General features: G+C 38.2%; 2 long non-coding RNA genes across 2 annotated transcripts; one reads left to right on the forward strand and one right to left on the reverse strand.

Moving 5' to 3' along the window:
- The first annotated feature begins 20,616 nt into the window (after window positions 1-20,616).
- LOC132141889 (uncharacterized) lies at window positions 20,617-26,348 on the forward strand. The gene is made up of 4 exons (XR_009433954.1): window positions 20,617-21,152; window positions 21,467-21,502; window positions 22,193-22,342; window positions 24,609-26,348. It is a non-coding gene; the product is annotated as an uncharacterized LOC132141889 (long non-coding RNA).
- Window positions 26,349-26,452: 104 nt separating this feature from the next.
- Window positions 26,453-27,471, reverse strand: LOC132141890 (uncharacterized). Its single transcript, XR_009433955.1, has 3 exons — window positions 27,283-27,471; window positions 27,003-27,098; window positions 26,453-26,550 (listed from the first exon to the last, which is right to left on the reverse strand). It is a non-coding gene; the product is annotated as an uncharacterized LOC132141890 (long non-coding RNA).
- Between the last annotated feature and the right edge of the window lie 44,618 nt (window positions 27,472-72,089).

Here is a 72,089-nt window from a genome sequence, read left to right on the forward strand (position 1 = left end):
ACCTCCGTTTATCTTCGGGACACAGTTTAAGATATTTTAGATTTAGTCCGAGAGCTCTCATTCCCTCTATTGAAACTGTGTGTACGGTCTACTGTCCATGTCCAGAAAGGTAAGAAAAACATCATCAAAGTAGTCCATGTGACATCAGAGGGTCCATTAGAATTTCTTGAAGCATCGAAAAAATGTTTTGGTCCAAAAATAGCAAAAACTACGACTTTATTCAGCATTGTCTTCTCTTCCGGGACTGTTGTGAGCGCGTTGTAGGTATTTTCGATGCTTCAAAAGATTTAACACACAGATCGAGATATGAACATCTGGATTATTGTACTGATAGAGACCCGATTAGAGCCGAACGCCTTTCTCTGTGCAAATGTCAGCAGATATAGAGGCTGTTCGAGTGGGTTAAATATGTTACAGAGACATAGGTGATCACTCTTGATCTCCTGATGGTAAAACATGCAGCTTTTGGGCTTCAAATCTGATCATAGCATCAGCTTCACTCATCTGAAAACATGCAAATCACTTTGACTGAAATGACTGAATGAGAGCTCAGTATAGCACATACTACTGAAAGGTCAAACTCATCACCTTACATCTCATTTGTCGAGATATTGCTTCCTTTTGCTCTTGTTGACTCATGCACATATAACAAGATTGGTTCATTAACCGGAGGGGTATTGAAATGAATGCTGCTATATTAACACAATCTACAGTCACAAATATAGTTTCTAGCCCCCAGAGTTTCTTGGAAGTAAATCAATATTAATTTCTTGTAAATATGATGGGTGTAATTCTTTAGTAGGTTGAGACTGATGTCTGCAGATTTTATTGTCAGATTGTTAAATTTTATATTAGTTTACATGAATTTACACTGATAAAAAATTTAATTATATCTCCCTCTGGAGTCTAAGGGTATTTTTGGGGCCTGGAGAAGTTTTGTCATGCCCTGACATTTGTGCTTTTTTCAGTTTCTTATAAATATCTAAATGGGTAAAGTCTAATCTCACTGTAATCAGCACAAACTGGGCTATAATAATATGTGAAATGCATGCATGTACATGATTTTATTTTTGAGAAAAACATTTTATGCGTGGTTAGTGAAAAACTAAAAATGTTAAAACACTTGAAAAAGGCAAATAAAAACACATAAAGAACAATGCTTCCCGGGACTTTTGAGAACTGGAGCTTGTAGCCTAGAATTTTTCTTTCAAAATTATGTGAAAATCATCTTGTTTACTCACTTAGGCGTCAACTATCATGAATATCATAATGAGCCTCTCAGTCAGCTGTGCCACTGAGAGGAAGTAGTTACAAGAAAGAATGTGAGAACAAAATAAATTATATAATTTAATGTTTGTAGTTTATTAAGAATATATTTAATTTAATATATTTATTATCCCACAACATAATTTTAAGGACTGTTAATTTGGCAATATGAGAACGCTTCCCACAGGGCTATTAAACAACTTGAGATGTACAAACTGTAATCTGTAAGATTAGTGTGGATTCAGATAGCTAATGGAGCCTTGGATCATCAAAACAAGGAAGACACAGTTGTAATAAGATTAATGAGATTTATTAACAATAGATAAGCAAGAGAATTTCGGTCACAAGACATCGCAACTGAAATTTCACCAAATATCAACATCTTATGACATCGTGTGCCTGCTGGGGTGAAACTTTATGATTTGTAAATTATGCTTGGTCATATTTGGCCTGACCCTGAGTATGATATATTGATGTGCAAACAAACTGTTTATGAGAGGTCTTGTTTAGTTTTTTTTTTTGGCATCCATGTGGTCCTGTTTGGTATGAATTCGTTGAATGAATTTTTTTTGGTTATGAATTCTGAAAAGTTTTTAGTTTTTTTTTTGTATTTATTTATTTTTAATGTGTACTTTAGTGTTCATAAATTTATCAATTATATGGACTCCTTATATAATTTGTTTCTTTGATATCCTTTTGGAGTATAATTTTTTTTGAAAAGACATCTAACATTATGTTGAAATAAGCTTGCAGAAAAAAATAGTGTTGTGGGAATCACTCTTCAATCTTTTGGTTTACTTTGCTGTATTTATATATAAATGAACGTGTTAAACAAGATAAATGGTGTATGCTTAATTCTGCACCGGAATCCACTCACAGGCCACTCAGGGCGGGTCTAAGGTAAAACGGTCTTGTCAATCATCTTTCATGGGAGGGGTCTGTGCAGAACTACGTAATTCTGACAGGAATCTCAGAACAGCCTGATTTGAAAAAGGGGATTTTAAAATAGGGATTAAAAATAAATAAACACTGGGTGGATTTTTATCATTATAGTGTGGATGTGTACACACACTTCCAAGACACATTTAAGTTCAAACAACAACAAAAGTAAATTTTGCATCCAATGACCCTTTTAAATCCTGTACATCTCTATACTTACACTAATTGTTAACTTGTTATTTGCACTCTTTGTTCTAATAAATCATCCTTGCACATGGATTTTAATCCAACACAGCTGGTAAACTGGCCTCATTTGACCTACTCTACAGACTTCACGTTTCACATAAAAAACTCTTTCAAGACATTAAAATGTCAATTTTAGTGAGTCGATGTGCCCTGAGTCAAACCCACTTTTCAACAATTACTTACTGTCCCTTCAACCTCAATACCACTGCCACCATAAATTAATAGCTCATTCCCTGAAAAAGAGTAAAAGCAATTATGACAATTAAGACAAAATGCTCAAAGCTCTACATGAGAATAGGCATTATTGATTGTTAGAAATACCTGATGGAAGTTTTGAGGAAAAAAAAAGGTAATAAAAGGCCCCCAAAGTGTAAGAAAAATTTCAGACGCTCTCTCTCTCTCTCTCAATTCAGCAATTTAACTCATTTTACAAAAGAACATGTAGATTACTTTAATTTCATTTATCATGCTTCTCAAAAAAGCTCTTTACTGGAAAATAATGGATATTGTTTATTTAAAAAAAAACAAAAAATGTGATTAACCAAAAAAGTGTCAAATATTAACCAAGTGATGTGTGACCACAACTTTGCCTAGCGCATGTTGCAATGATATCATCAATATTTACCGAATTATTGAAATATGTCTACTTTTACCAAATGTGAATAAGCTTGAAAATATCAGAATAGAAAAACTAAAGTTATAAATAATCAATGATGCTGAAAGAAAACATTTGACCTGTTTTCTGTAACTACAGAGTCAACTTTGACCCACATGATACTGGATCAGAGCTAGTAAAAGAAGCAGTAAAACTGTATTCAGCCTTTCCATCCTCATACTGCATTTTACATGAAAGATTTTATTAACATGGTTAAAATGTAATGTAATATAAACTTACATAAAATTATTTCTTACTATGACTGAGGTATGAAATAGTTATAGTTCGATATATCGAAAACTAAAAACATAAAAAAAATAATTGCTTGAAATAAATAAATGTTATCTGAAATAACATTATTATATTAACTTATTGAAATAACTTATTAATTGAAACCCCATGTCACTCATACACTATATTCTAAGTCTTCTGAAGTCATATGATAGATTTTTTTTTTTTTTGAGAAACATACCAAAAAAAAACAAAAACAAAACTATACTGCGGTAGTTCTTTAACTTTGACCCATATGATGCTGAATAAGACAGATTAAAAGAACAATTAAAGTTGTATTCATTCTTTGGTTTTGTTTCTCATTATACTACCAAAACAATATTTGGCCCAATGTGTATTGCAGTGGCCAAATGAAAATAAAAAATTAATAAAATTATACTTCTGCTGTTGTTTATGCATTCACAAAGCTGCCACACTTTGTTGTGTTCATTATTTTGCATTTATTTGAGTCAATACAGCTCATGTCAATATTAAGCCATTTCAACATTCTACAGAAAGGAATCTTTTTTTTTTTTTTTTTCTGATTTGTACTCAGTGAATTGTATCACCAAGCAATAAATAATCACTGATGTGCATTGAAGGCCAAACATGATTCTCCTAATTGGAAATGGTTGTCTCAATCCAAACTGAAAGTCTATTAGTTGAGACTCCATGGTAGCTTATGAGCTCCATTCAAAAAAGACCAATTAGATGCACTTTATGAGAAGCTTTTCTGTGCCACTGGAACAATTTAAGGTTGAGTGCCCTTCTCAAGAGCGCCGTACAGGCATTATGCGTTAGGAGATTGAATCCTCAACACCAGTTATGGTTTAATTTATTTTCCAGAGTCATGGAAAGACACAGCCTAACCTCGCAGTGTGAAATTATGAGGTCCGGCATCTAATGAGGTCACAAAAAATTTAAATGAAAAAATGGGTGTAACTATCAGCAGGTGTTTATATGCAAAACCTTGAAGATCTGCAATTACACACAGTTGTTTATGCATGCAAATGCACAGTGGATATTCTCAACACGGAAAGCCTTGAAGTTGCATGGCACCAGTTCTCACCAAGGCTGTGTTACATTAAATGAATGAATTAACATAACTTACCTCAACACTTTACCTTGTCAAACAACAACAGTTACTTAAAACTCCATAAGGAATGGCTGCTAATGAGCCAGAAGATTACTTGATCTTTATCACTGGTGCCGGCCAGGTTAAATTGGACCGGCTCATTACACCATTTAGAAAACAATTGGATTTTAATAACTAATTCCCCTCTGTGATTAAACTCCTCTCCTTAGATGCCCTTCATTGTAATTGTTTTAATTAAAAATGCTGTACGGGTGTGTATTACAAGGACAGATGCCACCAGATTTCCGCAAAGATAAATGCCACCTGAGAGGAAGATAATGAAGCCAATTAACCATAATACTTGTGTCATTATATTGGTCTGCATCTTAGAGTGTCTTCACCCAAATCCTGTGACATGCCGTTTATAACAGCAAAACAACTGCAATGGGACACAGTGTTGGAACTTTGTTTATGGACATGGTTTATGGTTTTGTCCAGTGGTTTGATAAATATAAAAAGTACAGATTCACCAATTCATTCAAGTCTGTGTGAAGAAATATGGAAGCCACTCTGTCTGGCTGTATTATATGTCTGATGTTTCGTGTCTTGCATTTCTACTGCTTCTGCCCTTGTCCTGGTTATCTGTTTCTGTTTTGTTTTGTTTTTTGCCTTGTTTGCTTTTTTGTTTAAGTTTTATTCTAATTAAAAGTTCTTCCCTGCATTTGGACCCAGACCCTGTTCTTTCTTTGCCGGACCGTGACAGATATGAACTCATGATTCTGAGAAAAAAAGGTCAGAATTGTGAGATATAAAGCAATCTGTCAATGTCTAGCACTATATGTTTTGCATCCTGTGTCAAACACTGAGAAGAGAAAATGAGCATGGCTATAGAACCTATGAGTTAAAATACTGTTTGTGAAATAATAAGGTAATGTGTGCTCTTATCATTTTGTGGTCTTATCCCCCAAAATTCACCCCAACTTGGATCTGCATGTAAGATATGTGCGCTCATCTGTTTTCATTGCAACAAATCTTGGGACACTTCATGTCATCTACTCATTAAATTTTGACAGAGTATACTGAAAACAGTTGTTGTGACACTGGCTACATTTACATGCAATCAAATAATCTGTAATTGGATTGATGGCTCAGTCAGACTGAAAATCCTTCATGTAAACACCTTAATCGATCCGATGTAGCTCGATCGGAATGAAATTTCGATAGAATTGAAGGGGGTGGTTTATTCCTTTCCTAATACAATTGAGAGTGCATGTAAACAGTTGGTCGGATTGAACCCCTAAACTGAAAGGACTGTGCATGTGCAATGAATGATGCAGAAATAACGTAATGATGTATGATGCACATATCTAACGCCTCTTTCTTTTGAATAAAGTATTGTATAAATGCGTGTCATATAAATATAAATCTCTCCTTTCACTCGGCAACTGCGAAGTGGAGCAGGACAACCTCCCACCAGTTCTTGTTTTAGATTCTCATCCACAGGCAACCTGTTTCTGGTGCGGGCAGGAGCATTTTAATCGTGTGATAAATATTTGCAACATGGCACAGTGGTCATAAATAAAATATTAATTCTGCTGTTAAAAACAAATTGAGAAACAGAGTGTTTATTATGTGCAAACAGTGAGAAACTGCAGTATGCGTATGTAAAAAAAAAAAAAAAAAAAAATCAGATTTGAAGCTTGTGACATATAAAATCGTACATTAACCTGATTACTTTATTTAGCGTTCATGTAAACACTACATTCAGATTCATCAACTGGGATGAATTCAGTCCAATTGAACCAAAAATTGTGCATGTAAACGTAGCCACTGTGAAGTGTTGAAACTATTGCATCGTGCTTTTAAAAACAATTTTCATAGGTTTATAGCACATAGGTTTTATGAGGAAAATACGTTAACTTAATTTGAAACACTAGAGACCGTATAAATGTAAAGCATCATTCCAGTCGGGTGAGAATTCCATATTCAGGAAATTTCACTATTTGTATCTCTCAACTTTCTCACTTTCACACACACCGTGAACACAAACCCATAGCAGTGGGCAGCCATTTATGCTGTTGCCCAGGGAGCAGTTGGGGGTTCAGTGCCTTGCTCAAGGGCACCTCAGTTGTAGTATTGAAGGTGGCAGAGAGCGCTGTACATTCACCCCCCCCCCCCCCACCTAGAGTCCATCATTTTACTGCCATTAATAACCGAGCAATCAACTGATGCTTATGTGCACGTAAATCACTTCTTCGTGAGAAAACCAAACTCAGGCTCGGGGAACGGGATCCCACAAGCTCATTTCAATTTTACAATTAGGACAGAATATCAATTCAATTTACTGCACCTTCATGTATCGAATAAGTCTGAAATATGATAGGATCATCGCTCTTACCTCAATGGCTGGGTAAGATCCCAGCCGCCTATTTGAGGTGATGGCCAACAATCGTACATTACAAGTCCAACCTACTGAGCTTTGTGGTGTGGGCCCAAGGTGCTTTCTTCGGGTCATCAGGTGGGTACCCTCCTTCAACAGTGTTTCACCAATTAACCCACAACACCTCCAGAGGGCTTGACAGCTAACCCCAGCGTGCTCTTTTATATTCCCTCACTAGCCGGTGGGCTGTTCCATGGCTCACAGTGCTTCAGCCACAGCCATCTCGATGCGGTCTCTGCTCTTTTTGTAATATTCGCCATGAGCCTTCTCCTGCTGGGACCTCTTATTCCAAGTCTGGACAAGGCACTCCAAAGTGAATAAAAACATAAATCAAAAACACAATGATACACATTCTATATTAATCATTTTGTAAAAAAGTCTAGAACGAATTGCAGAGTAAAAAAAAATTGTGTCAAAGAATTTTCATCTTGACCAAAGTGATCTGAATGCACCTGATGTCATAGTTACAACTTCCCAGCTAGAATTGTTTTTGGCGGCCTGTTTTAATTTTAGTTTTAGTCTAGTCTTTGCGTGAAGCTGTCCTTTTAGTTTTTAGTAGTTTTAGTCATGTTCACACTCTTTTTTGTCTAGTCTAGTTTTAGTAAATAAAAATTGTATTTTAGTTTCTTTTTAGTAATGCCATTCTATTTAAACCAGTCAATATAGTACAAGTACCTAGTAGAATAGACAAAAGCCAATTTTTTTTTAGCCAAAACCATTTCAAACAAGGTTATCTTATTATATTATTTTTACCTTATAGACTCAAGAATACATCCATTCCAGACATGGAAGACGCTCTAATATAAATTTACAACATTTATTTTGCCAACCAAACATGTTAGAAGTACACACACATACATTTAAATAAAAACAATAAATAAAATACATGTAAAATAAAAAAAAAATTGACGAACCCCGGCTGGCCGGCCATTGGTCCCTATCTCTGTGTCAAGGCTGATTTATAGTTTATGCAATAAATCAATTACAGAGAGCATTCACTCACTCTTCTGACTTTTTGGAAAAGGCAGCCCAGAACAATGCAGAAAAAAAACATAGTCTATATGTTTGAGTTATTTCACAATAAACCTATTGAAATTGTACCCTAGTTGGTGCAGTACATTTATTTAAATTTGAATGTTAAAAAGTTCATATTGCTCATGTTCCATTCAGGATTTTTAATATAAATCATACACTGTCTGAATGAAAAGGTTGCATTTTATGCATGCAACATCCTATTACTGGCAGTCCCTTATGACAATGAACCATGGTAAAGTGAACATAGTTTAACTATTGTACTTGATTTAGTTACAATAGTTTAACTATTGTACTAGATTTCCTTGGTTGTTGAAGTTGTTGAAATATCTTTAATGTCCCCAAGGGGCAATTTGGTTCACAACAAGTAGCCAACACGTACACATTCGCACAAAAACACATAAAACCATAAGGAATAGGTAAATAAAAACATAAATACACATGTACCTATAGTTTGTTGAGAAACCCAACAGCTAATGGTACAAATGATTTCAAATATCTGTTGGATCTGGCATGATCTGGATCTGGCACGAACAAAACACAAGCGAGCATGTGTCTTCTTGCCCTCTAAATGTCCAGTAACAAAGTCCAGCAGTGTTGCTGTGGCATCCTCAACCCCCTTACTTGGTAAATATGCAAATTGTAATGGGTCAATCATGCTCTGAGTAATGCAAAGTAAACTCCTCCTTACAATGCGCTCAAAACCCTTCATCACAAGAGATGTCAGGGCCACAGGACGATAGTCATTCAACACCTTTGGAGAGGGAACCTTTGCCAATGGAACCACTACTGACTCTTTCCATATCCCTGGGACTTTTCTTTGTGATAGTGAAAGTTGAAAAATAAAAGCAAAAATACTGTTCAGAAACAGAGCACAATTTTTAAGCAATCGGCCGCTGATGTGGTCAGGCCCCCGGCTCTTCCTTATGCTCGTCTGCTCAAGAGTCTTCCAGACATCTATCTCATCAATCAAAATCTTACTTCCCTCAGACTCAATTCTAAATTCAGCCAGATCGTCATTAAAGTAATGGGAGTCAAATCTTGAATAAAACTGATTCAGCTCCTCCACCAAATCAGAGTCAGGTTTGTCAGATGTAACTACCCCTTTTCTCTTACCACTTATTCCCACCATGGCCTTAATCCCTTTCCAAGCACAGTAAGCATTGCCATTCTTCAGTTGATCTTCCACCTTATTCTTAAACTGACTTCTGGCCAATTTTATTTCATTCTTAACCAGCCTTTGAGTCTCCTTTTTTTTATGTATATCATTCTGTTGAAAAGCTATTTTTTTCTTATTAAGAATGTGCTTAAGTGATCTGCTCACCCAGGGTTTATTATTGGGGTATAATGTAATCGTCTTTTTTGGAATAATCATTTGCTCACAAAATTTGATATAGCTTGTCACAGTGAGAGTTAATTCGTCTAGATCAGTGCATGAGTCCTTAAAAACGTCCCAATTAGTACTATAAAAACATCCATTCAATTCTTTAATTGCGTCATCTGTCCATACAGAGACCTCTTTACGCTCAACTTTGCCTCTCTTAAGGGCAGATTGATAGATCGGGGCCAGAAAGACACAGCTATGGTCAGAAGAACCCAGGGGTGACATTGCGTAAGATTTATAGGCATCTTTAACTGTACCATAGCACATATCTAAAATTTTTCAATGTCTAGTAGGACAACTTACATATTGATAAAAGTGCCCAAGATGTTTCTTAAGACTACACGTATTAAAATCACCAAGTATAAAATGCGGGGCATCGGGGGAAATATTTTGTAAACGGTGAACAAGTTTGGTAATTTCAGCTACTGCATCTGTCAAATTAGCTCTTGTGTATAAACCAGTGTAATGAAAATTTGAGGAATTTCTCGTGGCAAATAAAACGGACGCAATGAGATAGATAAAAGTTCGATATGTGGGCTACAGATAGATTCCCTTACTATGACAGTTTTGCACCAGCGAGGGTTAATGTATAGACACACGCCCCCTCCTTGGGTTTTACCAGTCAGCTGTGCGTCTCTATCCAACCGAATAGGCTGGCCAAAGCCATCAATTTCAAGATCCTGGTCCAAATCATGTTCTTTTAACCAAGTCTCAGTCAAAGCTATAACACAAGCATTCTTAAACTCCGGTCTGAATTTAACATTTGCCTGCAGTTCGTCCACTTTGTTCCTTAATGATTGCACGTTTCCAAGGACGACCGAGGGAAGTGGCAGGCGGCGCAATCCAGCTCTGCGTAACCTCCGTCGCACTCCTCCGCTCCGGCCACGCTTTCTAACCTGACCCGCGGCTGCTGTCACCCGCAATCCGGCAACAGATCCACGCTGTCTTCCGCATGCTCCACTGCCTCGTCCGCTGATCCTCACCTCCAGTTCCGTTTGTCGATCGAGGCAAGCAGATCCACATCTGCGAATCTCGGGTGGAACTTCATCGCAAATAGTCCGCAGGGCCGAACCATTGTATTGGATGAGGAAGTCCCGGTTGTACTGCAGTCTCTGAGACGAGTTGGTTTGACGATGGTTCACAACAGTCCCAAGAGTAAGCAGGCTCATAAGCAACGTGTTGAACAAATCCATGTCAATCACTGAACACTGCAACACTCCTATCCACCGCCGCCATGACAAACGAGATACAAAAAACAAACACGACAGACATGGACACACGCGGCTACTGCTGCATGTCGCCACCGCAAGGCAGCGCCAACAAAGTTTAATTTATAAGTTAAGTAGGTATTATTACCTATTGTACTCATAATAATTAAATACATTTCATAATCTAAAAGTTCAGTTTAGAAGTATCGATATCGACGATACTGGTCATGAAAAGTATCGGTATCATATCGAAAACAAAAGATGTGGTATCGCCCATCCCTAGTAGCCAGGCGAAAGTATAAATCCCGCTTAACTTTGTTGTCGTCTTGCTAAATAATGCCGCGAGTGGGGCTTGAGGAAGTGACGCTGCCTGCATATGTGCAGTGCGACTTGATGCAGCCCATGAAGTGAGACGCAGGAAACAGAAATACTACAAAATAATGATAACGCGACTAAATGAGACAAAATAATGTTAGAACATTTAGTTTTGTCTCATTTTGGTCAATGAAAATTAAGAGTCATTTTAGCATAGTTTTTATTTTGTAAACCACATTTAGACTCGTTTTTATTCGTCAACAATATTGCATTATATATTTAATTATAGTCATCGTCACATGACCAGCATTTACGTTGCGTCTCGTCTCGTTTTCATCACGTGATAATGGTTTGTTGATGATGATATTTAGTCATAATTCTCGATGAAGAAAGCAACACGATTCCCAACTCATAAATATGGGTACTTGAATGTATCATGACTATCACGATGTCACTGTCTGTAGGTGGAGCATTATATCATAGTTTTATAACAAAGGGGTTAAATATTTAAATTAAGTGGCAGAAGGGCCAGAGTAGTTGAAAGTACATGTATTTATCTCATGATAACCTTGAGGCTGAAGTCTGATCCTGTTCCTCCAACACATCTGAATACCGTCATGCAGAAATTTACGTTGGGGACCATTTCATGTTCTGAATACTTCATTTTAATTAAGTTATTATATGTGTAATACTTTAATTAAATTATTACACATTTGTTGTTTCCCAGCATGCTTAACTTTATGTAGGTTATTGATAGTTTGACCTGAACATGGTCTTCTCTATCGAATTACCACCTGTCTCTGTAATTTGATCAGAAACCCGTGAAGGACAGTCAAGGTTGTTATTTAGTTGCTCTGGCACAAAAATTAACATGCACATTTTACTATAACCTTTGAGTAAGTAAATATAAATTAAGCAATTAAGGCTTCACATGTTTAGAGAATTAATTAGCATTTACAGAAATTGAATCTTTTTTTTATTAAGCTTGGACTTCACTGCTTCATTTTTATGAGGAAACTGCTCTTTTAGAGATCAAAAAGGTTCAAAACCTTTGTTATTGTGCTTAAATTGTGTCTGTCAAAAATAAAAATAAATAAGCGTAAATACACAAACACAAAAAGTGAAACTCTCATATGTTCAAATAATTATTAAAAGCCTTTTTTTTTCTTTTAATTTCAATGATTTTTGCATACAGCTTATAAAATAATAATAATAAAAAAAATCCAGTATCAATAAATATTAGAATAGTTTAAATAAGATCAATCAATCAAACAATCAAAAAAAAAAATTAATATAAAAAAGGATTTACAATACAGTAATGTTCAAGTTCTAATAAGAATGTTCATATACACTTAATACTTGGGAATCCTTTAACACAAATTACAGCATCAATTGGTGCTTTTACACTGCATGGTACAGTTCTGTTTCAGTCGAGGTGGTACTGAAAAAAACACTAGGTACCAGGTACTGTTCACCATGGAAAACCCCCAAAAAGCAAGCCGTGCTGTGCCATGCAGTGGAAAAGTGTCAAATGTGGTGTGGCATGGAGGCAGTCAGACTGTGGCACTGCGTTATTGAAGCCCAGGTTGCTTTGATACCCCAAGGATTTTCTATGGGGTTCAGGTCAGGTGAGTTGGCTGGCCAAACAAACACTGTAATATCATAGTTAGTGAAACAGTAAGTGCTAGTTTTGGCACTGTGGGCAGCTGCTAAGTCCTGCTTGAAAAAGAAAATCTCTGCCTCTATAAAGCTTGTCAGCCAGCAATCTCCAGGTAGACGGCTGCGTTGACTTTGGACTTGATAAAACACAGTGCCAACCAATTCTTCCTCCAGACTGTAGGACCTTGATTTCCATATGAAATGACTTTGGACCACTGAGCAACAGTCCAGTTCACCCAGATAAGATGCTTCTGACACCGTCTCTGATTCAGGAGTGGCTTGGTTCTAGGAATGTGACAGTTGTAGCCCTTTTCCTGAAGTCGTCTGTGCATGGAGGATCTTGATGCACTGATTCAGCTTCAGTCCACTCCTTCAGAAGCTCTCCCAAGTTTTTGAATCAGCTTTTCTGAACAATCTTCTCAAGGCTGCGGTTGTTTCTGTTGCTTGTGCACCTTTTCCTACCACCCTTCCAGACAACTTTCCATGAACATGCTTTGATACTGCACTCTGCGAAACATTCAGCCCTTTGTGAAGGGTGCCAATGATCGTATTCTAGACAACTGTTAAGTCAGCAGTCTTTCTTTCTCTTTCTTTAGTAACTGCTGAAAAATATTGACCGTTTCCACAATATTATTTTTTTTTAGATGCGCACACACAAACAGAAACACACACACACACACACACACACAATTCTAACTGTATGCTAATGACTAAATGTCAGGAATAGTATCATTTTGGTTTTATTTCAGTTTGTTATTTCACTGACTTGATTAACTTGACCTCAGAACAGCGGTGAACTCTGGAGCAGCTTCATTACAGTCCAATCATGCACAACAAACACAGTTAATGTACCTAAAATGACAGACAGTATTGTCTAAAAGTGACTGTTCAACAGAGATAGCAACAGTAACTTATATCATGTGGAGTCGAGGATCTGCTGTGTCAGTCTCACAGAACTGCACGTGGCATGTGTTTTGCAGAAAATGTTTATTTTCATTTTTTTGTTTATTATTATTATTATTTTTTTTTTTTTGACTAAAAAAAAATACTTTATTTGTATTGTTTTAGAGGGAAACACCACTGATGCAGTGTGAAAATTTATTTATTAGTGTGAAGATTATTCATTTATTATGTGTTCAAAATAACCTTTTCCCCCTACTATAAATAACCTTTTGTACAATGGAAAGATTCCTTTGAAATAAAGAAGAATAATAAAGAATAAGAATAAATATATATATACATTTTTTTAAGTGTATATACAGTTGTTTGCTTGTTCTGTCAAAATGAATCATCTTTTTATGAACACTTAAATGGCAGTAATAAAAGGAAGCAATATTTTGAATAAAATATTGAAAAAAGAAAAAAATGTCTTGATGGACATGTTTCTTACAAACATGCAGTTTTTTGCTTCATAAGATGTTAAATGATGGAGTCATGTGTGGATTATTGTGATGTTTTTATCAGCTGTTTGGACTCTCATTCTGACGGCACCCATGCTCTGCATGGGATCAACTGGTGAGCAAGTGATGTACAGTAATTCTACATTTCTCCAAACTCATTCATCTTAGATGTCCTGAGGGTGAGTATGTTTTCAACTAATTTTCATATTTGGGTTAACTATTGCTTAAAAGAATAATAAAAAAAAGGTAAGACAGAATTGAAACTATAAAAAGTCTCTATTTTCAAAATCCCAAACATTTCGTTCAGACGTCCAAGCTTTAACAAGGAGCGCCAGACTTCTAAAATCTGAAATTCAAACCCCTTGTAGAACAGATTGCGGTGTTCAGCATCATGTCTCACTATACTGAATTTATTCAGAGCTATAAATTGGCCTAGCTAATTGCAACTTGTGACAAATGTTTTGTGCCGCACTTGCTGCACCCCCCCCCCCCACACACACAAAAACATTTCTGTCAAACCTGCTTGTGCTCACATCTAAAATCTTTGACAAACCAGCCTCCTGCAATAATCAGCTTTGCCTGCTTGGATGACGTGCCATTATATTTATATAGTACAGCTATACATCAAACTCCAAAGATGAAGAGAGTGGCTGAGGGTAAATGAAAATCTTCCATCACTGAGGGCTGCAGACTCTTTCATTGCTCAGCAGAGCAGCCCGTATAAACCAGCCTTCATCAGTCGTCCACTCCAGTTAAAAAACACATTAATTACTCATCCTCCATCATTTGTGCTGTCAGTGTCGCAGTCTAAGCCTCTGCAAATGACTTGTCTCAAACAATTAAGTCAATAAATATGATCTTAATTTAATTAAGAGAAGTGACGTCTCGTGTGTTGGCGGGTTTATCATAATTAAGGAGCTTGCTGGGTGGAGGTTACTGATGTCTGTCCTTTTGGAGCGCCTGAACCCGGAAAGCAAGCCAAAGCGGGTCAGTTGTCATTTAGGCAGTTTTGGGGAGAACGGCAGACTGTCATCGACGTGTGGCAACATTGTGGCAGTGGGGTAAGACTGGACAGCCGGTAGCAGTAATGGAACATATTACTATGCATATCGGCACCTCAGCACCATCTGTCTCGCTCCATCACATTTCGGGATTTTTGGCACCTTAAACAGACCAGACCATTGATGGGACATTAAAAGAATGTATGTATGAAACATTTTGTGAATGTGATGATATCTTAATTTGCAATATTTTCACTTGGCTTGATGAGTGGGGATGTAGATTTAGAAACAGGAAGCTTAAAGCAGGAGCTCCTATTTTTTAAATAATAATAAGTAATTTAACTTATAAAATCTAATTATAATATAAAAGAAAGAAAATAAATAAATAAGTAAAAAAAAATCTACTGTAATATGTAAAGTACCATTCAAAAGTTTGAGCTCAGTAAGATTTTTTTTTTCAAGTATATTAAAACTTTAATTCATCATAGTGACAGCAAAGACATTTGGAAAATAACGTAATTAAAATGTAAGTAACTGTAATAATATGATTTTTTTATTGTTTTATTATATTAAATACATATATAACATTGTTACACAATATACATGAGAAATGCTAACCCTCTTTTCTCCTGGCATGAGGTTATTAATATCAACATTTATTTGATCTGACCTTCTGTTTAAATGCATACCACAGCTGTCAGTGAAATAAAAGTACATGAATGGCAAAACAATATAACCATTCCTTTTTGCTCTTGAGATATGGGTTTATTTTGCCTTCTTTGGACATGTTATTGCCCAAATTCCTGTCTTGTTAAGTAGTTACTTAGCAACAGCGGAGTGATGTGGACAAGTGTAGCGGTTCCGCCACATGTGGACATTGTAAATCAGTGAGGTGACAGTAGGAGGTCTTGTACTGAAGCACAGGTGCATCTATAACCTGTTGGTCCTAGCTCATGCTCCAGTGCAGAAACATGCTGAGAGCTTTAGCAAAGCAAAAGATGCACAAAAAGACTAATGTTGGGACGTCACTTCATCATCAAACATCAAACAGTCTACTATAATCTGATGTGAAACATCTGGTCAAAGTTCATTTTAATTGTTACAGACTGTAGGGCAGGTAATTTAACGCATTAATTAGATTAATTAATTATGGTGAAAAAAATGTGCTAAAATTATTAACGCATTTAACGCACTTGCCCCCGCCCCAGACCTATCTGGATCATCTGCCATTTCATAAAGTCGATTAATGACTAATATAAGGCAGGGCAACAACTTACTGTGTGATGGAGCCTAGAAAACGTACCTAAAATTTAAGATATGGGGCAAAAAGCCCCTGTTTGAAATTTTGTCTCATATTTACATCACATAGTTAAGAAATATCACACGAGCTGTAGGCTAAGTGCAATATCACACAAGTGCAAATGCGATACCCATCTTATACAACAGTTCATTAAGAAGTTAATATTGTGTTATTTTAGACACAAATTGTCTGTTTTGCTAAATTTTGCCATCCAGAAGATAAAGACAAGTCAGAACTGTTCATCCCCAAGCAACCCACAGTTGCATTTCATTTCTTAAACCATGTTTTGAACGAATTGGGTGAACAATTTGGCACGTTGAACCATTGGCCATTTTCATGTTGGATTTAAAGTGGGGCTGCACAGACCCGGTCGGTGTATGACATCAAAGCACAGTGAGAGTTATTCAAAAGCACAAAGAGTTGTCTGCTCTTTTAGCTCTTGCGGTTCTTTGTCACGCACCGGTCGGTCTGATGAAGATGATCCGCTTCAAGTCGAACAAGCCTAATGATTCAGTAAAGCATTCAAAAGAACCATTTACTTCACTCCAGAATGAATCAGTCATTTGAACTAATCATATGAATTAATAAATTACTCTATGACTTAATCATTAAGGCATTTACCACCACCTACTGGCAGTTTTAGTTTATTATTTAGAGTATCATTTCATTAAAGAATATAATTTAATATTTTCATAGTAATAATAATACAATTAATAAAATAAATTATTAAAGTTATAGTTCACCCAAACAAAAATGAAAATTCTGTCATCATTTACTCACATGGTCCAAAAGAGTATATGTAAAAACATTTATCAAAAAATATTTCTTGCTGAACCTACTTTTTGTAATCTCTGTTTGATTCTTTGCATAACAATGACTTTAAATGATCTATTGGGAGTAATTTATCCAAATTTGATGTGCGATTAATTAGATTAATTAATCACCACATTATGTAATTAATTAGATTAAACATTTGAATCGCTTACCAGCCCTATTACAGACAGATGGTGATGATATGGGGATAGTTCTGAAAATGTCCTCAACCTAAAGGCCACCCAAGATGTAAACAAGTTTCTTTATCAGATTTGGAGAATTTTTTTGCATTACATAACTTGCTCACCAATTGATCCTCTGCACTGAATGGGTGCTGTCAGAATAAGAGTCCAAGCAGCTGATAGAAACATCACAATATCCACAAGTAACTTACTCCACACTACTCAATAATCAGTAAACCAATAAGTGCAAGTGCATCAATACATTTCTTGTGAAGTGAAAAGCTATAGGGAGAGAGAGAGAGAGAGAGAGAGAGAGAGAGAGAGAGAGAGAGAGAGAGAGAGAGAGATCAGCATTGTTTTCATTCACACTGAAATAAATCTGACTGTGATCTATAGGGTGATGTTTCCAGAAGTGCCAGTAGAGAATGGTGGGGCACCAAATTCACTTTACGCCTTGCAAGAACAGTAGAGAGAAAATAAGGAAAGGTTGAAAAGAGACATTAACTGTAAGAGTAACATTGGTCGTTTGCTCAAATGTTTTTGAAACAGCTGTAAATAGAAGGATTTGCCTTGGAGAAAAGACAAAAATTGTGTTCCATATTGAGATGTTCACTATCTACATAGGCAGCTGTCATCTTAGGCAACATCCAAACTGAAATGAAAACATAACAGTGACAGATAGGAAATGCTCCACAAGTAGAAGCAGACTCAATTCATTCCATTTCAAAAATGGTTTGATGTTAGCATGTTGGTAAGCAAACAACGCAATACTTGGTTGAGAGCATCCATCCTTGGCTGAGCTCTACGGGTCCAAGAAAGTGAAATGGACCACGAAATAGGATCCCAAACAGGACATTGCTTTTTCCAAAAGTTTCTTTCTTGAAGATGTTTCAAAACAATCCAAACTGAGACCTGCACAGCTCAACCAGATCCTCAAACATTAGTTTGTCCCTAAGCCCACGTTATGATTATTATTGTGTTAGTTTTATTATTGTTATTGTGTCTTATGCATAAATATACAATTAAACAACAATGGCCTTTTACAGTAGTCATGATTTATGAGCAGATCCCCTACACCTGTGGACCGTATGAGAGTGGCTATAAGAACTCTCGTTGTCACATCAGGACAGCAGGGTTTTTAGAGGTGGTCCATTTGGGCTTCCCTTTGTTTGCTTGGTTCTTTTCCTGACTATTTTCTCACACACATTATGTTATTTTATTGTCTTTAAATAAATGCCCCTACTGAACCGAGCCTTTTGTGTTAACCCTTTCTTATCTAAAATCGAACAATTAAGATACTTACTGTAGATATATTTATGTGTTCTTTAAATTTATATAAGTGATACTTTTGACACCTCCCTTATTTTAAAAATAGTTTAAAGGCTGAAATGTGAAGTTTATCATTTTATAAAACTTTTAGTTTTTCTTTAAACCTGTACCTGAACTGTAATCATACTTTTTACAGTCATTTTAGAGTAATTTTAATGTTCTTTAAATGGTCAGTTTATCATACTAAAGGATTAAAATGTAAGAATTCTCAAATTACTCAATCACATTCCAGATGTGCATGGCCTTTATTGCTCACATGAGTACAGTTTAAGAAAATAAAATTTTAGATATTGAGACATGGAATGGCAGCCGATGGCAACCAACATTTTCAAGACTTGCATGTCGTTTAGGCTGGCTAATGATAATTCATGTCGATACAATTGAAAGAAAACACTGTTTTATAAATTCATGTTAAAGACGTTTCTTACAGTAGTCCGTAACTGCTGGTCAAAATGAGTTGTGTATTTATTTCAGTCATGTTATGAAAGGTCACTGAACAATAGTCATGCACATCTGGGATGAAGGTGAGCAAATTTCTTTTTTTGTCGTCTTTTTCTGGGGGACTAATCCTTTTTAACTTTTCTTTTCTGAAAGATTCAGTCTTGTAGAATCTGATGACTCCTGTTGTGATAGTGAAGATGATTATATTCCAAATCCCAGGGAGGAAAGCAATGAGAGTGACTGCAGCTTGGAGTTATCCCTGGAAAATAAAAAAAAGAATGTCAAAATGTCATCCATTAGTCAGTGCAGAAACCAGTCTTCAAGTCAGAGCCGATTTAAGTCCAGTCAGAACAACAGTGAGTCTTCAAGTCAGAGTCGATTTAAGTCCAGTCAGAGCAGAAGATTTGAAACAAGTCCTGACTCGGCACAAATATTTCCTGATAGCCTAGAAGAAGGAAGACACAAGGAGACAAGTGTTTCAATGCCACCTTAAGAAGAGCCATCGGTCTTTGTTAATCCATTTTTAAAGAAGGAGGATGGTTCCAGAAGATATAATAAAAAACATCATTGCTTGTATTGTGGACAGGTAAATGTCAAGACACTTGTCGCGTAGACACAGCGATGTGGTTGAGGTCGCAAAGGCATTAAGCTTGCCAAAGAATTCAAAAGAAAGGCGACGACAGTTGGATTTTCTCAGAAACAAGGGTAACTTTGAACACAACACTCAAGTTTTGGAGAGTCGCAAAGGCAAACTTATCCCATGAAAGCAGCCAAAGAAAATGACAGATGGACAAGAATTCATGCACTGTGTTTATTGCTATGGAATGTTCCGAAAAAGTCATTTTCGTCATTTTCAGGTCTGTAATTTCAAGCCTCAGGGTAAGACATCTAAACGAGGTAAAACAAGAGTTTAAGCTTTGTGTGCATTTGCTGAACCTGCTCCAAGTGGATTTAGCGACGCGTACTGGAAGTTCTTAAGTGGTATGAATCAGGATGAGGTTGCAGTTGCTATTAAGGAAGACCGCTGCATTCTTGAGTATGGTTACAGACAGTTCAGAAAGAATGAGTATGTAATCAGCCAGTACCAATATATTCGACAAAAACTGGAAGTAAAAAAGTTGACACATGTGAAGACTATCAAAGAACTCATAAAGCCTGAAAAGTACACTCAAGTTGTCTCGGCTACAAGATGCCTTGCTGGATTCAGTGGTGAAACTGGCAAATATAAACATCCGTCTCTAGCTCATAAAGTTGGACATGGCTTGCATGCTTTAGCCATGTTTATAAAATCTGAAGGATTGAAGATGAAATATCAACAGACTGCCAAAGATGCTGAGGAATTTGCACTGCTATACCAAGAAAGTTGGAAATTTGACATTGCAAGTCAAGCGCTAACTCAGCTTAACCAGACCAAGTGGAATTCTCCTCAGATTCTACCATTCACACAGGATGTCCAAAGACTGCATTGCTATTTGTCTGAGAAACAGCAGAAGCAGCAGAAGCAATTGAATGCCCTGCAAGAAGAGCCTTCTCCCTTGAACGGGAAGGACCTTGCTAAAGTTCTAAAGTGACCCTGGCGCAAGTTATCCTCTTCAACCGACGAAGAGCAGAAGTATCCCGAATGTCCTTGTCAGCGTTCATGTCAAAGGATACATCAGAAACACACGAAGATGTTAACTTAGCCCTTACAGCACTCGAGCAGAAGCTTTGCAAACATTTTGTTCGGATTGCCATAGTAGGAAAGAGAGGGAGGAAAGTCCCTGTTCTCCTTACCCCGGTCATGAGAGAATCACTCGATACTCTGACTGAAAAGCGAGAAGAATGTGGAGTACTGAGTGAAAACGCATGCTTGTTTGCATTGCCGCTCTCTGTCCATTAGTTGAGGGGTTCCGATTGCATTAGGCAGTTTGTGAATGAATGTGATGACATCAAACATCCCAAAGCGCTAACCTCAACAAAACTTAGGAAACACATTGCTTAGGAAGCACATCGACTGTTCTGAATCTCAAGACTACAGAACTCGACCAATTGGCAGATTTCCTTGGGCATAACATTGAGGTCCACAGAAAGCACTACCGCCTTCCAGAGGGCACCCCCCAGCTAGCTAAAATAACCAAAGTTCTTCCAGCGCTGGAACAGGGACGGCTAGGAGAATACAAGGGGAAGAATCTGGATGAAATCCAGCTTGATGTGACTGGTATTGATATACAAGTATTTTTTATAATTAAGAAAAGTTAAAAAGCACAGCATTGTCCATTTATAAATCATTCTCTTTTAGAATAGTAGATAGTATTTTATAAGTAATAGAATAGAATTGAATAGAACAGAATAGAAGTATTTGACCTCAATATACAGAAGAAGAGGGCAGGTTTTATTGTTATAATGTGACTAACTAGACAATTTTGGTCTATTCAGCTATTTATGTAGTCATTTGACAGATGTATACTCTTGACAGATTGATTGCAGTTTCAGGTTTACAGCTCATTCATATTCTATTACTTGCTGTTTTAGAGACTGTTGACATGGATGGGTGTTCACAAGAGGAAGGTATGTTTGTATGATTTAAAAAAAATGGTTATGAAAGATCTCTCATTTAAATTAAACTATTAAATGTAGATGTTATTGTTATTGCATCTTTACAGAATTGCACATATTTGGATGTTGCATTAATATAACCTTTTAGTTTAAATTAATAGTTGACATGTTTTAGACATGCTGCCTGTTGCATGTGGGGAATGTTTGACTTTGTTTCCAGTTAACTGTGTGGTACAGCCGCACCGGTAAGCTACACCGCAGGTATAGTTATCCAAAGGTAGTTGATCTCCACAACCATTGTGTCCATTGTGCAAGATGCTTCATCCCATTGCTCCAGGGCTATTGCCGCTGTAATGTGTTCTGTAAGTTGCTTTGGGGAGAAAGTATCTGGGAAGGGCATACATTTAAATTGTGCTACCAGTGTGAGTGCAAGTCTAATTTAAACCGTCTCTCTCTACCACTGTATTGTAGAATTATGGAAACCATGTGTAATTTGTTCAATTCGATTTGTTTATTTGTATAGCACTTTTCACAACACATATCTGCAAGACTCGTGCCATATACTGAATATTTATAAACTTGTACTGTTGATCATTGCTTTTGGTCACCATGACACAAATGTTATGCATAATTGATCCTTAGTTTATATTTTGATTTGTCTTTTTCTTTAATAAACTTATTACTTATTTTCTTTGCACTCAGATGACTTTATTCCAGAAGTACAGGAGCCTGAAGTTGAGGACAGTGTGGCATCCACAGAGGAACCTACTTCCACACAGGAACCTACTTCCACATAGGAACCTACTTCCACGCTGCATTCCCAATACCAGAGAAAGTCGGCAAAAAAGAGAGGTGAGCTTAGAAATGTAAAGTGGATGGATTGCTTTGTCTCGAAGACACAAGCTTTATTCTGAATTATATTATTTGATCAAATCTTTACTCTTGATCACTGCACATTGATAGCTGTCACAATAGGTATGTTTACACAGTCTAATATTCTGATTATAGTTGATTTATAACCTCAAACCTGAATGAGTTTCTTTCTTCTGCTGAACACAGAAGACATTTTAAAGAATGGGGGTAACCAGACAGTTGATGTCACCACTGACTTCTATAGTATTTTTTTCCTACTATGAACGTCAATTGTGCCGTCAACTCTCTGGTTACCCACATTTTTTTAAATGTTCAGCAGAAGAAAGAAACTCATACAGGTTTGGAACACCATTATGGTGAGTAAATGATGTCAGAATTTTTGGGTTAAAGGAACACTTTTGGGACTTAAGCTTATTCACCGTATCCCCCAGAGTTGGATATCCATACCTTTTTCATCTCTGTGCGTGCTTCAAGTCTGTTTGACGCACCCACCACTTAGCACAAAGACTGGATGTAAACGGCTACAGCTAGCATACTAATGTCACGATCCACACACAAAGGAACGGGAAAAGGGAAGATCCAAATGCAGTAGATGTTTATTATGGTAATCCAAAATCGTATCTAGTCCAGGTAGGGGTCAAAATCCAAATAATCTATCCAACAACAAGAACACAAACAGGAAATACAGGGAAAGGAAGTGGCGTGATATAAGACAAGTACAAGTATATATTAGTAATATTAGTGAGCACCCTATTCATGTAATAGTGTCACTAAGGTTACATTACATCTAGCTAATGGCACTGTAAAAGTAGGCTAGTCATCTAAAAACATAACGGATCACTTACCCCAGCCGCAGGTGATCCACTTTGTCCTGCCTTTACCATCGATGGGATGGCCGTATCCTTCAGCACACGTTTCATGGTCTGTGTAGCAAATTCAATTTTTTTTCAAAATAGTCGTCCTCAGTGAAATGTTCTGAGCAACTGTGATAGTCCTTGATGATGTCTACAGTTGTGTTTGGATCTATTTCCAGAGCAAGTAGCCATTGATTCATCATGTCAGCGTTTTTGGTTGGAATTCTATGGAACATCATGGTATTACCTGGTCTCCCCTGTTTATTGTCACAGCTCTTTACAATACAGCGAACACCCATGATTGTAAACTTTGCATTACTATCTAGTAATTGCTGACTCTATTACTCCAACTATGAGCGAACTCTCTGCTCCTCACCACGGCGCGTCTCGGGTGCTGCTCTAATCACTCCGCCCAAGTAGCAGTGCTTCGCCTTCTGAGAATATAGTTCCCAGTATTTAAACGTTTAAAAAATGGCTGTGTCTCATATGACCTTGCTATTCGTACACACTGTGACTATACAAATCACAACATGTAAATAGGAAAATGTTGGTGTTATTTTGTCACTTATTGGGATTAGTATGCTAGCTGTAGCCATTTACATCCAGTCTTTGTGCTAAGCTAGGCTAGCGGTGGGTGCGTCAAACAGACTTACTGCACGCACAGAGATGAAAAAGGTATGTACGGACTTATCTAACTCTGGGGGATACGGTGAATAAGCTGAAGTCCCAAAAAGTTAAAGTGTTCCTTTAAACACTTTCATTATATGATCAAAAGAAAAACTGAACTGTATAACACTTTGCTTGGATTTCATCCTAAAAGTGTGGGATGCACAAAGGGAAGATTTTGCATTTACACAAGTTTTAATATAATTCATCTCCATTTCATTTCCGTATGCATATTCCCATCGATGTGAGACTATGTTTAGGATAATACATAAAATATGAGATACAGACTGTAAAAATCATTGCTAAAAATCGAATATCTTTGCCTTGTTTTTAAAATAAAAATGTCCGTACAACAAAGTACATTTGCCAAAATTGTATAAAATACTTTAAGTAGACGGTCTACTAATGCTGTAATGAGAGTTAGTTGACATGTAGGTGCATTGTTACTCAGTTAACAGAATGTCTAAAAGGGACCATCAAAATAAAGTGCTACCACGCCTTTTACTGGATTGCACTGCTTTATTATTATTATTATTATTATTAGTCAAAAGTTTTATTCAGAAACAAACTATAAGAGTACTTTTAGTCTCTGAACCAAGTCAATATGGCAATGAATGACCTGTGTGATCAATCTAATAGTCTTTCAGTTCAGATTAAGGTTTAAAAATCCCAAATTTAAGACATTAACCTAAACTTTATAACATTTTCTTTTTATGTATACTTAGGTAAAGAAACTGCTGCCAAAAGAAGCTGGGCAACAGATGAATGTGCGGCAGTAGAAAGGCACCTAAGGAAATTCATTGTGAGGAGCCAAGTTCAAGGGAAAAAGGACTGCGTTGATGCAGAAGCTCAAGCTTTAGGAAATCGAGACTGGAAGGCGGTCAAATACTTCATCAAAAATCGTATTTCTGCCATAAGAAGGAAAGTACAGTGAAATACAGGTAGCTCAACGTATTGGATGCCTTCCACTAGCATTCACATCGGGACATGTTCTTAGTGTTTTCAACAGTTGAAATTTAGTTGTTTTCATTGTATTATCCTCTTAAAGGGTTAGTTGTCACCATTTACTCTTTGTCATTTCAAACCCATAAGAAATTAGTTCATCTTTGGAACACAAAATATGTTTTGAATGTTTCCTCCATTGTTTGCATTGCCGCTCTGTCCATTACTTGATGGGTTCCGATTGCATTAGGCAGTTTGTGAATGAATGTGATGACATCAAACACCCCAAAGCGCTAACCTCAAAAAACTAAGGAAACGCATTGCTATCTGTTCATCCTAAACTTTCAAGCTTCAGAGCATTTATAATGTAGAAGTAATCCATGTGGTTTAATCCCAGTTTTGTGATGTGAATGCTCTCTCACTTAATCCACCCACTTAACATTATCCAACAATTGCAATAACTGTGAACTGGACTTTGCATTGATGCAGCAAACTCAATTATACACATTTTCTGGTTAAAAGGGATTCTTTGTCTCATAGGCCCTTTTCCTTCTTTGTTATATGTTGCTCTGCACTGTTTTTGTGCTAATGTTGATCTCACTTAATCCATCTATTATTCATATTATCCACCAATGCAATAACTCTGAACTGGACTTTGCATCGCTGCAGCGCACACAATTATACAAATTTTTCCTGGTTACCAATGATTCTTCACCTCGTATGTGATTTTGTGTTATTACCAAATATATGTTCATTGAGGACAAATCATGTTTTAAAGTTGTTGTTTTTTTAATCCAGTGTTTAGTGTAAAATATTACTCACGGTATTAGTGCTAGAATTCCACAGGGTCTTAAAGTCTTTATTCATTAGATGAATAGGGTGTTTTGATGTGAAGTCCTCAATTTAAAGCAGTATATTATCTTTAGGTCGCAGTCAACATGACTGGCTAGGAACATGACTTTATTAGAAATAGAAGAAAAATAACCATGGGACAAACAAGATCCCCTTCAGCAAAACTGCACCAATACAATGCAGACAAAGTACAGTTGGCGTCCTGCAGACTGAAGCAGTTCAGGCTGTGACCAATATTTGAGGGCTCATTGATTTAGAAAAGTCTCTGGAGTGGCTCTTTTATGCCATGTTAATGGCTAAACTAATATAGACATGTGCGGATTAATTTAGAGGATATACATTATAATCTAAAAAAGTTTATATGGTAATCAAGGGCAAATAATGGAAGTAGTTGATGTTTTACAGATAGTGACTTTGGTCCCTTCTAAGATATAAAGATTAGAAATGTCTGTGTATCTGTGAAAGTGGACCCCACAACTCCTAAATGTTAAATCCGGGCCCCACAAATGACTCAAAAACGCATGTGCAAACAATTTTGTTTGAATTTTGGTATATTGAAGTGATATTTATTATTAGGAATTTTTTGTTATCTTGCTTGATTTTTTACAAGTCTGTAGAACCACTGGAAGTGGTGGACCCCACAATTGGGCAAAAAACGGTGGTCCCCCTTATGGTAGAAAAACAAGTATGTGTGTGTGTGTCTGTGTGAGCGCTTGACATGCAGCATGAGGGCAAGATTAGAATAGATTGTGATGACAGTCGACATTACTCCTTTACCTGCGTGACGACAGCATCTTTGTTGGAGGCATCATGGGAAGAGTGATCTGTTAGGGATGTTTTGGTCTCTAGAACAGAAGTCTGTTGCTTTGGCCCCTGGAAATCAGACAAAAAACAACAGAAACCAAAGGTAACAAAAGTTAGCTCATGTGAAAACAGTTTCTCATCTAGCACAGCTGAAATATAAGAGCATACACTCGTCTTTTCTAGAGGTAACAGCAAGTGACACAGCAACAAAATGATGTTGCAATGCAGTACATCCAAAATACTCATTCTGAACATGAAGCAGCTTGATCAGTGTTGAATTACACCTGCAATTACACTAGTTTAAATATTGACAGGTGTTGTCCCAATGATGTAAAATCACTAAGAGTGAGATCCATACGTGAGGGCCCCATAAGGCCTAGGCTAGAAATGTGTGTGTGTGAGGGCCCCATAAGGCCTAGACTGGAAATGTGTGTGTGTGAGCGCTTGACATGCAGCATGAGGGCAGAGAATAGACTAGACTAGAATAGATTGTGATGACAGAGTCGACATTACTCCTTTACCTGCGTGACGACAGCATCTTTGTTGGAGGCATCATGGGAAGAGTGATCTGTTAGGGATGTTTTGGTCTCTAGAACAGAAGTCTGTTGATTTGGCCCCTTGAAATCAGACAAAAAGTTCTAAGAAACATATCATACATATGAGATCACATAGCTATGCATAGATAATCAGGTTAATATACGATTTATAATGAACTACAAAATGTAGAAAACAGATGTAGCTGTGCTATTCAGCACTTTAAAAAAAAAATGAAAATCAGTATAGCTAATATAACCAACTCACCTTTTTACGCCACGGCCATTGTGAATCACCATAGTTGTATTCGATTTCACTTCCTATTTCAATTTTCTTCACAGCAAATAGACACAAATGTGGCGTGTCGTTTACTATGATTTTTTTTCATGGTGCAGTTTGGAGATTTGTGGTTGTCATTAATCAATCTTCCAAGAGAACCGTCTTCTTTGGATGCATCAATACTAAAATAAATAAGAAAACCTAATTGTTAACCTTAACCCTAACCTTAATTGTTTAACTACAATACCAAATTTCACCACCCATGTTGTATGGGCCGTTTGGACGATGACACACATGTATTATATAATTGCATTGCATATAATGTGTGCTGGTCAACTAGTCTAAAATTAAGAAACCCCTAGAACACAGTAAAAAAAGAAAAACATAGGAACATTGTGTAAAATTAAGCTAACTAATTTATTTTCCAATATCCAAATATGATACTAAATACCACAGGGAAAAGGGCTTCTATTTGTGTCGTGCTGTCTTTGCATTTGAACATTGCACATTTTAAACAGGACACACATTAGCTGCATAAATGTTAGCCAATACAAGCATATTTATAGAAAACAGTTGACAATGAATAGACAGGAGTCCAATAATAGCATAACGAATCACTTATTCTAAAAATAACATGAAGTATAAGTTCCAAATCCGACATATAATGAGGGTTGTGTTAACAGTAAAACGTCCGTCATTTAACGAATTTTAAAAGCAGGGATGGATAATGATGCTTTTTGACAGGAAAAAAAAACAAGCAAGAACAAAATTTAAAATTAGCCCGTCAATTTTCATTTTACAATGATCTTCTCTCTCTGTGTGCGCGTCCGTGTTTGTGAGATATGGAATTACATTTGCTTCAATAAAAATGAACGAAACTTTATAAAACTGAACGTAACTTTTTCAGAAACTATCAAAAATATGCCATTACAAAAGAAGAAAAACACAATGAAAATGAAAAAAAATTACACAGTTGCACAAATGTAACAGGCTCTTCAAATATGCTTCATTTTTGTTAATGTTTTTCAAAGATTCGTTTTCGCTGATCATGGATTCTGAATGCATTGCCATAGATTTCGCTTATGCTTCGCAGTTTGGAGTTTGGAGTTTTGACACAAACTTCTCGTGGGGACGGGGTTAACAGTGATCTACTCTGATTGGATAGTGAGCTTTTGATGGACAGGTGCTCTCTGACCGGGAAGTACAGACATCACTCAGTGACGCCCAGAGAGTGGCGCGCATATTGTAAAGCTCTCGCGGTGATTTGTATTACTAAATATGTAAATAATATTTGACCTCCGATCGTCTCAGTCTGTAAAGATGAGCTCTTGTCTTTCAGGGCAGCTTGAAGTAAGCTTGTTTTACTGAATGACAATAATTACCCGCAACAACTGTTGCGCACTGTAACATGAAAAACTTGTATCGATGTTATTGGTCACTTCAGTAACACAAGCTTACTTCAAGCTGCCTTGAAGTACAAGAGGAGGAGGAAGATGATGCCGCTCCGTGTCTCATATTATAATATTAAGGTCAAATATTATATTATTTTTATATTATTTTACTAAATATTATTTACATATTTAGTAATACAAGGCATGACGTGTTACATACAAATCACCGCGAGAGCTTTTTTTCTTTTTTTAATGCAGAGAACAAAAACACACAAAACTATAAAAATACATCACATAATATCAACCACAAAAAAAAAAAAAAAAAAAAAAAACAATAAAGAATAAAATAGAACTAAAATAAAGAGGGCCAGAATCTAAACAAAATTACACATGATCAAAGGCGGAGCAAATTCTAACAGTCCTTATAGCTTTCTTATTAGACACTGAGATTACATTAAAATAGTTTTCCATTTCTTTTAGAAAAACAGAGAAGACAGGTTTACAGTTGGAGAATTTGCATTTGTGAATGTGAAATTTGTTTAGGAAAAAAATTTAAATTAATAAAAAAACTGATATTTTCGTTTGTGGGGTCAGAGTCATAATACCCAATATAATGTTTTTCATATGTACTGAGAAGCCTGGCAAACTCTTACACTTGACAAACACACCAATATCATCCCAAAGTTTCTGAGTGCAGTGACATGACCAAAATAAGTGTACAGCTTAAAATAAATGTCTTTCACTTTGTCTGTGAAAAATAATTTTTGGGGTAGCAGATTTAGTCACAGCGAGAACTTTCAATATGCGCGGTGCGCGCCACTGAGTGACGTCTGTACTTCCCGGTAAGAGAGCACCTGTCCATCAAAAGCTCACTATCCAATCAGAGTAGATCACTGTTAAGCCCGCCCCCACGAGAGGTTTGTGTCAAAACTCCAAACGAAAAACTGCGAAGCAAAAGCGAAATCTGTGGCAATGCATTCAGAATCCACGATCAGCGAAAACAAAACTTTGAAAAACATTAACAAAAATGAAGCATAGTATTTGAAGAGCCTGTTACATTTGTGCGACTGTGTAAATTTTTTTCATTTTCGTTGTTTTTCTTCTTTTGTAATGGCATATTTTTGATAGTTTCTGAAAAAGTTACGTTCAGTTTTATAAAGTTTCGTTCATTTTTATTGAAGCAAATGTAATTCCATATCTCACAAACACGGACGCGCGCACACAGAGAGAGAAGATCATTGTAAAATGAAAATTGACGGGCTAATTTTAAATTTGTTCTTGCTTTTTTTTTCCTGTCAAAAAGCATTATTATCCATCCCTGCTTTTAAAATTCGTTAAATGACGGACGTTTTACTGTTAACACAACCCTCATTATATGTCGGATTTGGAACTTATACTTCATATTATTTTTAGAATAAGTGATTCGTTATGCTATTATTGGACTCCTGTCTATTCATTGTCAATTCACATGTAATTCCATAGTGAGAGAGCTCACGCAGCACTGATATGGTACTTTTTAATCCATAAGTAGCTAACGCGCTAGTTTTCATACAAAATAAATAACATAGTTAGGTACTTTAGTTGTAATTAACACAACAACGTAACACATAAGTTTTTTCAAAACTGAGAATGAATGAATAAATAAATGCCTGTTTCTCCAGACTCGCGCTTATCAGTAGGCTAACGTTAATCCACAAATCACAGCACTTTCATAATCACTAAACCATAGCGATTTCATAATCACTAAGCCATAGCGATTTCATAATCACTAAGCTATAGCGATTTCAAGATGTATAGTTCAGCATTACTTGAGCATTTTATTATTTGCATGACTGAATGATGTCTTCCTCTTTTCTGAGTGACCATGAATAATTTAACAGAGTATTATAAGATAATCCATGCGATCTGTGTGATCATCGAATCCATAAGATTAAGTTAACTCAATCAGCTTTCCATATCGAGCCCAGGCCGTTTTCCTTCAGGAGTCAGAAGTACCGTGACTACTGTACTGTCCTCACTTATGACATCAGACTGCGGCCGCGGATTGGAAGGGGGAGCGAGCGGGAATCTTTATTAGTGTCGATTTTCAGTCTCTCTTTAATGATAGGCCTTACGCATCTGTCAATCATCCCAGCTTGCTATTTGGGAATGAACCCAGCGCTATGATTGGTCGAACTCTTCTTCTTTTGCATTAGCTTGATTTGAGGACAGCGCGTGCACAGAGGCGTCACCAGGTCTTTGCAATAGCAGTATTTCCCAAACATAGATTAATTCGTGGCGGTGCGCCACAGAATAAACACCGGCTGCTCACATATTGCATTTCGTTATAAAAAAAATGTTTTACGCAATTTAAAACACAGCGTATATTCATTCAGCTGCATTTCCTTTCCCTGCACTCCCTCCGTCTCTCTGTCTCTCTCACAAACAATTTTTTGTCTCGCCAAAGCCTTATTTGATCAGTGAGTGATGTACATGACTGCTGCGCTTGCGATAGGAGCATATACTGAATGAACGAGCAGAGACAGAGGCCCGGTCGCGCGCGCACCCTCACCGTCTTCAAACTGTCTTGATCTCTCTCGCTCCCACTCGCATATTAATCAAAATCAATTGAGAATTGACACGATGGTAAAAGATCAGAAGACCGAAGTTTCACGTGGAGCATTCGGGTATTTTTTTCCTGAATTACTGCTGGGTGTTGTGCTAAAAAAAAAAAAAAAAAATTACGTTGCCTCATCTTCTAAATCTTCTTATCTTCCGCACATTCAGCTGACATAAAAAACACTTTAAATAAACAAAACAAAACCTACCAAATGACGAAATGTTTTCTGTGTTGACAAATCTTGTGCGATGTCCTAACTGCCGGGATAATCACACGCGTTGTACAAGTCTGCTAATGGCAAGTCCGATTCGCGAACTAATGACTCCTTTGAACCGATTCCAGCAAAACAATTTTTTACTGTTTGCGGTAAATGCAGTTGGGTTGTTGAGGTCCAAACTCTAAATAAGATGCGAATCAAATAAACTTTAATCAAATAAACTATAAATAATCAAAATAACTATATCAAATAAACTATAAATAATGTTGTCATTTTTTTACTCTTACACGTGAAGGTGAAGGTGTGAATCATTTTTGATTAATATTTAATATAAAAGAGTTCTGTTTGACAGATTATTAACGCAGATTATTAACGCAGATTATTAACGCAGATTATTAGATTATTACTCATTCATCAGCTACTCAATAATGTGTGTTGCATATCTTCATAGAATTTCTTCTGCCACTCAAATTCGAACAGAAATGTGCTCTGTAACTCATTGTAGTCTCTCGCCCGGCATTCTTCTGCTGAAATGAGTTCACCCCTGTACTCCAAAACAAAAGCTCCGGCTTCCACAGGCTGGGTAGCAAACACTCCTCTACCTATGATGAGGACAAACCATTAAAAATACATTTAACTGGAAGAAAAATGTGTTGTCTTAACCCTTCACATACAGATGTGGTATAACCATGTCAAAATGACACTAAAGCTTACTGCCTTATAATCAGGGTATTTGCAGGTATCATCAATTCCAATGTAATACTTTTTAATACCATTTTTAAGACATTTCCAAAACATTTAAGACCTGCACATCACTTTGACTTCTATGCAACATCACCCTGCTCAGCAGAGATATATGGAGGAACAATGGACATTTTTGGCTTTAAATTAACTATAGTGGAGTAAAGGTCAATAGAAGTATATAGGAGACCAGATTATAGCATTTCAAGTAAGAAATACTACAGAAATTGAATGGACATCGAAAATAAAATTAAAAATATGCAGTTTTATTTACTGTATTAATTAAATATGCTGCAAAGGCTATTGGGTGAAGAGCAGTGAGTGATTCTCTATTTGTCTTTTGTTTGATTACAGTGACAGACAGAGCAGACCTGTGTATTAGGCTGCTTTCCCTTTAAGACTGAATGCACAGATCCAATATAATAAATGACGTGACATCCATCCGATTTTCTACCTATTGTTTACATTTACTTAAGATGAATGTGTGTATTTAATGTGTAAAGTGCAGAAGAACTGAAGCAGGTGCTTGAGCTCTGACAGAAGACTTCAGTACACATGCTTCGAGTGTGTGCACACAGAGGGCTGCCCGTCATGGTTCATTGCAATTTAGAATTTTAAATAACATAGCATTTATGAACACAAATACATATTAATAAATTACATTTTGATGTTTGAAAGCATTTTTTTACAGTCTATGTTTGAAAGTCTCTAGGTTTACACCGGCACGCGCATGCCCAGTGTTCGTGAAAGGTCACGTGATCCGCGTTTTCAGTCGTTTTAATGTGGGCGGCACTGATGTTCTTCCAGCACTGGTGTGGACGGATATCGAATTTGTTTTAATTCTCCGTTTCTAAACTAAAACGCAGTAGTGTGGATGGGGCCTATGATTCAGGTTATTAATACACAATGTGGACACTTTTACAAAACCAATGCTAATTTATCATTTTCCAACTACAAAGACATGGATTATCATGTAAGCGTATGCAAACAATCAGTACTAAGAAGTTAATGTGTAATATGCTGTCCCATACCTTTGTTATTATCGATAAATCGTTCCATAAACCCAGGCTTGTCCCTCAAAGACAGAATGTGTGTCCTGGCATCATCAACAGGCCGTATCCTTGTCTTCCTTTTCAACATTATGGTGCTGAAAAAATAGTTACACATACACAATAAAAATAAATGAAATTAGCATGGGGAAAAAACTAAATGTAGCTTGCACAGGTCAGACAACAGATATAACATAGAAATGATAGTTAAGCTAGATCTATTCAGCCATATTGTAAATAATGTAAGATAGATCAATAAACAGATAAGTTAGTCTGTCAGCTGCACGCGATCTGCCATCATGTCTTATCAATTAAAACATGAGGTAAAAAAAAGTCTGAAATCGTTGTCAAACCAATACATTAGTGGATTTTTGCAGAACTATAAAGAAAATGGAGTCAAATTATCATGTAATGCAATAAAATGCTTCTTACGCAGCCGCCATTATCACGCATCACCAGCTCATAATATTATCACCTATGATCTGAATAAAATGCTACATCATTAACTAGCATTTAGCTGCGCTACGAAATTGAGTAAGAATTGAAACGAATATCATGTACAAAGTCAAATAACTTCACCTACCTGCTTCTCACATGAAGACTGCTGTGCCCATAGACAATAAAAGAAATGGACACAGCAACCCCATTGGAACTCAATTGAGACAAGTGAAGCCCATTTTTAGCGTTTTTTAGCACTTCCGTTTCTGACGCGCAGACTCAAACTAAGCTTGATGACGTCAGCAACCTGTCTGACAGATGTAAATCTTCTAGTAGCTGTGCGTGAAAACTGCTATTGTTAATCTTGCAGAGACGGCGAGCTTGAGCGGGGAGTTCTTTGGCGTGAGTGAACAGGAGTAAGTATTCTGATTAATTATTTTGTATAGTATTTTAAAATGTAACGCCAGTACGCCATATTAAGTTAATTGCCTGCGAGCTTCTCCTCCTGTCTGTACGGTAATGCGACAGAGAGTCGAGTGGTTATGACGCAATCGTTAGCCTGTTTTTACAAAAACTGTTTCTACGGGGCCATAATGTAACATAGAAGGTAATGGAGCCCTTTATACATTGTCGTGTATCTTTAGAAATAAATAATGGACAAACGGAGTCTTTAAACGCCTCAGAGGTAAAGTTATTCGCTGTCAAAGTGACGCCAAAATGAATGGGAGTCAATGGGAATGCTAACGCAAGTGAAGTTCTGCTACAAGATGGAGGTACGCGGCCAACTTCCGGTCGACTTCCTTGCCGCCTGGCTGTTCCCTGTGATCAGAGTCGAAGCGCGTGGAACTTCCGGTTTAAAATGCCATCCGTGTCCGTGTCGGTGGGCTTTTAGCAGCTAATGTTAGCCATCTGATTAAAACCTTACTTCATTAAGAATTATTCTGTTCACACGACTAGAAATACACATGAAACTATATCAGATGTTTAGTTAAATACTATAGGATTACAGCAACCTGTTGCTTAGTCTACATGAAGTGTTTTTTTTTCCGTTGAAACAGAGTCAAAACACGAGGAATTGAAGATTAAAACCCAGAAAACAGTGTGCATGGGTGCATCCAATAAAACTACAGGGCTCCTCCCTCCCTCTCCGTGGGCCTTTCTCATTGGCTAAAGCCACACACACATCCTGCAGTGTGTATCTGCTGCAATACCACGTTCCCAGCTACAGGGGCGATAGAGAGCATACACACATACACACTCAAAACTGGTTTTTATCACTTTGTGGGGAAAGTGAGAAAAAAGCATGAGGCATATCAGCAGAGGCTACTGAGGCAGTTTACGTTAAAATCGGTGTGGTGCCCACCATTTCGGGCCCCACAACGTTGTTGGACCCCAAACTGTAGGTGTGCTCCTGGTCACTGGGACCCACAAAGTAAGAAATACAAGTACGTGTACACACACACACACGCGCGTTCGTTCGTACACACACGCGTTCGTTCGTACACACACACGCACACACACGTGTTCGTTCGTACACACACACGCGCGCACACACACACACACACGCACGTTCGTTCGTACACACACACGTTCGTTCGTACACACACACACACACGCACACGCGTTCGTTCACACACACACACACACACACACACACGCGCGCGTTCGTTCACACACACACTTTGGTCTATGTTGTCTGCCTGTTTGCCCTCTGGCTCCGGCCACCATCCCTATCAGAGGCTAGCTGCAGCCACCTGGTGATGAGGATCTCAATTTCCTTCTCTGTGGAATCCTTGGTCAGGGCATTCTGTCGGACTGCATCTGAGAAAAACACAAGATAGAAGAGGGCAGCATTAACATGTGAGATCCTAAACTTAATTTGGATCCAGGGCTCTCCTCTACACTTACATTTATTTTTAATTTAAAAAGTTTGGGAGCACCTTCTGATCAATGACAAATCCACCTTCCCTTTATAAGGGGAATTATATTTTACTATAAAATGTCAAATTGTATTTTTAACCTCATTAATTGTCATCTTTTATGACAAATTCATAAATCGAGTTTATGAATAATAAGACACAAAAGTTACCAATCAAATGAAATCAGTAGTGTTTGGAAGTTTTCCTCTCTGTCCTGCAGTTGCCACGCCCCATTTTTCTTTGCCACTTACGCCATGTCCCAAATGGCACACTCCGGACTTGTGGACTTCCTCAGAGTCCACACTTCGGTGACGTCATGTAGTGCAGACCTATAGGGCCCTTAGCGCGAGTCCGCGAGGGTGCATTGAGAGGTATTTTGGGACAGACTCGATCGTCACGCCGGAAACAGGAAGAAGGTCTGGTTGACTTATCCCTCTCCATACGGAGCTGAATAAACTTAAAGTTCATCTCATCAGTCCCTTTATTAGAAAAATATCACAAATATCATTAAACAAATTACAGTCTTTAGCATAGAGAACAGGATTAATTTTAATTTCCCAAATAATATGTCCATGTGAAATACACAGCCTGCTTTTACAGTTCTATAATTGTAAATGCCACCTGGGCATTAGAATAGATGTCATGGTTATTTAAATGATAAATACATTTGTACATAATAATACATAATGTTAAATTTTAACACAAAATTAAAATGAGTTTAAGAAAAATGTATAGGTTTCAATATTCATACTACGTTTATATGACTCATAAAGCCATGACATTCGGTTCTATTTATGTAATGAATAATAATGCGATCGTATTATTTAACGCGCTATTATTATGTTTGAGATATCAACTGGTCGATAATGTTTGTATAACTGTAAGTAACAACTGGTAAAATGTACGCCTATGTCATAAAAAACATTGATACTTTTACACTTAAATATTCTCTTCTCAGCCATGTTTACAGTCCGTGAGCGAAATATCCTCCCATCTGTTGTCTGATTGGTCTTTCGCAAGGATTCCTGGGTAGTTGAAGTGCGTGGAGCCTGCTTCTATGCGGGCTTCGCGGAAGACCGCTTCAAGGGTACAAAGGGGGCGCTGCTGAGCACACTTCGGAGCGTTTAAATGCTGAATGGGACGGCCTACGGACTCGTAGACTCGGCGAGCACGTGCATTTCAAGTCCACGAGACCGAAAGTCCACATGAAGTGCGCGATTTGGGACAGGGCCTTAGTTCCAGTTTAAACAAATCGATTGAATATTCAGTGACAAAAGCAAGCGACTGTCTTTATGAATGGGTGATTGAATCATAGACTCACTAGATTAATATGAAAACGCATTCATTCATTAACGAAACACATTTGCTCAGAGATGCCCAAACATTTAGCTGTGATTTTGTTTTGAACTATTTTTGTTGAAACAGAGCAAAAATCTGACTACTGTACCTAAAATCACTGCACAATTAATCCTTTATTTACATCATGTCTGTAATATTGTTATAAGATAATTTGCGATCTTGCATAACTAAACAAACTTGATTTTGACTGAGTTGATTTGTATGGTGACCTGGAAGGGGCATGTTCGGTTCAATTAGTTTTGTCGTGGCCACAACAACCCTTAAAAATAAAAAAGGCAAAATAATAAACAAAACAACAAATAGTGTTCCGTCGGAAGGATTGTATACACAACCCAGCTGGATACACTCTAACTAACCAGAGTTCTCATTCATAATTAATAGTTTGACAGCCCTAGAAAATTGTCATCATTTACTCACCCTCAAGTTGTTTTAAACCTGTATGAATTTCTTTCTTCTGCTGAACACAAAGAAAGATATTTTGAAGAATGTCGGTAACCAGACAATTGATGGACCCCATTGACTTCCATAGTAGTGTAGGAAAGATCTGTGTTTCTCCCAGCCTTAAGGGGAAGCTGTGCTCTATGAGTGTTTCATTCTTCTTCACATGGGTGGAGCAGTTCTGTTTTCCTTGTGAAAAGGTGAGGAGGGTTTTCACTGTTGCATCTATTACATTTCTTTAATTATATTTGCCATCCATGCTATTTAAAGATATATATTACTGTTAAAGATGTTAACTAACATATATGTGCAGTAATTTATGATTGATGGTTTTGTATCTCTGATATTATTTAATGGGTTGTACTTTCTAAGGGGTGGGTATATTTGTCTGTACATAATATTGTGTTTAACGTTTCTCTGAGTATTTTGGGTTATTTCATTTTGGATTCATATGTGGTTACAGTAGGAAAAAAAATACTATGGAAGTCAATAGGTACCATCAACTGTCTGATAAATACCAACATTCTTAAAAATATTTTTTTTTGTGTTCAGCAGAAGAAATTCATACCGGTTTGCAAACAACTTGAGGGTGAGTAAATGATGACAATTTTCATTTTGAGGTGAACTATTCCTTTAATCTCTTAGCGCAACAATTAAGACTAATGTAAATGCAACAAAGGCATTCCAACAAGTTTGTCTTTGAAAGGGAGGAGGACATATTTACGAAGGCCATCGTCAACTTTAACACACTTCAAACTCTCTGACAACTGTGATAGAAGAAACACACCTAGGCTAGATGAACTGAGGGGATGTGTAGAATGGCTCAACAGCACAGAACTGATAATACACCAAGTGCACATTACCTTCAAGCAAGATGATATTCTGAAGCAAGCCAATGTAATTACCTATTTTAAATACAGTTATCCCCCTCTGTAATTTTAACACAAAATTGATCCCTGTGCAATTCTCTAAACTCCTGTATTCCTCCTCTAACAGCCTGTGGTAAGGGACCACCAACATGCTCTTTCTTTAATACAGTTCCAGCTTTCACATCGCCTTCATGGACCCTTCTGTTATTGGTACGCTCAGACAAGCGACGGACAATCTGGGCAACTGGGAAATTTGGCCCTCTCACCATGCGCTTTACCTCGCCAAGAAAATTTTCAAAAGGGAACCCATCTCCCATCTCATCAATGCATCCATGTCTCTTAACATCATCTCCCAAATGAACAAGGCCATGCAAATTGTACACCAGAAAGCCCTCACCATAAAGTCTGCCAAAATGTTCAACAAATGACACAAGTAGTGTCTTTGCATAGTCACATATCCCTACATCCACCTCAGGATTAGCCAGCATAAAAATAGCAACCGACAGCAGCATAAAGTTGTAGTAGACTGGAGCAGCCAGAATATCTACAAGAATGACAGGGCCTGTATACAACAAGAACTGCAGTAGCTCCGTAGCCTTCTATCTCCCTCTTTCCTCAAAAGCTCTAGGCTTTCTAGCAAACTCGCACGGAATGTGATTCTTCAGTTTCTGTAGGTTTTGAGATGCTTTAACCAGCTGACCAGAAAAGCGAGTTGGCAAAGGCCCACTACACCACAGGTCAAACAACCGACGTACAACCCCAAGACACACCAAATGCATATAATCGTGAGGAAAATCAAGTACCATGTCGATGCCAAGTCCAGTCAGAGGAGACTGTGCTACATGATGATCTTCATCCAACATTTGCCTAAAACTAGCATCTGTTCTTAAGGTGGAGTCAATCTGTGGAAAAGTCATGCGGTTGCTTATATATACACCAGTCTGTACACATTTATCACAAGCTGAATAGCCTGAATGACTCTTTATGCCTTTATCAAAAGCCCGGGCTGGAGCTCACACACAACAGAACAGACTTTCAGAAAAAACTGCTTTCCTTTGAACCAAATCCCAGACTGAAGACTACTCAACTCACTCACCAGGTCCCTCAAGTACTCAGTGAGTGATTTGGGTTTGCAATCCCCTCCGAAAACACCAATCATGAATGGATATTTACCTACTTCCTTCAACAAACCTAGAATGGGCCACAGCTGCTGGTTATTACTCTTAAACAATGGAAGCCCGTCAAAGTTTAACTGTAACTGCAGGCAATGTTTGCTAGGGAGTTTCATCCACACATTTTCAAGAAGGCCCGTTATAGCATTCAATATGCCAAAGTAAAAGAAGGCACCTCCTGCTACAGGTAGGATTTTGTAGTCTGTGACTGTTTTGAGGAGAGTCCTCCCATCTCTTGGCAAATTTGGGTGGTGAAGCCTTAGAATAGACAACAAGACAGTAAGTGCAACCATGGTGATATTAAACTGCAAAGCCCAATTGACTAAATCATCAGCCAGGTCAGGTCTAGGACTATCCTCAGAAGGTCCCTCTTTATCATCACAGTCACTGTCAAAGTTCCAGTCAGAAATAAAGTCATTACTGTTGTCGCAGTTTAAATCAACATGCAAGTCATGTACAGTGTGGTCATCAGTCAGATCATTGTCAACAAGCTTACAGTCGTTCTCAATACCCTGCAGCAAATTAGACACTGATTTAACTGCCTTGCGTCTCAAATTTGATTTGAAATCATGCATTCGATCAGCCATTCTTACCTCAGAGTAGTGTTGTTGTTGTCTTTTTGCCTAAATTGAATTTAAAACGCAAATTACCTGAGGAAAAAAGAAAAAAAGATTAGCATTGTACAAAACCATACATAATGTCTTCTTATACTAAAGCATTACGATTTCCCTTTTTTAGTCCAAGGATTGTGTGTACTGTTGGATTGTATCACTTTAAGTTACATATTTATGATTTGTGATTTAATTTGCTGTTGGCGTTGTATTTTACAGCATGTATTAAATTTTCTGACCATGAGAATAGCATTAATTGTATTTTATTTCACCTAGAGAACCACATAACAATTTAGAAAGGTTCAGCGCTACCACTTTGAGCAATGCACAACATGTTGCAGAAATTTTCATTGCCCTTTTTGTGATGGCAGTGTTTTTAAACGGACAAATTAAATAATCCCATTAAAATCCACTTTAAAAAGGCCCACTTTGTTGTTCATGGAGGTATGAACATCTGTAGTTGTACAGTGGCAATAGATAGCCTATAATTTTACATTTATCTATTTGGCAGACGCTTTTATTCAAAGCAACTTGAATTGCATTTCATGCTGCGTTCCAGGCAGGTTTTTGAGCTCGTAAATCACTTCAAACCACGACTCACGACCTGTGTGCGTTCCAGGCAACCTGTAACCCGTGTTTCTATAACCTTATACCCGTGAAAGTGCACTGGAACGGCAGTCAAACCTGTGACTTCCCACCCGTGAACTCGTACTATCGATGTACTCCCAGTTACGAGCTCTGACGTCACATAGCCGTGTTGGAAAAACACGGGTTACAGGTTGCCTGGAACGCAGCATCAGATACACATATTTAATTGTAGTCTCTTTGGAATTAGATGGTTTTCTGCATGATTTAGAGTAGACAAAATATTAAATTATCTTCATTAACGTAAAGGTTACATAAATCCACACTAAAACGTAAGCTAACAAAACACAACCAATTATATATTTCTGTATTTATATTTTATTATAATATTTATCTATGAATGCATCCCATTAAACATGCAAACACACAGGATAAGTTTGAGTAGGTTTGGAGTTAGTAGGTAGGAGATGAAAGGGGCCTCAGGATTATCTCAATTTGTATGGAGTTTTTATTTTTTCACTTTTCACAGTTTTCTGTCTATCATATAATTGTGTATGGTCTAAGAAAAAAAATGGTTAGTTGTAAAATGGTTTGAGTATTAAAAAATATTTTCAATTAAATCAAATAATGCTCAAGCTTTGTTCTTTGTTTCAAAATATATCATTAATCATTTGACTAAAACAAATGAATCAAGTATAATTTTAACTTTTAAAAAACTTAACATTTGTTGCAGTATAGGCCTGTATTTTGTTAATAGGACAAAACATAATTCTTATATTTTATAATATTTTAGATATATTATATTTTCAATAAAATAGTTAAAAATATATTTATAATAACTTGGTTTTAAACTTTGAAACGTTGCTGCGCTCACTTCCGGCCTCAGACTGTCATGCTGCAGTCAGACTCAGACCTATCACAAAAGTTGGCCGTTGTACCGTTAACGTTATTCAGAATGTTATGAAAAATAAGTGTCACGTTCACAAATTGCCCCAACAGTCAGCCTCCCACGGAAAAAACACAACATATTGTACATTCATTTGAACCAACAATAAAGTTAAAGATGGCAGCTTTCAGAAACGACTCGTTTTGTATTATTAAATGTCGAGACTCGAGAGTGAATCTGTTACAGCCCCGTGCAAAAGACCATATCTATGCCTTTTCCGACCATGTCATGTCAGCGCGCACACAATAATGGCGGACGGTCTGCACATATTCAATATCTTCACAACCCAGAACATTAATAGATAAAATATTTGCAGCATTGAGTTGGATTATGGAGCAAACTAACCTAAACTAGCAATGGCGCTGGGTCGAAAAGGGAGGATTCCAAGTCAGGCGTTAAGTTTTATTTCACCCCCGTACGTCACTCCAGCGATGCGATCTGACGCTCGCTGCCGTTGAAATCGGCTTCATGCTGGCAAAAGGGTCTGAGCCGAGCGCCCAGAGTTTAAAACAGCCGTCAATGCATTGTATTGTGAAATGCAAACTCAATGTTACGAACAAGATGTTGTAAATGTAGGCTACCCATCCTATTAACCCAAGTAAACACAGGATATTAAATGTTGGCCGGTAGAAAAATATTTTAGTCTGCATTTTTTATTTCTGTTATCCACTGTGCATGTTTAAAATACATAAACGTAGCTTCATGACAACTAAATATTTTTGCTATGGTTATTAAAGAATGATCTGTAAAACTAGGCTATTATTATTATAAGCAAAACATATTTTGGACAAATCAAGACATTAACGAACTATAAGATAGGGTCAGGAATTTACGTCAATTTTTTTAAATTATTTTAATGTTAATTATTGCTACATTAAATTGAACCTAAGCGGAGTCATTTCCAGAAGTGGTCCAGCTCATACAGCCAGAGCCTGTTTACCAGAACGGTGAACATGAATCGGCCCAGTGCTTTTCAGTCGTAACAAAAATGCAAGTGCCAGAGGGAGCTGCGGCCCACCACCGGCCCGGTTAACACACGCCCATGCCGAGTCTAAGCCGCAGGCGCCGCGGGGCAGCCGCGCTCGGGCCGATTATACATGCTAGCTGGGTATAACATGCCAAAAAAGAGGAACCAGTTTAATCCTTTCAGTTATTTATTTTTCTTTAATATGGGTTCTAGTTTAGATTCAGATTAAATTTGTTTAGTAATGTTGTTGTTTCTATACATTCAAAAGTTGTAATTTAAATGCAAATGTTTAATAGTATTCTTTTTTTCATAACAAATCAATGCATTTTAAAAGAAATTGTGAGTATGATTTCATTTAATAATTTAATTAGAATTGTTTTCACACCTATCATAGTCAAAACATTATTGTTTTTTAAAGAGCCGATTGTGAGCCAAAAGAGCCGGCTCTTTTCAGTGAGCTGAGTCAAACGAGCCGACTCACAAAAAGGAGCCGAAATGCCCATCACTAGAACCGATTCATTGTCCAGTTTCCTGAATGACAGCCAGATTAACCAATAATGATCAAAGTAATAAAACAAAACTACCAATAGGAGTTGTTTCAGTGTGATAAAGCAGCGAAATGTATTTAGTTTTATTGTTGTTAATGATGATAATATTTAACATACACCTTTAGATTTTATAATAGGTATCATGACTAAAATATTTTAAAATGCTATTAAAATAATAATAATCTTAAATAATTTAATATAAATAATTTAAAAGTTTGTTAACCTTTTTCAACCATTTAGCATTAAACATTTTTAACATTGTTTCATTAAAAAAACTGACCTTATTTCAACCATATTTCAACGTTAAAAGTTGGTCATGTGCTGGAAGTTTTTCAACTGTTCATCTTTAAACGTTGAATCAACGTTGTTTCAACGTTGAAACCACAACTGACCTTATTTCAACCATATTTCAACGTTGAAAGTTGGTCATGTGCTGAAAGTTTTTCAACCATTCGGCTTTAAACGTTGAATCAATGTTGTTTCAACGTTGAAACCACAAATGACCTTATTTCGACCATATTTCAACGTTGAAGGTCGGTCATGTGCCGGCTGGGTCGTTTATGAATTAATTAATTAATTAATTAAATAATTTCATTAATTTACAGTATGGCATACAAAACGCATTATTAGCCAAATAATATACATATTAAAGGTGCAATAGGTGATTGTCTTCAGAAACATTTTTTGTTACACTGGTTGAAAGTCTCCTCACATCCCGATAGTTAAGTGGTTTAAATTTATTTGTATTTATATATTCTGTGGAACGCGTAGGAGCAAGAATGTATGTCCAATCAAAACGCTCGTTGCGAGCGTAGACTGTATAAAAAAATGGACATAGTGTCTGTGACGTCACCCTTAGGTTTCCGAAGAGAGATTTTGAAACCAAAAGTGGGCGGAGCGGGCCGGCACCATCTTGGCAGCGCGTCACCTCGTGTCACTCTGCGGTAATCAAAAATAGGCAAAAAAGCGGGAGCTGGTTGCCACGCCCACTTAGCATGACGGCATTGTCAGCAGCGGCAATCCACCGGTCATTCTAGTGGCCACACCCTTAATTATGCAGAACTTTAAGGCTTAATATAATTTAAATGGATGAGTTATACAAAAATTCACCCTCCTCACAGTTGTCATGAAGGGTAAAATTAGCTATATAGACCAAAATAATTTTTTGCACCAGGCTTTAAACATGTTTTTTTTTTTTTTTTTCTGCTGTAAAGTTGAGCATTTTTACATGGGGAGTCCCATTTGCAGCCAGCCTCAATCGGCCAGTCGATGAATTGCCGTTTTGTCACTTCCGTTTGGGCTTCACGAGAGAGAGCGGAAGGTTGCTGCTCAGTTTCAAGCGTTTTAAATAGCTTTCCTACCTGCCTGTCAACATATGTATCTGCATACATCTGCGCACCCTGTTAGCGGAAACAGAATACGTCATTAGCACATCATTTGTTTCTCAGTAAATGTTTTGATTACAATTACATTTATTTTGTAATTAAATTACATGATTATGTTACATGCTACTACAGCTAGCTGGGTAGTAACTGATTACATGCAATCTGGATTATGTAATCAAATTAAAAAAAATAAAAATTAAGCACGTTTTTAGGATAAATTACATTTTAAAATACTCTAATCAGAGTACAGTTGCTTTTTTATCGATTAGATTATTATATACTGTATTATTCATGCAATAGATATATTTTATTCAGAAATTATTGATTATCCCAAATTTCTCTTTTTCATTTTTTAAATGTTGCTTTTTAAAATAGCCTACCACTTACACTATGTACTCTCAGAAAGACTTACAGTTTATTTTGGACATTCACTCAAACATCATTCACTTGTCAGGTGGCTCTAAAGCATTTGACCCCTGGATAAAAAAAAAAATGAAAATTTAAATAAGTGTTTCAACATTGCATCAGCTAGTGATGATTTAATGTTTATTAGAATTATCACTCAGTGGGTTATTTAAGGCTTTTGTCTTTCAAAGCGAGCGGCAACCTCCCGCTCTCTCTCATGAAGCCAATAAGGAAGTGACTAAAACGGCAATTCATCGACTGGCCGCTTGAGGCTGGCTGTAAAAGGGAGTCAGTCCCCATGTTAAAATGCCCAACTTTACAGCAGAAAAAAAATGTTTACAGCCTGGTGCAAAAAAAAAGATTTTGGTCTATATAGCTAATTTTGCCCTTCATGACAACTGTGAGGGGGGTGAATTTTTTTTATAACTCATCCGTTTAAATTATATTAAGCCTTAAATTTCTGCATAATTAATGGCGTGGCCACTTGACTGACAGGTGGATTGCCACTGCTGTCACCGCCGTCGAGCTAGGTGGGCGTGGCTTCAGCAACCAGCTCCCACCTTTTTTCCCATTTTCGATTGTGCAGGAGAGTCACGCAGTGTCGTGCTGCCAAGATGGCAACGGCCCGCTCTGCACACTTTAAGCTTCAAAAATGCACTTCAGGAGTCTACGGGTGACATCATGGACACTGCATCCATGTTTTTATACAGTCTATGTTTCAAACACATTAAAATGCACAACTTCACATTATTTCTTATTTACATGTAATGCATGCATTCCCAAACTTTGTAATTTTAAATCAGTATGGAACAATATTATCCTATTTAAATCAATGTGATAAACAAGGTAATCTAAAAGTCATCAAAAAGTAGTTGTATTATATTACTTGAAATGTGGCCCTGGACCACAAAACCAGACTTAAGTCGCTGGGGTATATTTTCAGCAATAGCCAAAATAAAATTGTATGGGTCAATATATATATATATATTAGTGGTGGTGCATCACAAACTGCTTGAGAAAGCTGTAAACGAATTCCACATTGCACAAGGTGCAAACAAACTTACGCCTGTTTCACACATAATCCGTCTGCAGTGTGTATGAGTTTCGTATTTTTTTACGCACCCATGTTATTGGATTCCAGTGTTCACGCGGTTGTGGTCCGTCAGTGCGTTCCAGGAGCGTTGCGTCTGCAGCAGTGCAGCGATCATTTACGTACCGAGTAGCGGATCCTGTGTGAAAGCACAATGAGTATGAGTCCGTGCTGCTTCTGTACCACATGAAACGCACACGGACTGCATACGCAATGCAAACGGATTATGTGTGAAACAGGCGTGCGTCTTGTCGAGGTTTCCATTGGGAAGCTTCTTTAAAAAAAAAAATTCCCTGAAGCAAGCCCGAATTATGTGTGAAACAAGCATGCGGTAATTTCACAGTAGGCATACACACAGGTTTAAAGACTCGTTCTTACCGCCTACAGATTCGGCTAGGTATACACCCGCGCTAAAATATCAAGGTTAAAGTCATCATAGCTCGCCATAGACCCAGCTCTCAACCCAACTTTGAGAATAGATTAACGGTGATATTTTTTAATCGCCCGATAAGAGTCTCACGTTATGCAGCACGTTAACGCCAATAACAGCCCACCACTAATATATATATACATACATAATAGGGCTGTGCAAAAAATCAAATGCGCATCTCATCAGTAAAGGCGCTCCTGTGATTAGAAGTACATCTCCAGCATGTGTGTTCAGATCAGGGTTGCCAGGTTTTCAAAACAAATCCTGCCCACTTGCTTCTCAAAATTAGACCAAAACTAGCCCAATCGCTTTTCCAGGAGGTTCCCCCACAAAAATTGCATCCCGGGGTTAAAATACACGTTTTTTTGGCAGCGTTACCTCGGTAAAATTCGCATTTTAGGGGCTAAATATCACGTTATTGGTATTGGGGTCGCTGCAAACTGCGGACATGAAAAACAACAGCGGACTTGGCAAAACTGGTTCAGGTGGGGCGGCATTTACTACACAGAGCCATAGTCCACCGACAAGCTACTCAACTCAACTCAACTCAACTCAACTTTATTTATAAAGCACTTTCAACACCACAAGTGGAACCAAAGTGCTGTACAGAAAGTATAAAAGAGAAAAATAAAAACAAAAACAGACATATGACATACACACTTACAAAGCATTGTCAAAAGCTAAAGAAAACAGTTTTAAGCGCACTGAAAAACACCCAATGAAGGACAAGTTTTAACAGAGAGAAGGAAGGTCATTCCAAAGCCTAGGAGCTGCAACAGAAAACGCCCGATCACCTTTACATTTTAAACGCGTTCGTGGAACTACAAGAAGCAACTGATCATTCGAGCACAGAGATCTGCTGGATTGACAGCGGCTGATTAAATCAGTAACATACTCAGGGGCTAGACCATGCAGAGACTTAAAAATGTACAACAGCGCTTTGTATTGAATTCTGTATCTACACAAAATCGCTTTCACAATCAACAAAGAATCGCTTGCGATTTTGAAATCGATTTTTGTGTGGATTTTCTGTGAACTACGGCTCTGTGTAGTAAAGGCCAACCAGTGTTGCATGTTGTTTCATGTCCGCGGGTCGAAGCGACCCCAATACAAATAACGTGATGTTTAGCCCCTAAAATGCTAATTTTACCAAGGGAACCCCACCATTTATTTTTTCACCCGGAACGAAACGCAATTGGGCTAGTTTTGAGAAGTAATTGGGCAGGTTTTGTTTTGAAAACCTGGTAATCCTGATCTGAACGCACGTGCTGGAGATACACTACTAATCACAGGAGAGCCTTTACTGACATTATGCGCATGAAAATCGCATTCGATACAACGTTTATCAGAACATAACATAAAAATTTGTTCAAAATTGTATCATATCTTTCAAACTGTATTTCTAGCCCAGTGTTTGTTCCCACTTCAGTGGCCTTCAGTCAGTGTGCGGTCACAGCGTCCAGAAAGACTTATATCAGAAGAAAGTAGGGAATAATTAACAGTAACATTTTAAATAAGCTATTTAACTAAATTTAATGTTACAGTAAATGTTGTAATGGATATATTTCATGGGGTTCATGTTGTAAAATTAGTCTAGTTATCTTGGTAAACTGCCAACTGGTACTTAGCATCAGTTACGTAAATATAAAAAGTTAGTTTTTAGTACTTGTTTATTAATGTTTTAGTACATGTTTATTAATTAATGTTAGTTTAGCTAGCATGCTTTAGTTTTTAACATATTCCCCGTTGACAAATCTGCAGACGCAGTTTGCTCATCTGATTTCAGAGGCCTGCTGTGTCATGGTTCATGAATGCACTGTTTTCTTCGTGTCTCGTGTATTTGTTGTTCTGTGTGTGTGTGGGTGTATGTGAGTGGGCGTGACCGCTCGTTCCTGCTGATCAGCACGCCAGCTGATCTCATTCCTCGCATCAGCTGCTGCCAATTCACTCACCTATAAAGACTCATCCCACTCTCCTCTCTTTGTCAGATCATTGTTTGGGTGTCCTCAGTGTGTGTCATCGTGTGCCGTTCCAGTCCTGTCTGGGATTCAAGTTCCTGTTCGGTGGTGTTCGTCTCATCTCGTCTGTATATTCACCATCACCTGTCTTCACCAGTACGCTGACCATCTAGTCCCTGCGCCACCAGCCCTCCCGAGTTCCAGTACTTCGTGTCTTTGACTTTCAATAAATAATCACTTGCATCAATGGCGGTGTGGGAGAACCAAGATCCATGCTGTGCTTAGTTCCAGACATTCGCCGCCGAAATGAGGAGGGTATTTGACCGCGCGGTCGCACGGTAAAAGGGCAAGCCCGGCAGTAAATCTGAGGCTACTGTCGGGTGGGATCTCCGCTGAGAAGACCTCATCAACATCTACGCTCCTCCCGGTAAGACTAAGATGGTCAGCCAACACTCACGACTGTCAAACCCTGTTGGACTCCGGGGCAGAAGGTAACTTCATGGACTACACATTTGCACACAAGATTCAGGTTCCCCTTTTACCTCTCACCCGCACCATTGCAGTTCACGCTCTTAACGGTCAAGCTCTTCCTGCCATTTTTTTTCACCACTGAACCCATTACACTCATCGTATCTGGCAAGCACACGGAAACTACTTCCTTCTACATTCTGGACTCCCCCCTCGCACCCATTGTTTTAGAACACCCCTGGCTCATTAAACACAACCCTAAGATTGACTGGCAGCAGAGATCAGTGTTGGAGTGGAGCAGTAAATGTCATGAGTCCTGTCTTGTGTCTGCCTGTTCATCTGTTTCTGTTTCTGCGTTTCAGGAGGAAGCAGTGGATTTGTCAAACGTGCCCACGTTGTATCAGGACCTGAAGGAAGTGTTCAGTAAGTCTCAAGCTGCTTCTCTCCCTCCGCATCGTACCTATGACTGTGCTATAGAGTTACTGTCAGGTACGTCTCCGCCTAAGGGCAAGTTATATTAACTTTCCGTTCCAGAAAGAGAGGCTATGGAGAAATATATTTCTGATTCTCTAGCAGCGGGGTTCATCCGTCCTTCCTCTTCTCCAGCGGGGGCGGGGTTCTTTTTTGTGGGAAAGAAGGACGGATCCCTGCGACCTTGTATTGACTACCGGGGGTTAAACAACATCACGGTAAAGAATACTTATCCTTTGCTGCTGATGTCTTCAGCCTTCGACAGGTTGCAGAGAGCGTCGATCTTCACTAAATTGGACTTACGTAATGCTTATCATTTGGTCCGCATCAGGAAGGGGAATGAATGGAAGACTGCTTTTAACACCCCCAGGGGGCACTTTGAATACTTGGTCATGCCCTTTGGTTTGTCCAACTCCCCAGCAGTCTTCCAGGCACTCGTCAATGACGTGCTGCGAGATATGGTCGATCAGTTCATATATGTCTACCTTAGGGCTGTCAATCTTTGGGTAGACAGCAAATCGATTCGATTCACGATTCAGAGGTTTTTGATTCAATTCAAAAACGATTTTTGCAAATCAGAATGATTCAATTCGATGCGATTAACAATGAAATTGTATTTGATCCGATTATTAACGATTCTATTATGTAAATTTTAGTATACATCTGTATCTGAGCAAATAAAATATTTTTTTGGGAAATTCATGACCATTCAATAGATTTAATAACTTGATTCAGAACTTCAGTTCAATAGCTTAACTTCTTAGGACTCAAAAATACATTAAGGCAAGTAAACCAAGAAAAATAAAACTACTTCTACATATTCAATGCACCATGAGTGCTTTTATTGTAAACATTGCACACATTTCCTGAACATTTACGAAATACAACAAAGTGTGTAAATACAGCAAAGAAAGTGTGTAAATACAGCAAAGTAAGTGTGTAAATACAGCAAAGTGCAGAAATGCAACAGGCCAAGTCCAACGGGCAGTAACACCACTCAGAGTATGATTAAAACATGGTGGTGAGTGTAGTAAGACAGATATAAACAAACACATGGCTATGATATGACTTGCTTTTTCTAACCCCATCTACTTGAGATTTTTTTTTTAAATATTAATTGATCAACACAATCAGGCCGTAAACTGCTTCTCTGAGAAGACACTATGTCTCCTGCAGTGCTGAAAACTCTCTCTGAGGTTACACTGGTAGAAGGAATGCAAAGACAACTTCTTGCCAGATTTGCAAGGATTGGTAGCTCTGTCTCATGGGACTTCCATCAGTCCAGTGCATTTTCAGTCAGTGGCAGAGGAACCATGGATCTGTATTTGAGTACCTCGTTTCTGCTGACCACACTAGCGGACCTTGATAGTGGACAGGTCTCTGGCACCTGCTGAAAGATGTTGCTGAAGAGCAAATCCATAGCTTTAAATTTTTTTGTAGGACGCATCTCATATGAAAAAGAAAATTAATTAGATTGATGAAAACACATAATGAAAAAGTTGTTTGTTTGCATCTCATTTCTTTTCCTTAAATACAATTTGAATTACAAATGCATCCCAAACTTTTATGCTACAGTATGCCTACCCTTTAAATTTGAACAGATTACTTATTATTAACAAGTTATTAAAATAAATACCTTCTTCAGCTGTGTCTGGTGGTTTCTCTTCAACTGCATCCTCCTGCTGTTCCACTTGAATCTGTAACAAAATGAAATATAAATACGAACACCAGTCAAGTCAATAATTTCACTAAAACAAGCCAAGTACTATTTCGGACCATCATATTACAACTTATAATCCTTAATACAGTCTAGTTAATTAGCCAGCCAGACAGGTTCATGAAAATAAGGGAAGTTGCAAACATACACTGTTTGTGGCATCAACAGTAAGTTTGGTGAAAACAAATTCTCTTTCTTCGTTTTCTAGAAAGGGTAGCCCTTTGAAGCGGGGGTCCAATGCAGATGCTAGCAAAAAAATAAATAAAATACTATTAGTTGTTACCAAGTCAAAATGAAATCTTTGAACAATGTTGTGCTATTAAAAGTTTTAATATAAGCAACAATTTGGTCTCAATAATAATTCAAAGATTGTTGTGCATTTGCAATACTTTTGTTTTTGACAATTAGAGAGACATCTCTTACCTTTAAGCAGAATGTCGCGGGAGTTGGTATACCGGGATGAAAAGTCCGTTGTCATCGCTGATTTCATTTCTCGAGTCATGTCTGTATCGTCCTCGCAGGGCTTGAGATGTTTGAGTAGTTTAGCCTGGAGAAGCGCAATCACAGACACGGTTGGTTGTTCTTCTTCACACATCATAGTAGTAGCGATCTTAATGGGTGTCATCACTTTCACAATATCCTCAGCATTACTGATGTCCGTTTCTTTGAGAGTGTGTACTTCTGTTCCCCTCCGCAAATCCTTTGACATAAACATTGCCAAGATTGCAGTTTGTTGTTCTAAGACACGCTCAAGCATTTCCACAGAACTATTCCACCTAGTGCAAACGTCCTGTTTAAGTTTGTGTACCGGCAAGCCGAGAATTTGCTGTTTCTCTTTTAACGTGCATGTAGCAGTTGAACTTCGGTGGAAAAAAGAGACAATACGTCTTACTTTGCCCAACAATCGCTCTGCACTGCTAACTTTCATGGCCTTTTGAGACACCAGGTTCAGAGTGTGTGCAAAGCAAGTGATGTGCGGGGTAAATCCAGCAACTTTACCTGCAACAATCATATTGCAGGCGTTATCAGTAACAAGAGCAGGACTCTTGTCTGTAATTGTCCACTCGGAACAGGCATCGCGCAGCAATTCTCCAATGTTTTTGCCTGTGTGGGCTTCATTTAGAGTCCTTGTTTGAAGAACGAAGCTCTGCATTTGCCAGTTCATGGAAATCAGATGTGCGGTAATAGTCACATAAGACTCATAAGAATCAGTCGTGAGAGCAACACGGACAGATTGAGAAAGCTTGAGCTGTAGCTCCTCTTTCGTAGACCGATATAATTCCGGGATGCAATTGATCATTTCTCGGAAACCAGTGTTTTCCATCACGCTATAGGGGCGCATATCGTTGCAAATAAATCTTGCAATAGATGCAGTTATTGCTTTAGCACGATGGGTGTTTTCGGGAAGACTCTGAAGTTGACCAAATAGGTTAGGAGTAGCACTTCTCACGTCTGACCCTGAAATACTAGCAGCTGCTTTAGGTGCAGGTATTTCTATATTAATGGCATGACGTCTGCAGAGATGGTTGCTAAGGTTCGTTGTATTTCCAAAGTATTTTAACTCAGATTTACAATGTCTGCAAACTGCAACAGACTTGTCAATCTTTCCATTTACTTTGTGAAAGCCGAAGTAATCCCAAACCTTTGATCTCATGTTGGCTGGTGCCTTGCAAATTTCTCCTTCTTCATTGCCCTCCATTGTGCACTGCTGCGTTTATTCGAATGACAACAAACAGGCGCGAATTGAAGATTAGTGACGTAATCCACTGCGCCACTGCAGTGAGGGCGCACTTTACGTCGCAGACGCAACTAATTTAAGATTTATATTTATTTATTTTAAATTATCCATCGTATATTCGTTATAAAATCGCGATTCATTCGATTTTTTAATATAACATCTATTATTGACCAAAACAAACGATTCACGATTCAAAAATCCATGTTTCAAGATCGATGCATATGCATCGGCAGGATTTGTAATCGATGCATCGAGAAAATGAATGAATCGTTACACCCCTAGTCTACCTGGATGACATATTGATTTTTTCTTCTTCTCTCCAGGAGCACGTGCAGCACGTTCGACAGGTGCTTCAGAGGCTGCTAGAGAATGGGCTTTTTGTCAAGGCAGAGAAATGCGCTTTTCATGCACAGTCTGTTCCTTTCTTAGGGTACATTGTGTCGTCTGAGGGAATTCGTATGCATCCTGAGAAGGTTAAGGCTGTGGTGGATTGGCCAAGTCCAGATTCCCGTAAGGCCCTACAGAGGTTTCTGGGGTTCCCCAATTTCTACCGGCGGTTCATTCGCAATTTCAGCCAACTAGCCTCACCTCTGACCGCCTTGACCTCCCCCAGAATTACGTTCAGGTGGTCAGCGCAGCTGAGGCTGCGTTTGCCAAACTGAAAGGCCGCTTTGTTTCAGCCCCCATCTTAGTTACCCCTGATCCATCACGTCAGTTCGTGGTGGAGGTTGATGCGTCAGAGGTGGGGGTAGGTGCAGTGCTATCCCAACGTTCTTCTGCGGACGACAGAATGCACCCATGCACGTTTTTGTCTCACCGTTTGTCCCCTGCCGAATGTAATTATGATATTGGTTACAGAGAGTTGTTGGCAGTCAAGTTAGCATTGGAAGAACGGCGTCACTGGTTAGAAGGGTCGGGGGTACCTTTTATCATTTGGACCGATCATAAGAATCTGGAATACATTAGAACCGCTAAAAGATTGAACTCCAGGCAGGCTCGGTGGGCACTTTTTTTCGGACGTTTTGACTTTATTCTCTCATACCGCCCGGGCTCCAAGAACATCAAGCCCGATTCTTTATCACGCATTTTTGCCCATTCCAATCGCCCGTTTACTCCCGAGTGCATTTTTCCGGAGAACCTAATTATCTCCACACTCTCATGGGAGGTCGAATCAAAGGTCAAGACGGCCTTACAAGCGGTAACGCCTCCGGTCGACTGTCCACCGAACTGTTTATTTGTGCCAGAGGGATTACGATCCAACGTTATTCAGTGGGGGCATTGCTCCAATGTGGCTTGCCATCCAGGAGTCAGTTGCACTACATCTTTAGTCAAACAACGATTTTGGTGGCCACGTATGGCTTGCAACGCTCACAGTTTTGTTTTGGCTTGCTCAGTTTGTGCCACTGGTAAGCCTTCCAATCGACCCCCAGATGGGCTCCTTTAACCGCTGCCGATCCCTTCGAGACCCTTATCCCATATCGCACTAGATTTTGTCACCGCCCTCCCACCCTCTCAGGATAACACGGTTGTTTTGACCGTGGTGGACCGGTTCTCGAAGGCGGTCCATTTCATTCCCTTGCCCGAATTACCCTCAACCAAGGAGACAGTGTTAACAGTCGTTAACCACGTCTTTTGGTTACATGGCCTCCCGACGGACGTGGTTTCCGACAGAGGACCTCAATTTGTGTCCAAATTTTGGCAAGAGTTTTGTAGATTACTGGGTGCGACTGTTAGTCTGTCCTCAGGGTTTCATCCCCAGAGCAATGGTCAAACTGAGAGAGCCAACCAGGATTTGGTGAGAACATTGCGATGTCTGGTCTCCAAGAATCCTTCCTCAGGGAGCCAACAACTGTCAATGGTGGAGTACGCCCACAATTCGTTACCAGTATCATCTACGGGCCTATCTCCGTTTGAGTGTAGTCTAGGTTATCAGCCACCAATTTTTCCTAGTCTGGAATCTGAAGTCGCGGTTCCCTCCACTCACGCCTTCGTCCAGAGGTGTCATCGCACTTGGACTAGAGCCCGCTAGACTCTACTCCAAGTGGGAGCGTGCACCAAGGCCAAAGCCGATCGCCACCAGTCTGTCTAGGCCTCCCGTATACGTCGTTGGTCAAAAAGTGTGGCTTTCAACCAAGAACATTCCTCTCTGTTCCGTCTCTAATAAACTTGCTCCCAAATTTATCGGGCCCGTTCACTGTCACCAAGATCATTAGCCCGGTGGCAGTCCGCCTCAAACTCCCTCCAGTGTACAGGAGGATTCATTCCGCCTTCCATGTTTCCAAAATAAAACCTGTGTTTCATTCTCATATTCGCCTGTCCCAGTCCAACCCCCCACCCCCCGCTGCGCTCCTCTCTTTGTCAGATCGTTGTTTGGGTGTCCTCAGTGTGTTTCATCGTGTGCCGTTCCAGTCCTGTTCCGGATTCAAGTTCCTGTTCAGTGTCTTTGTGGTGTTCGTCTCATCTCGTCTGGATATTCACCGTCACCTGTCTTCACCAGCACGCTGACAATCTAGTCCCTGTGCCACCAGCCCACCCGAGTTCAAGTACTTCTTTGTGTCTTTGACTTTCAATAAATAATCACTTGCATCATTGCTTCCGCTTCTTGTATCATGACATGCTGTACTCTCTGTTTAACACATACGGTTGTGGTTTATTTATTATTATTTAAAACTGGCCTGATGAAGCTATTTAATTTAACAGATGTTAACATTTAGTCTGCTAGTCAAAATTATAGCTGATTAAATAAAAATAAAAAGTGGTTCATGTTTGTTTTGTTATAGAGTTTCATTAGTCCTTTGTCCTGAACAGTTTTAAATAGCCGCTTATCTTCAGAAAATTTCTTCAGATCATGCACTTCCTTAAGTTTTCCAGCATATTTTACATATTTGAACCCTTTCCAGCAATTAATCTTTTAAATAAATGAAAAATACAATAAAAAAAAACTCATCAGCTTGTTCAAAATGTACACCCCCAGCTCTTAATGCATTGTGTTTCCTTCTGGAGCATCAGTGAATAATGTTTTCACTTTTTATAATAGTTGTGTATGATTCCATAATTTTTACTCAAAGTGAAGAGATGGATCAAGGGCAAAATATGCAGAAGATGATGGAAAACCAACGAATTTGTGGGATTTGAAGGATTTTTCTGAAGAACAGCAGGCACCTGAACTGCTCTAGACTCATGAAAAACTATCCCAAAGCAAAAACATCTGTTGTTAATCCAGTGTACTGTATGTAAACTTTTGAACATCTCTTCCTGCACTCAGCACTGGGAGTACGAGCACCGTCAATTGGGAGACAGCACTGGATCACAGAGCATCATCCCTGGTTGTCCACCGAAGTCCCTGCGTCACCCACCATCGGAGTTTGTGATCGTTTCGACTTACCATCTGTGTTGTGGACTATCTGTGTTGTTTTCCCTTCTGATCTCTGTTATTTACATTTACATTTACATTTACATTTATTCATTTAGCTGACGCTTTTATCCAAAGCGACTTACAATTGCTATATATGTCAGAGGTCGCACGCCTCTGGAGCAACTAGGGGTTAAGTGTCTTGCTCAGGGACACACTGGCGGTTCACAGTGGATTCGAACCCGGGTCTCCCACACCACAGGCATGCGTCTTATCCACTGCGCTAACACCACCCCCTTATTTACCTTATTAATAAAGCGCTCTTGCTTTTGCATCCTGCTCCTGTTTTCGTTACAGGACAGAGTTTGCTCATCTTTGTGCTAGGGGTATGTAAACGTATGAGCATAACAGTATCTTCTGTAGCTTCTGAAAGGCAGAATTAAATGAAAAAATATATATATACATATGTCATGGTCCTGATGGTGCCATTAGATTTGTAGAATATGTGTGTGTGTCTGTCTGATCGAGAGAGCAGTAATCACTGTCCTGGCTTTGCAGTGTCCATTGCAAGTGTATTCATCATTTTGTTTGTCTTTTGGTTAGTATACTTTTTTTTTATTGCTTTATTTTTTAATCAGTTTAATGATTTACTTGAAGTGTCTGTGTCTGCAAAATATTTACAATCTTTTTCTCAATCTAAATGATTGCAGTCCTGCATTGTTTTAATAATATTCGCAGTCCTGTTAAATGTTTGTAGTCTTGCATTTGCTGAGAAAGAAAGGAAGAAAGTTCTGTTGATGCCTGCTGTGTTTGTGGCTTTTTTGACAGTTTTTATAAGCACATTTTTGTGTAGAGGGCAGGGGCAATTCTAGGATTTTTTCAACTGGGGGGAACAAGTGGGGCCACGATTAATACAGAGGGGCCAATCTTGTGTTGTTTGAACTGTATATCCAAATCATTTCAAGAGTTCAGTAACCTTTAAAATCAGTAATAAACAGTGATACCCTATTATATTTTAATAGCAGTTATTCACTGCTCTAAATCAAAACAATCAAATACAATTTGTATTAACTTTTCACTTTACAAAGGTGAAAGAAAAACTGTAATAAATAAAAGAATCCAATGTATGAACAGTGTACAACTCACAAATAATAATAATAATAGAATTTATTTATAATAGCCTTATATGATATATATAATAACCTTATTTATATAAATGCAGAATAACATTAATAATTCATAGAAATAAACACACAATTAATGAATTAATATAACTAATAAAAATTTATTATAATAAATTGTTTTTGTTTATTATCCACATCCCATTCAATTTGCATAGCAGCAGTTGCAGTAAATTTGCATTGATGAATAAACAAAATCTACTTATGTCAAGGCTAATTAATCTTGAGCATATTGATTTAAAAATATCATATATCCATACTTTGTTAGATAGCTACTTGTTCAAAAAGGTAGCTTTAGTTTAACATGTAAAATATGTGGATCCTATAGAAACAGTTTAGAATAGCTTAATTAGTCCAGTGTTATTTTAGTATTAGTTATTTATTTTGCTATTTAATTATGCATTAAATATTTATGTATGATATTTGCGGACATATGATGACCATATGATAAAGCCAGGTGCTAAATTATTTTTTTCATTTTGATTACACACAAGATGAAAAAAGATGTTCAGAGGGATTTCAGCATATTTATATATTTTATATATTTTCGGCATATTTTTTATTTTTTTTATTAAAATGTCTCATTAATCAGGCCAGTAATGATTTATTATCAAATCCCTCTGGATATATCTTCAGAATACAGAATATAAGTGTATAACTGGAGAGTTTGGTGCACATAGAGCACCATGGAGATTTAGAACGCCAACTGAATTTGTGAGAAATCTACAGATGCAAATAGACTAAAGGTGTAGTAAAATAAAGACCTATATGTGTATTTTGGACATTATTTTCACCACAAGTCTGAAAGAAGACATGTTATTGAAGACAAACAGCCCCAAATCTCAAAATTGACCATTAAAAAAATGATGTTTTTGCATATGTCTCACCCATAGACTTAAAAAAAAGTCTCAAGTGTGGAGCGTTAGATAAACATCATACGATTTGTTTCGTCACCTCACTTAAGTGAAAAAAGTCGCTAATCGACTGCATGATTCAATAATGACTTTATTAGAATTGCAATTATACTTTTTTTAAACCATTGCTTTAAATTGCGTTATTGCCTATATCGACGCGTTAGGCCGAAAAATAAGTAAATCGTAACGCAATAAACCCCTTTTACATTCAGCATCAGAGGAGCATAGTAAATATAATGATTAGCATCTTGGTCTGCTCTAGGAGATAACATCGTCATCGAACCTGGTCTGTCTAACACCGAAAGATGTTAACGTTAGTACCAAACACTTCTTGCACTGCAACAACTCGCTAATCGAAAAACATAAGCTATATAAAATAGATCAACTTACCGTGTGCTTTTTTTCGTTGGAAAACAGCAGCTCGCTATTCTTGGTCCTCGTTGAGAAGCATTGCGACGCAATCATGAGTTATTTACTAAACTACTAAACTAGTAAACATTTACGTCCGTTTCTTTGAGTTTATCGAGCAGACTGGAAAACTGCCGTGCAGTCAGTTTCTGTCAGTGTTATGAAATCAGAAACGCCAGAGCACATACATGGAAACTGCTGGAGTAGTTCCATTTATATATATATATATATATATATATTACTTCCACTAGTGTGACATTACTTGATTTTTCTCTCAACACTTACAATGAAGAAATTTCAAGTTTTTTTTTTTTTTTTTTCATATATTATTCACCTGGTTTATTTTTGCTCTATCTATTTGCATCTGCAGATATTACATTATATTCCGAGTTATGGAGTGATAAAAAGAGAAATCCAAAGTTCTATCTATAAAAACCTTTTACTCTGTCAACAACATCAAACTAGAAATATGAACCTGTCTTTACCCAGTGATCCAATTTTTGTTCCAGACATGAATGCAAACTAGAGCAAAGTTAATCCAATGAAGGCCTTGTCTGCATATGTAAATGTAACATTTCAGATAATTTGTAATAAAGAACAACTGTATTTAAATATTGTGATTAAGCAACTGTTGAAGTTAATTTTTTTTTATTATATTTACTATTTTAAAAAATAAAAAATGAACTGCTGGCATTTTTACTTGTGTTGTTATGCCAGCTTTGAGCTAAATAATCTTGAGATGGATCGGTTGCATCCCGTGCTGTGATCTATCGACCACCCAAATACAGGTAAAGACTTTTATTGATGACTTCTCCGATTTTTTGGCTGGAATTATGCAAAAATATGATCATGTTTTAATAGTCAGAGATTTTAATATCCACATTTTCTGTCCCTCTAAGCCATTAGTTACATTTTTTTTTTAGATCTTATTGATTCTTTTAACTTGGTACAGTCTGTGAATAGTCCTATACATGAGCATGTGCATAGATTATATCTGGTTTTGTCATATGGTTTTCCTGATTGCAATATTGAGGTATGTGATGCTACCTTCTCTGACCACACGCCTGTTCTATTTGAATGTTATCTTTCTTGTAATCCTAAACCTAATGCCCCATCTCACTTTTGTCATTAATTTAGTCCTTCAACTGTTCAACATTTTTAGTACTCTTAATGCTGTTCTCTTTTGAGATTTGTGAAAAAATCTTTTTTTGACAAGATTGCTGTTGTTAAAGCACATATTTCATTCTCTTTCTCTGTCTCTTTCTTTCAAATATTTTTTTTTTTTTTTTTTTTGAGAGACTTCCAAGCTTAAATGTAACCACCTGCTGCATAGATATTATGCTTTCTCAATTTTTCAAGAATGTTTTGAAACCCTTGGACCTGAAAAACAGGAAATCATAAATAGTAGTAATGCATCTGGAGTTGTACCTCCTAAACTTTACACATGCAATAGTGGAACCATTGATTAAGAAATCCAAGTTGGATACCTCCTATTTATTTATTTATTTATTTATTAACAACTGTTAATTGAAATTTTCTTCTGGGAACAGTAGTATAAAACTAAAAGCAACTGTGCAAATTTAAAAGCCATCCCACCCCCTGGTAGACTTCAAAATAAAGTTTTTTTAATAAAATAAACAACAACAATAATAATAAATTAAGTTATATTAATACATTAATAACAATTAAATACTTTTTACAAAGATTTTAGAAGAGATGACACAACATTAAAAACTGAAAGCCATAAATTTACAGTTTTTACAATAGATCCATGTATACGAGAAGTAAGTTCCATTGAGATAATACACAGTCCAGGTTGGTCCGTCTATTGTGTAAGGAGGATTAGATACCTCAATTATTGATAATTTTAGACCTACCCCAAAGCTTTGGAATAACTTGCCTCTAAATTTTAGGCTGGCCCAAACACTTGCTGTTTTTAAATCTAATCTTAAAACTTTGTTTTACGCTAAGGCATTTAACTCAGAGAGCTATGTTTTTATGTATTTGTTTAGAGTTATTGTTTGTTATTTGTGTTATGTGTAAAAGTGTTTTACTTTGATTATGCTTGTACAGCACTTTGGAAAAAATGGTTGTAGGTTTTTATTTATTAATTTTTTTTTATGCTCTATAAATCCTCTTAAGACCCTGTGGCCTCATAGGAGGACATTATATTTTTGTGAGTTTCTCTGAGACTGTACATGCCACAGTTTTAACCTGGATGTCCAGTACAGAGCACATTCAGGGTTTTTTAGATACCAAATGATTGGATGATTGAACCATGATTGGACCACGACCACTCCCTCTCCTTGGCCATCAAAAATGTTTGAAATTAATTTAGTGACACTCTTATGGAAATATGATAATATTTTGTAATTATCATTTAAAGGGTTAGTTCAACCAAATAGCAAAATTATGTCATTAATAACCCTCATGTTGTTAAAAAACCCGTAAGACCTCCATTTATCTTTGGAACACAGTTTAAGATATTTTAGATTTAGTCCGAGAGCTCTCAGTCCCTGCATTGAAGCTGTGTGTACGGTATACTGTCCATAACAAGAAAGGTAAGAAAAACATCATCAAAGTAGTCCATGTGACATCAGAGGGTCAGTTAGAATTTTTTGAAGCATTGAAAATACATTTTGGTCCAAAAATAGCAAAAACTAAGTTTTTATTCAGCATTGTCTTCTCTTCTGTGTCTGTTGTAAGAGAGTTCAAAACAAAGCAGTTTGTGATATCCGGTTCGCGAACGAATCATTCAATGTAACCGGATCTTTTTGAACCAGTTCATCAAATCGAACTGAATCGTTTTAAACGGTTCATGTCTCCAATACACATTAATCCACAAATAACTTAAGCTGTTAACTTTTTTAATGTGGCTGGCACTCCCTCTGAGTTCAAACAAACCAATATCCTGGAATAATTAATTTACTCAAACAGTACACTGACTGAACTGCTGTGAAGAGAGAACTGAAGATGAACACCGAGCCGAGCCAGATAACGAACAACAGACTGACTCATTCACAGTCAGTCACAATATACAGTGTTTCCAGCTGTTGTCTCTTACTGTTTTAAAAAGCACAGTTGATATGTATCTACTTCGGGTCCTAATTAGTCTACGACCAGCACATAAACTGCTGCTAACTTTATAAAGCAGTCGAAGTGCCCCTTCCCAAACCCGAAACCAGTAGTCTGTAGATGATAGTCTAAGGCCATGTCCACACGTGCAGGTGTTATTATTATTTTATAAACAGAGTGTTTCCTTCTAGGTGCATTTTATTCAACTGTAAGTGGACTGGGGTATTCCACCATTTTATGTGAGATTCCATTTCCGAAGGGCGCGAACGTGTTTAGTTCAAAGGGCACTACGAACTGCATAGGGAATAAGGGAACATCAATACATCACTTCACAGGAAGTAGAGATGGAAAATCACCCAGCTGTCATTGTGTACCGCATCACCAGTAAGACTAATGATGGACTAGAGCTTTTAGAAGAGTTTTTTTAAAGGCTCTGCAATGGAGCGGTTACAATAAATGTTTTTATTATACAAACTATAGAATTTACCAATGGTTATGGTGATAAAAGTTACATTTGCATATTGTACTGTATGGAAAATGTTACATGTCAAAGAAAACTAATAATGGGTTGTATACAATTACAACATTTAAAACGTGACAACTTGCCCTAATTGGATATTTTTGTAAATATTCTGTACGGGACATTTCGGAAAAAAAAAAAAATCACATTTAACATCTATCCTCATTATTCTGCCCAAACAACACAGTGTGTTCATTTTCTATGCTGTGAATATTAGTGTAATTTGTTTGGTAAGGTGAGAGATGACAAAAAAATAAAAAATATTGAAGCATAGTTCAACCCTCTTGTGTAGTGCTAGCGCATACAGGATGAAACTAAATATCAAAGAACATCTATGATGATGAATATAGATATCACCCTGTGCTCTTGCTGAAATGCTTTTATAAAATGCAATAATATTGTAGCAGCATGGAAATTACTAATAACAGAAAAAGACTAGCATGTACAGTAGCTGCTGTTATATTATTCTATATTGTGCTGTTATATGACTCATGAGAATAACACATTGAAATCTAAACAAGCAAACCTCTAGATTGAAGAATTATTTATTTATTTATTTATTTATTTATTTATTTATTTATGTGTGTAATGTATGTATGCATGTATGTATGTATTTATTAAGCAAACAAAGCAATACAGACAGATAAAAAAGGCAATTATAAAAATAAAAGAGGAAGTAAAACATAATACAGGAGGAAACAAGTAAACAAGTAGACAGATAGGAACAGGATAAAAAAAACCATACAAATATACATATACATACATAAAGATACATTCAATATAAAAATCTCTAAATTTGAATTGTTTGAAAGTGTGAAGCATTGAAGGTATAATATATTTATAATATTTTATAATAAAAAGAATGAATGAAAAAGTAAATAAATAGATAAATAATTGTATATAATATACAAATAAATAAAATAAAATAAAACAAAGGCTTCTTGGAGCGGGAATTGCAATGCTCTACATACCAGTGAAATTTTCATGTACAGCATTTATAATGATATTGACATGTAATTAATGTAATATATGTGAATTTTCTAACTAAACATTAGTGTTTATAAAAAGTTTAAAGTAGATTACATTTTCATTTTATGTCTATTTATAAATATGACAAAATCAAGAGAGATTTCACATGTATAACAATAATAATATTAATAACAATAAATGTTGTTTCATAAAGCTTTATTTTAGAAAAAGAAAATCAATACTAAAATGTTCAAATAATGTAGAGCAGTGTCATAAGAATATAATAAGATAGTTTAGTGTGTTCCTTACAATATCATTTGTCTCAATATTTTTAATTATTACTTAAATTAACCCAAATCTTTTGTGAGCTGATCATAAACTACACCAACCGTACTAATTTTCCAGCTATGAAATATAATTTATTTTTTATTTTTTATATATATCAAAAGTCTGGCAGAAGGGCAGACCATAAAAATAAACAAATACAAACATAAAAATAAAAAGCATTTTAATAAAGTATTAAAGTATTAAAAAAAAGTCAACCTGACTGATAAAAATCTGTAGTAGAAGAAACACCCAAACAAACAAGTTGATTTGCATGCACGTGTATGATGAACATGAGCTCCAAACAGATGAAGAGCAGGTGAAATGGCATTTCCTGTTTTTATTTTGGATAAAGAACATTATTGGTTATGAGATGAGTCTGTTGTCATGTATCTGAGCGAATAAAGAAACTCCTACAGGTGTGAGCAGAGATAAGCATTTTGCATTTGTGCTAGTTAATCCATTCAGTCCCTCTCTAAACACACACACACACACACACACACACACACACACACACACACATATATATATATATATATATATATATATATATATATATATATATATTTCTACTGTTGTGAGTTTAGATACAGAATTTAAGCATGACAACTGGAGATGACTGACACTAAGAACCTTACAGGACCATAAGCTCTGGATCAAATATGAAGCACTGAATTATCGAGAGTATAACGTTCCCAATAGCTGACAGACAAGAAGGCGATAATGTAAATATGTGTCCATCATTCTCCTTTACTAAATGAATGGTGGTAATATTCTCCTTCAATGCAAAAACTATTGATATACAAACAGATGCTGATCTATCAATTACAGGCAGCTGTCCAATCAAATCTGATTCTGTCTCCATCTGCTCACACTGATGCAGGGGGAAACAGAATATTTCCATCCGCACATCTGAGGATAGCCAGGATGAAAACTACTTTCTATTAATATGCAACAGATTCATTTAAAAAGCAGAATTGCATGTATAATGTATACTTTATTCTATATATATATATATATATATATATATATATATATATATATATATATATATATATATATATATATATATATATATATATATAATGCTCAGATGTTGCTTTTTCATACCTCTGGGAAATTCTCAGTTATGTTTCATTGCTACAATAATTACAAAGAAATGGCAAGTGGCACACTGAATTAAACATGAAATATTAATGTATGTTTGAAGGCAGTTGACAGATGGATGAAGTTCATATGAAATATAAACTACAGTTTGAGGTCGCTAGGATTTTCAGAATATAATTTAAGTTCTATTGATTTTGAAAGATGTTTCTTCTGCTCACCAAGTTTGCATTTATTTAATCAAAAATAAAGTAAAAACAGTAATATTATGAAATATGATTTAAATTTAAATAACTATTTTCTATGTGAATATAATTGCAGATGTACCGTCTGAAATTTTCTTCTAAAATTAGCATTTTTATCAGGCTCCTTTATTTGTCTTAATTTATTTCACTGAAATGGCATAGAAAATGACCTATACATTAAGGGCACAATATATAACATTTTTTTATTAAAATATCCCAAAACCACTAGAACAGTGTTATATATTTAGCTGACTTTTGTATGTTATCTCAAATGTTTTGAATAATGTTTAAATCCAGAGAAATAAGCAATTTTAAATAGTGACACAGAACGTGACTATAGTGTTATAGTGTGTCGCCTGCCTGTGGCATAATAAAAGCTCTGCTGCTTTCGAGCCATGTGTCACACTCTTCAGTGGCCTCGTTTCCCTTTGACCGCTTTCAGCCTCACTCTGCTTCATTCTACTTAATAAATCATTAACTCCTCAATAATCATGATTTCAGCCCGAGTCCCATTGGATTGCTTTGGCTATGGGGATGAAGACCATAACTCCCATGATTCCAGTGATTCCAGTTACGGTGACGTCAGACTTCTTTGTTAGTTTTGAATACATCCTCTAGCGGCGAAAAATTACATATTGAGCCTTTAAAGTAAAATTACTGAACCTAAACATGGGAGCCTGATAAAAATGCTAATTTTAGAAGAAAATTTCAGATGGCACCTAGAGGCTTTTGCATCTGAACTCTTTAATTATAAATTATGGTCCTATTTTTGTCAGGATCTTTCTTTTTTTTACAGAAGTCTTTTGTAACACATTTTGTCACACACACACACACACACACACACACACACACACACACACACACACACACATACAGTACAGACCAAAAGTTTGGACACACCTTCTCATTCAAAGAGTTTTCTTTATTTTCATGACTATGAAAATTGTAGAGTCACACTGAAGGCATCAAGGGCTATTTGACCAAGAAGGAGAGTGATGGGGTGCTGCGCCAGATGACCTGGCCTCCACAGTCACCGGACCTAAACCCAATCGAGATGGTTTAGGGGTGAGCTGGACCACAGACAGAAGGCAAAAGAGCCAACAAGTGCTAAGCACTCTCAGGGAACTCCTTCAAGACTGTTGGAAGACCATTTCAGGTGACTACCTCTTGAAGCTCATCAAGAGAATGCCAAGAGTGTGCAAAGCAGTAATCAAAGCAAAAGGTGGCTACTTTGAAGAACCTAGAATATGACATATTTTCAGTTCAGAGTTCAGTGTTCAGGAGTGGGAAGTGCTGGTGCGCTGATCGTGGTGGTGTCCCAGGTGCGGCGTGTCCATGCGTATGGGGTGCTGATCGCTCACGAGCTTTCTGCAAGGGAACACGGAGAACAGCGTTAGCATCCAGTCTTCTGGAGTGATCACTCACTTGTGCATCAGTGGCTTGATTGTCGGCAGCCGTGACCGATCGGCCGGTGATGAGGCTTCCAGGTGCTCCTCGTGCGTTTCCAGGGCAATGCTCAACGCCCAAACATTGTCCTGGTCCTCTTGTACAACGGGGAGATTGGGGGTGGGTGGGGAGTGTGCCCTGACAGACTTGCGAAAGCTGACCAAATCCTGGAGAGTCCGTCGGCATTGGCGTTGTTGTGCCCGCTGCGCTTGACTGAGGTGTTCCTGAACCAAGGGCATCACTCTGTCGATCCTCTCCCGCATCAGACGGACGTGCTCGATCGACGACCGGTGGCCGGCTGGCTGCTGCTCCCACGCCTCTCTTGCGACATCCAAGAGGCCCCGGGGCTGCCGCCCAAACATGAGCTCGAAGGGGGTGAAACCGGTGGACGCCTGCGGGACCTCACCGATGCCGAAGAGGACGTAGGGCAGCATTTGGTCCCAATCACGTCTATCTTCAGCGGCCACACGTCTCAGCATTTGTTTGAGGGTCTGATTAAACCGTTCGCCCAAGCCGTCCGTCTGAGGGTGGTAGACCGTGGTCCGGAGCTGCTTTACCTTAAGGAGCCGACAGAGGTCCGCCATCAGCCGGGACATGAAGGGGGTCCCCTGGTCGGTCAGAATCTCAGCGGGGATGCCGACTCGGCTACAGAGGAGGAACAGCTCCTGGGCAATGGCCTTGGCGGTGGCCTTCCGTAGGGGAATAGCCTCGGGGTACCGGGTGGCGTAGTCGACTATCACCAGGATGTGCTCGTGTCCCCGGGCGGACTTCTGCAGCGGCCCCACGAGATCCATCCCGATTCGCTCGAAGGGCACCTCAATGATGGCTGGGGGAAGACGTCCCGCTGGCAGGTCGGGCATGTCTGGCAGAACCTCTTCACCTCGGCGTCCAGGCCGGGCCAGTGGAACCCAAATCCGTTGGATGGTATTCTGGACCCCGAGGTGGCCGGCCATGGGATGTGAGTGGGCCAGCTCCATCACCGTCTCCGTCCGAGGCACTACCAGCAGGGTTTTTTCCTCCCCCCTTCGCGGCGCGACACAATAGAGCAGGCCTTTCCTGACGATGAAGTGTGGGACCGGGTGGGGCCCTGGCCGGACCTCCTTCCCCTCGACGACCCGGACCTGGGCCCAACAGTGCTTCAACCGGTCGTCCTCGTGCTGGGCCTTGCTGAAGTGGCCCTCTCCTGACACCTGCTGGAAGACATCAAGATATAGGTAAGGGACATTTGGGGACTCACCCTCTCTAGCACTGTCGGAGGCCAGCAGCACGGGACGACGTCGGTCCCCCTTCTTCCGGAGGGGTCTTCGGTGGCTCCCACAGGAGCTGGCAGGATGGGTGGCGGCGAGGAGGAGGCGTTCAAATCTGGGCCAATCCCTTCCTAGGAGCATCGGCACCGGGAGGTCTGTGACGATCCCCACCTCAAGCGGCCAAGATCCTGGGGCGGCCGAAAATGGTGACCCGCCGTGCCGCCACCTCTTGGGTGTACCTGTGGACACACGTGATGGCCAGTCGGGCTTTAGACTCCGGACGGGGGGCCAAGACAGTGGGGTGGACGAGGCTGACCGTGCTCCCGGAGTCCAGGACAGCTTCCAATGGGTGGCCATTTACCTTCACCTTGGCTTGTGGGGCCCCCCCGGGCGGGGCGTGGTGGACGATACAGCCTGCCAGCCACGTCCGCATGGAAGGGCGGGGTGGTTCGGTGGTCAGGGGCTCATCCTGGGGAGTGGGAGCCGCCGGCCTGCTCACTGGTCACGAGGCGCCCTCCGGCATGCGTCGCTCCTGGACCACCCTCCGGGGAAATGGCGGCACTCGCTCCCCAGCCTCTCGTCGTTGTGCCGCATCTGCCAGTTCGACGGCTTCCACCAGCTCGCCGAGAGTAGTTGGATTCCGCATTCCTGCCGCTTGACGATGGGGCCGGGGTAGTGCGCGCAAGAACCGGTCGACGACCACGCACTCCGCCACCTGGCTAGCGATGGGATCCCCGGCGAGCAGCCAGTGCCGCGCAAGCCGGGAGAGTTCTGCCGCTTGGGCCCGGGCTGGGGATCGTGCGTTGTATTCCCAGTCAAAGAACAGTTGGGCCGCTGCAATCGGTGACAATCCCACCCGAGCCAGGATTTCCCGCTTCAGTTCCTCGTAGTTCTCGCTGGCATCGGGTGGGAGGGAGAAGTAGGCGCGCTGTGCTTCGCCGGTCAGGAGGGGTGCGAGCAGCCGTGCCCAGCCCGGGCATTCCCAATGCTCTCGTATGGCGACTTTCTCAAACATCTGTAGGAACATCTCTACGTCATTATAGGCGGTCATTTTGGGTATCAGCTGCGCGGCCTGGACACGGGGATCAGGCGGCGGGGCGTGTCGGCCTGCCTATTATATATACATATATATATATATATATATGTGTGTGTGTGTTTACAGTGCCTTGCGAAAGTGTTCATACCCCTTCATTTTTTTTTCACGTTATGTTGCTGCCTTTTGTTAACCTGCTTTAAATTACCCACCCCCCCACATGAGTCTACACTCCATGCACCATATTGACAAAACAAAAACAGAATTGTTACATCTTCGTAAATTTATATATATATAAAACTTGCATTGCATAAGTATTCGTACCTAGTATTCAAGTATGCATAGCTAAATATTTTGTCCTGCTGGAAGGTGAACCTTCTGCCCAGTCTGAGGTTCTGAATGCTCTAGACTAGGTTTTCATTAAGACAATCTCAATATTTTGGTGCATTGAGTGTTTCTTCTAGTATAAAGATTTCCTCAGTCCCTGCCGCTGAAAAGCAGCCCCACAGCATGAGGCTGCTACCAGGACACTTTACTTTTGGGATTTTCCTCTGTAGGTGATGAGCAGTGCCTGGTTTCCTTCAAACACGTTGCTTGAAATTGAGGTTCATTAGACCAGACCATTAGACGGTCTTTTGGGTGCTTTTTTTTTTTTTTTTTGCAAATTCTAAGTGTGTTTCCATGTGTCATCACTGAAAAGATGATTGAGTTTGGCCACACCGCCATGAAGCACAGATCGGTGGAATGTTGCAGTGAAGTTTGTCCTTCTGTAGATTTGTCCTATCTCCACATATGATCATGGAGCTCAACTAGAGTGACCATCAGGTTATTGGTCGCTCTGGGTCTAGCTCTAGCCACTCTATAGTGGCTAAACGAACAGAAGGTACAGCAAGGGATACAGATGAAGAAGATCTGAGAGTACATTTCGGGATGTAGATATTAAGCAAATCAGAGAGAAATTGTGGTGCACAATTATGAAGAGCTTTAAAAGTGAGAAGTAAAATCTTATAATCTACTCAATATTTAACAGGAAGCAGGAGATGGAAGAGAACTGGAGTGATATGCTCGATGGAGGAGGTTCTAGTAATTGTACGGGCAGCTGAATTCTGGACCAATGAAGTTTGTGAAGGAGTTTGTTAGGAAGCCCAAAGAGAAGAGATACAGTAATCAATGCGCGAGGTAACTAGAGCATGTACAAGAATAACTGAATTTGGTGTAAGAAATGGACGAAGGCAGCTGATGTTCCGAAAATGGAGATAGGCAGACTGAGTAATATTGTTTACATGCTTTTCAAAAGATAAAGTACTATCGAGGACCACTCCCATACTTTTTACCTGGGGAGATTACAGAGTTATTAACAGAAAGTTAGAAACTGTTGGATTTTGACAAATTATATTTGGTACCAACAAGGAGAACTTCTGTTTTGTCAATATTCAGCTTGAGAGAGTTATGTAAAAAACAGGATTTAAACTCCTCTAAGCAGCCCAAAAGAGAGGACGAAAGAAGGGTAGAATTTGGCTTAGAAGACAAAAAAAGCTGGGTGTTGTCAGCATAGCAATGAAAACTGATGCCGGTAATTCCTATTGAGAGTAGCCTATCTTCATGAGAAATTGTTTCAAAGAGTAGAATAAGTGTAGTTAAAAGTCCCGAATTGGCTGACATCAGCAGATCATTAACAAGTTTTACCATAGCAGTCTCTGTACTTTGCAAAGTGTGGAAACCAGATTGGAATTTTTCAAACAAGCTATTTTTTAAAAGATGGGAATGTACTTTTTCCCGAATGTTTGAGAGAAAGGGCAAACTGGAAAATGGGCGAAAATTAGCAAAATTATTAGTGTCAGCTCCTGGTTTCTTAAGTCTTAGAGTGATTACAGCAACCTTAAAATATGAAGGAACCACACCAGAGGTGAGATACGAGTGTATAATATCAGTTACTATACAAGTCAGAGAAAATAAACAAGCTTTGACCAGGTGAGTGGAGAGTGGATCTAACTGACAAGTGGAAGACTTAGATTGTTTGATAAAACCGAATTGTTCATCAATAGTTCAAAACTGTAAATTTAAGACAAATGAGAATAACGGGAAGGTAAATATGACAGATCAGATTGTTAATTGTTGATGAATATTTCAAATTTTATTATTAAAAAAGGTAATTCAATTATCACATAATCACTAGAAATATAGATGAGAAGGAAGGACATCAGTAGGCCGTAGGATATAATTTACTTTATTAAACAAGTACCTTGTATTCCCTTCACCTAACCCAATTATATTAGAGTACAGTAGTAATCAGATTTGGTGGTTAAAAGAGCATTCTTGTAATGGAGCATATGATCTGTGTACCTTTATGAACATTAAGTCCAGTTTTAATGTATAAGTGTTCCAAGCGATGCCCCTTAGTTTTAAGTTGTCTTAGTTCTGGTGTAAACCAAGGTGCAGAATGAGTAAAATAAACATTGTGAGTTTTTAAAGGTTCATATGTATCAAGTACACTGTGCAGTCCCTCGTTATAATAAGAAGCCAAGTCAGCTGGAGTAGAGAAAGCATTGCTCCTGAAGAAATTGTCCAATCCATCAAAAAGAGCAGATAGATCGATCGATGTTCTTGATATTACAAAATTGAAATGGAATGACCCATGTTGGTTTTTTCAACCATAAACCTAACACTGAATGATATTAACTTCTTATATGGGCAAGTCTAAAGCATGCCAATTGGAAGATGTTACAACAGGACAACAAATAAGGTAAAGAATATGGCCTTTACCATGAGTTGGAAAATCAACAAATTGCTGTATTCCAAAACTGTAGAAGAGAGTATTGTTGACATTGTCCATGTATAGATTAAAATTGCTCAATATAATAACATTTTGAGATGTAACACTCACTAAAGTTAATAATACAGAAAAATAATTTAAAAAATAGTATTGCTTCTGGGTGGGTGATAAACAGTGGCTACAACAGTAGGAACAGGCCCATTAATTTGTAAAACTGTGAACTGAAATTGATCATACAGAGCCACGTTCATGAGAGAAGCTTTCCACTTCTCATTTGAAAGTATCCAATCCCTCCACTATGGGCAGACATGTAAGGTTGACAGGTGTAAGTAAAGCCAGGAGGGCCAGATTGATTAAGCTGCGAAAAGTCATGGGATTGTTGCCATGTTTAAGTGAGACATATAAAGTCAAACTTACTGTAAATCAGGAGATCGTAAATCCTTTGTTAGTTACCAAAAGTAAGGTCAGTCATACCAGATTTGATGCTAGTAGTCCGGACGATATCGGCCAGCACACTGTGGTCGACAGTCCATATTGATTCTTTGGTGGATGCTGATTGGATGACCAGAACGATGGTATTGGACCGATGTCATCGTAGATATAATTCTGTCGTGACCCACGATGGATGTACTTCTGCCGAGGATAGTAGATAAAATCCTGGTGTGATCAAAGGGTCAAAAAAAAGTTCCACCG

Source organism: Carassius carassius, chromosome 6 (assembly GCF_963082965.1).
Source record: "Carassius carassius chromosome 6, fCarCar2.1, whole genome shotgun sequence".
Lineage (NCBI taxonomy): Eukaryota > Metazoa > Chordata > Actinopteri > Cypriniformes > Cyprinidae > Carassius > Carassius carassius.